General features: G+C 34.2%; 4 protein-coding genes across 9 annotated transcripts in view; all 4 read left to right on the top strand.

Moving 5' to 3' along the window:
• Window positions 1-24,911: 24,911 nt before the first annotated feature.
• On the top strand, window positions 24,912-26,140 carry LOC131599588 (chitinase 2-like). Its single transcript, XM_058871888.1, has one exon. It carries the CDS (start codon window positions 24,988-24,990, stop codon window positions 25,885-25,887), a length of 900 nt encoding a protein of 299 aa, XP_058727871.1. The 5' UTR covers window positions 24,912-24,987; the 3' UTR covers window positions 25,888-26,140.
• Window positions 26,141-50,474: 24,334 nt separating this feature from the next.
• LOC131595122 (probable LRR receptor-like serine/threonine-protein kinase At1g06840) lies at window positions 50,475-56,040 on the top strand. 6 transcript variants are annotated; one of them, XR_009281717.1, is made up of 10 exons: window positions 50,475-51,003; window positions 51,178-51,690; window positions 51,853-51,973; window positions 52,138-52,286; window positions 53,097-53,198; window positions 53,387-53,523; window positions 53,625-53,742; window positions 54,712-54,911; window positions 55,159-55,293; window positions 55,379-56,037. XR_009281717.1 is itself a non-coding variant. In XM_058867397.1 (5 exons), exons 2-5 carry the CDS (start codon window positions 54,525-54,527, stop codon window positions 55,508-55,510), a joined length of 567 nt encoding a protein of 188 aa, XP_058723380.1. In that variant the 5' UTR covers window positions 53,851-54,234; window positions 54,337-54,524; the 3' UTR covers window positions 55,511-56,038. The 6 variants fall into 6 exon arrangements, 2 of the variants coding, with proteins under 2 accessions (XP_058723380.1, XP_058723381.1); XR_009281719.1 differs by having other exon boundaries at window positions 53,097-53,523; window positions 53,633-53,742; window positions 55,379-56,038; XR_009281720.1 differs by lacking the exons at window positions 53,387-53,523; window positions 53,625-53,742 and having other exon boundaries at window positions 55,379-56,040.
• An 8,163-nt stretch (window positions 56,041-64,203) lies between these two features.
• On the top strand, window positions 64,204-65,850 carry LOC131599587 (uncharacterized). The gene is made up of 2 exons (XM_058871887.1): window positions 64,204-65,366; window positions 65,687-65,850. Exons 1-2 carry the CDS (start codon window positions 64,292-64,294, stop codon window positions 65,719-65,721), a joined length of 1,110 nt encoding a protein of 369 aa, XP_058727870.1. The 5' UTR covers window positions 64,204-64,291; the 3' UTR covers window positions 65,722-65,850.
• A 2,200-nt stretch (window positions 65,851-68,050) lies between these two features.
• LOC131597757 (uncharacterized) overlaps window positions 68,051-72,089 on the top strand; it is a 6,385-nt gene continuing 2,346 nt past the window's right edge. Inside the window, exons 1-2 of the mRNA XM_058870433.1 lie at window positions 68,051-68,727; window positions 71,415-72,089. The exon at window positions 71,415-72,089 is cut by the window's right edge and continues 59 nt beyond it. Coding sequence (XP_058726416.1) covers window positions 68,051-68,727; window positions 71,415-72,089 — 1,352 coding nt within the window. The remainder of the gene's footprint in view (window positions 68,728-71,414) is intronic.

The raw sequence follows: 72,089 nt of genomic DNA, 5'->3' as shown, positions 1-72,089 counted from the left end.
GCTTGAATGAAAATTGGCATGATAAGGCTTATTATGTGCATATATGGAAGTGAGGTAGTGATTTTGAGGTTTAGGTGTTTTTGGGGTGTATGAGGGGATCAAACACATCCCATATGATGTTTATGAGTTGTTGGAACCACCATCTTGGCCAGAACTTCAATGGTTTAGAGGTTGAGATTTCTACCTCTTTGAAACTTAAGAAACTTGCAATTCAAGAAAGAAAGAGAAAACCTATGCTTTGTGAGGTTTTGGTGTGATTTTGAATGGAGTTTGGACCTCTATTTATAGGCCAAAAGTTCTGAATGCAAGACTATACAAGTTGATCTTTCTTTGGTGATTTGGCATTAAGAGATAGAATGGAATCTTTTACATTAAATGCAAATGGTTAAAATGACTAACCATGGTTAAAATCTTCCAAGCTTCTTATCTCTTTCTATTCTGATCACAAACCATAAATATCTTCCAATTATTGCTTGTTTATGTCATTGCTTGCATCATAAGGTAAAGTAGTTCAAAACTTTGTGAAAAATGACTTGAAATTTCAAGTGAAATGATCATTAATGGCAAAATTCAAAACCATAGTTATGCTCCATATTTTTTCATGCTCTTGGACATTTTGGAAAGCTCTTGTTATGTACTTCAAAACCCTAGTTGAAAGTTTCTTCAAGACCTTTAAGGAAATAGGTGAAAAAGATCCATGAACTTTGAAGAAAATGAGGTTTTAAGTGAATTTTTCAAAAGATACCAACTTTGAAGCTCCATATCTCTTAAATGGTTGATCTTATGGAAAAAAATTATATCTGACAAAGTTGTTCATTGGATCAAAATATACAACTTTCATGTTGAAAGTTTTTTTCAGTTTGTAGGTGAAATTTTGAGATATTTCCTTCCAAAGTTTGGAAAAAACCATTGAAAACACTTAGAAATTTTTCTAAGTATGAAAAGTCAAACTTTTGACTTTTTGATTCTTGATTGTTTTTCTTGATTTTCCTTAATCAAATGACTTCAAATATCATATATTGATGATTCAAAACTTCAAAAGTCATGGTTGACCAAATTTTCCAAAAAGTCAATGGTGATCTTGTATAGTTGACTTTTTCAGGTAAACGGCGTTTCTGGAGATTTCAGATGAAACAAGCTATCCTCACCAAATGAATGGTATTAATGGATCACATTGAGGTATTGGAGGACCTTGAGCCATGGTTTAAGTTGTGGCACCATGTCCTGATTAAAAGTCAGTTGTTTAGGTCAATTAGGTTAAAAACCCTAATTGTCGACCAGATGAAATTGATGATTGTGGATCTTGAATTGGATAAAATTCCCATTGGATATTGTCATAGGGAGTATTTTAAGATGATTGAAACCTTTGAGTGATGCCCTGGAGCCTTTTAGGGTTTCCCAAATGTGATCCCTGATTTCAGTCCCTGATAGTTCAAAACCCTAGCCTTATGACTTGAAATTTCACTGTTGATCAATCCTTGTGCGGGAAATGTCTTGAGCAAATAGATTAGGTCAAGATGATGCATTTGAGGTCTTGAGGTCATGTCCCAAGTTATTAGGTCAAATTCTGAGCAAAAGTCAGGAGTAGGCTATCTTCAGTCAAAACCCTAATTTGGTTGATTCAAAGCCTTTGAGCTTATTGAAATGAATCTTTGAGGACCAAATGTTGATTGTTAATGAAGATAGTTCATTTGAGATGAAGGGAGAACAAAACCCTAATTGGTTGTTGCTTGTACTGATGAGTGATTTCTTGATTAAACCCTGCTGAGCACAAGTAGCAAACACAAGCTATGCAGTTTGTTAGAGATGCAAATGATGTACATGCAAATGATATGTGGTGGTATCTTAGGTCAAAATTTGGGGTATGACAAGGGGCAAGAGGATTTATTTTCCTCTAGCCATGTACCTTCAAGTTCAAAAGCATCCCGAATTAGAGGCGATGACCCACTCGATACATGGGAAGATCTGGCAACCGCTTTCTACCAGCAGTACCAATACATTAAAAAGGTGCCTTTTTAATGTAACACCCCGATATCCGCTGCACGCATCAACCGTGTCGGCCAACCGAGCATGTTACCGGCTTAATCAATAATCCCCCCTAGGTCCGCTTATCGGCTGCCCAGGAAATATTGTTTTTGCCTCCCGCAGGAATCGAACCATGTACCTAGGGGTTAAGTACATATTCATAGCAATTCCTGCTACCAATTGAGCTAGTAGCTCAAGTGGTAGCAGGAATTGCTATGAATATGTACTTAACCCCTAGGTACATGGTTCGATTCCTGCGGGAGGCAAAAACAATATTTCCTGGGCAGCCGATAAGCGGACCTAGGGGGGATTATTGATTAAACCGGTAACATGCTCGGTTGGCCGACACGGTTGATGCGTGCAGCGGATATCGGGGTGTTACACAATACTTGACTGAATATACACTCTCCTAAACAACAGCCCTCCAACTAGGGTTTTGCCTTTTTCAAAGAAAAGTCAGGTTTTGATACTTCCAGTGGACTCCGTGACCTCTCATATGATTCAAAGGATCCTCATGCCAAGTTTCAAGCTCTGATTCAAAAGATTGCTCACTCAATGGCCCAAACGATCAATAATCGACTAGTTGACCTAAAAGTCAAACTATGATCAAACCACAGTCAAAACTTCTGATTTTTGGTCAACATCCTCATTTTGATGTATCATTCATCATTTGATCAAGGATTGATCATAATTCATCAAGGAAAGCTCAAAAATCATCAAAAACCTAAAGTGGCTAGATTAGGGTTTCTAAGTAAAAGTCAAACCAACTTCGACTGGTCATATCTCTCTCATACTTTCTAAAAAATTCTCCAACCAAAGCTCTTTCCCAAGGAAATTTGATTCTCTACAACTTTCATGTTGGGCCCGAGGTCAAGAAATGCTTCCGCATAAGAGATATAAGTCAATACATTACAGGTCCTTCTAGAAGATCGCAAAAAGCTGTTTTTTGTCAGGAGCCACATCATCAAGATAAAATTATCAAATGGAAAAGAGCTTTCAAAGTGGCTTGTAGAGGACATCTTAGGCTTTCCAAAAAGTCCTATATCATCTCCATACGACCAATATTGAATGAGTTATGGCTTGCACAAGTTGGGCAAAATTTGAGAAATGCTTGAAACTATAATTGACAAAATTCATGTTTTGAGTATTGGGCCCATGGTTTTGGATTTCTCACGTGGTTACAAGCTTAAAATTGGCCCATAAACCAATTTCCCTTTATTTCTTGATTTTATTTTATTTTTATTTGAATTAAATCAATTAAATTCAAATAAAATCAAATGAAATTAGGATTAAATGATAAAAGATTGAGAGATTAATTTTTCTATATTTGTTTCAATCTAATATCACCTAGGGGATCCATAAAATAATCTCATGATATGATATGGCTTTATTTTCTTTATTTTTGAATTTATTCACATAAATTCATGATTAAATCAAATAAAATCAAGTTTTATGGAGATATTTTTTATGAATCAATTCTCCAAATATTTAATCAATTCAAATGTCATCCAATGGTCTAGATTGAATAAGAAATATGCAAGATATATGATTGAGTCAAATATAGAAAGATTGAATACAAATTTTTAGATCAAATCTCTTGCAATCAATCAAATGGTTTCTCTCCAAGTTTTCTAACCTAATTCCAACCATTATATATATGTGAAGACATCTAGAATAGGGGAGGACGAAATTTTGATGAGAAAACAAGGGTTCACGGTGGCCAAATTTTGAAGAAAGTTGCAAAAATCCATATTCCTTGTTGCAGCCACACTCAGGTCCAAAGGAACGTCTCAATTCATCCTTAAGGTAATATAGAGTAAGAATGGCCTCTTAATCCAGCCTCATAATATGTATAGACATGGTACCATACTCATCATATTCATTCACATTCTTGAATTTTTGTATGTCGCAATTTATTGATTTTCAAAGTGAACTAACCGTATATTATAGCTGGTAATGATGTTTAGAATCAATTAGGATCATTACTTTGAAGGTTTAACGCAGGTTGAGCAAGATACCATGGCTAGGGCACAAAGAAGGTGAAGCTTTGTTCTGTGTGATCCCGACCGTTTCAGGCCAAAACGATGGCACCATTGAATTCCTAGTATGGCAATTAGTAGATATGGGCACTATTTATGGTTTTATAATGCGTGTTTGTTTGAGTTTTAAAGTTGCAGAAAATTGAAGGAAAAATCGCAGGTAGATTCGCAGGTGAAAGCGAAGCAGAATCCGCAGGAAAATTGAGGAGGAAGATGATGAATAGTGTGTTGGAAACATGGACTACACGCGTGGACAACATCCGTTGGCTTGTCAAACCGCTACCTCTCTCTTCTACGCGTGGCACCCTTCCACTTGTTGGTCAACCATAGATATTCCTCTTCCCTCATTCCATTGGCTCATCCGTGAGGGCAGTGGGCCCCAGTTGACTTTAGTTTTGAAATTTGCAAATATCACATGTTTTAATATATAATGATATAGGCTGCGTTCAGTTGCAACTGACCAATTCAGTCTAGATGGCAAAGAGCATTGCTTGTGAAGGAGAGGCACCTGGGTTCGATACCCAGCTTTGACAATATTTCTTCCAAATTATTTAAACCTTGATCCAAGCGCTTTGCCTCTCTGTGCACGTGCGGTACTCCCTCCAATCCTCACCAATGGATCTTCCATACAGCAAGATCTACACACCCAGGCATGCTACTCCACCATGGAGCTTCAGGGAACAACCATACTAGATTCCAGCTAAGCTTTCTAACTCTTTTTATTTATTTATTTATTTATTTATTTATTTATTTTTAAATTACATAATTCTTCTTTTTTTTATTTATTATTTTCTTTTTCTCTTTTTATTCTAATATTTTTCTAAACCTCTTTAGCATTCACTAAAGTTATTTTCTTACAATGTTTTTTGTAATAACTTATTTTAATCGAAAACTCGATTTTCTTCATAATATTAAAATAATTGCTTCTAACCATAAAAATTATTATTTTGTAAATACTTTTAATCTATTAATTTTTTTTAGGTTTGTTAACCTCGATCCATTTATAAACCTTAATAGTTTTAGGTTTACTGGTAGGTATTATCCACTAACACATTTTAAGCCTTACAAACCTCTTTTGGGTCACAATAAGTTTTCTTTAAAAAAAAAACCTTTAGGTTTGTAATCTTTTTAGGGTTTGTAATCAATTAGGGTTCAGTTAATGCACTAACGCTTCTCTTCTTTGTGCCAAATTTTCAGGGTTAATCAAGATCCTTCAGCCGCGCGCCATGCCAAATTAAAAAAAGCTAAGTTTCTAATTCTTTTTGGTTTAAATCTTATTTTAATTTTTATTCTGCCTTTGCCCAAAATAGGGTTTATTTCAAAAAGTCAATGAATCTCTCCTACACTCACCTCCCCATTATTTTCTGTTAATTCTCAAATGATCAGAGTCAATCAAGGGTTCGAGGAAGATCAAGGCTCAAGATCAAGATGATTAAACTAATTATTATTCCCTCATATTCTTCCGTCTTTTAATTTCCCCCATCCCCGCAGGTGTTTATTGTAATAGCGTAGGAATTTATTTTCTGCCTTTAATTTCCGTAATATTAATTGTTGTGGTTAGTAAAGTATGGAGTGCAAGATCATCAATCAAACGTTAGATCACTAACAATACAAGATTAAATATTCGAATTGAACCACGTGATTGTTGCACCCGCACACCTTTAGGGTAATCCCTCTTGTTGCCTTATACTGTTGCCTTATTAATTGGTTGCCTTAATTTTGTTGCCTAAAAATAGTCAAGTCCCTCGATTCCGAGGATACCTAAAGCAATGTTGCCCGTCACCTTCAAAGTTATTGAAACTCCCTCGAGGTTGCCTTATAAAGAATAAATTGCTAAGGTATCCTCGCATGATGCCTAAAAAGATAAAATGACTATTATATCCTTCCCTTAGACTACCTGCCCTCTTTATGGCAAGGGACAGTTTTGTGGCGAACGATAAACCTCGATGACCCTTAACATCCAATAGAAAGACTTCCTGCCCTCTCATGGTATGGATAGATACTTTCGCCCGAAAAGCTAAAAGAACGATTTTTCAAACTTTGGGTAGTTGCTACTAATTGCTTGCTCTAAAAATCAAATTACTTTTCACGCCTCTCTTTTCAAATACTTTCAAACAAGGCTACGCTTATTTACAAGCTAAAGTCCTTAAACGAAGTTTTTCTATTCACACACGACTCTTCAAACTTTTCAAACAATTCAAACATTTTGAAAACAAAGTGAGCTAAGCAATTAAGAGCCCATGGATAACCATGGATGCAAAGGGTGCCTTAAACCTTCCCTTTGTATAACTTACCCCCCGAACTCAAAATCTTTTTTAAAAGGTCTTTTCCTGTTCTTTTAGCCTTTCCCAAAATTGGATAAAATAAAAGTCGGTGGCGACTCTTGCTATCCACAACATTTCAAATTAAGTCAGTTCACCATATTACACCAACCTAATTTTCTACTGATGGGTCTGTAACGTATAGCCTAAATATAGTAACGCAAGTGCACAGCCTATCGAAGTAATATATAAGATTATGGAACCAAAGAGACCAATTGTCAATCTATCGACACTATTCTTAAGGTGCTTATCTAAGGTGAACAGTAATATTGTTGTGAGTGAAGTGCAACAAGGTGAGTGCGCGAAGTGAATAAAAGATTAGAGCGACAGGTTGGAATGTAAATCATGAAACCAGACTATGTTCTAGACATGTATAAATGAAACGACTCATGGGGCAGTATTTTCTATTTGTAGAAAAGAATCAATTTAACAGGAACTTGTAGCTTTTGGCTACTAAGAACCGAATTTACTCTTTAATTTAACTTCCTTTATTGTCACATTTAAAGGGTGCCTTCCGCGTTAAAGCAGTAAATCTATTTTTAAGAAATTGATAGTTTTGACTTAACAGAAAAGTGATTTTACTTGGAAAGATTAACATAAAGAGACTTTTGGCTTTTGACCAAGAGTTAGATTTCAAACCTACAAATGCGTCCGAAAATAGTTTCAAAAATCGATTTCTAAAAAGAGTTAATGATTCCTATTTAACCAACCAAACCGCTTTCGCTTCTTTTGCTTGGTTAAACAATAATCAAGTCTATCTTTGATATGGACGGCTTTCGATCTTACCCAATAAATATTTTAAGCACAATTTGACTTATATTAAAAGTAAAACATCCCCAGAGCATTTTTACTAACATGATAATTAGAACACAGGCATGATCACAATCATTACATTCAAACCTTTATGATTTAGCCAGACATAGTAATTGCGAGTCTATAACACATGTAGACTATGGTAAATGCGTTTAGAGTCTATAAAATGTGTAGACAATGGTAAGTGCGTTTAGAGTCTATGAAATGTGTAGACTATGGTAAGAGCAAGAAAATAAATAAAGGAAGTAAATTGAACCTTACTCCGATCGGAGAATGAATCTTGATACAAAGTGAAGGATGGTATGATAAACTTCAACCAGAGTGCTCCAAAACTCGATTACAACTCAATCTACACCATAGTAACTCCCCGATGTGAAGAGGTTACTACTTTACAGAAACTGATAGTATATGGCTTAAGATTGTACTAAGCTTGGATGAAAAACCGAAAAATAAAAAACTAAACTATATACAGTGGATTCTAGATCAGCGTAAAGACAGGAGTGCCCCTCAACTCCTTTTGAGCGGGAGTCTTTTTGTGAAGGCCGCAGGCGCGGTGGTCAGCAGCGGACATGATCGTGAGATTGTGGCAGTTGGCTCCATCATGAAGTGGGCCACGTCATCGCGTTCCCTATGGCCGGCGCGGTGCAGAACGCCACAAGTACAAATCTTCTTGAAAAAGCCCTGGTTTCTTGGCGTTTTGGCTCGTTTCTTCACTAAAGGCTCCGAAAGGTCAAGAATCCTGAAAGCAAAGGAAATACAAGCATAATACAAGAAAACGGTAATAAAAACTAAGGAAAACATGTGCTATTCGAGCCAGAAACATAGTGCGATTCAGTGTGATCAAATCCTCCCACACTTAGACTCTTGCTTGTCCTCAAGCAACAACTCTTAAAAGTAGATGAAGGGAAGTTATGGTGTTTACAGGTTTTTAGGAAAATAGGGCTTCTAAGTTCGAGTAAAGGTGTGTTACTAGGCACTAGTTATCCGAACTAAGGGTATCATGGTAACACTAAACGCAAGAATGCGAACATAAGCCTCATAAGTATGCAGACTGACCCCTAAAATTCTACTATGCTAAGACTCTTTTTGGTACGAGGTCCTTTTTCATTCAGGTGCAATCACATTAAGTCTTTTATCCGTACGTACTCATGGTATAGTGACCGGTTAGTGACTCTGATCTCAAGTAACGTGGCTCTGTTACAAGAGTTGGTGTAACCCCTTTTATTTCACCCACTTGAAGTTGCGGGGGATCGGACCGTAGTCCTCCCTACCAAGTCCAGCACCAGATACCTCTGGACCAACTACAACGGGTGTGCCTTTTATAATTTTTTTTCTTTGTTTTTATCGGTGCTTACAACAATCTCGAGTTAAATAATCTTGTGAGGATCGCCCAACTCATAGTTACACACGTATATATATATTTTTTTTACTTTTTTAGGCAAAAATAGAGATCATTCACTTATATTCATCGATCCTATACTTAGAGCATGCTTAGGCCGGATCCGACTGCTAAGATAAACTACTTAAGGACCTATATGTACAGTTTATTTACAGTCAAAGCATAATGGAAATAAAGGGGGTCTAATCTAACTATTTCATAAGGCTTAAGGTTCTAAAACGATAACAATTTTTTTTCGAAAAAACGAGCACCTAAGATAAAACAAACCTATCCAGAACTTGTCTCGTAGCCCAAATCCTTAAAAACAACCATAATTTCCTTTGGAAAATAAAATTTTGTAAGTCTAAGGGTGGGGGAAAGGGTATACACTACGCATAAGGACTCGTCTATCACATGCAGTTTATTATTAACTAAGAAAGCAAAAACATACTGAAGGGAAATGAAAGCAGGAAATGAAAGCGATAAATGCTCCTCCCACACTTAAATCGGACATTGTCCCCAATGTTCCAAGATAAGGCAGGTAGGAGGTACCTGAAATGCTAGTGGGGGACACTAGCTCCCTCACCGTCTTGGTCGGTACGGTCGGAACGACGGCGACGCTCTCTTCCCAATGCTAGCTGCTCCATCCTCTCTGTCAAAACGGAACTTACCGCTTGTAGCTCTTGTGTCCTACCAAGAAGGGTACCTTGGGTAACTTCCATGAGACGGAAGTGACTAGCATATGTGGTCTGGTGACGGTGCCGCTCATTCTGGAAAGCCAGTTAACTTTCCATAATGGTTTGCCGAGTGCGGGCATTCTGCACCTGGGATGCTTGCATGAAGGCCATGTTATCGGCCACCTGTTGCTGCATGGTAGCCAGGAGGGTATCCCTCTGGGCCTCGTGGGCCATATGCTCACGCCACATGTCCTCAGTGACATGGAAAGTGGGAGCGGTACCTGCTTGAGGGTTAGAAGAAGAGGGTGGAGTGTATGATGGTGAAAAGTGGGGTGGCTCCTCCGTACGATAATCGAACTCATCATCAGTGTTGTTACCCTCATGTGTAGGTAGATTTGGGGGCAATGGACCAATAAAGGCTAGGGCGTTTATATCATAGGTCCAGTTGCGCTCAAATCTGATATCAGTGCGACGGGTACAAGGCATAACAACACTTGGTACGGCGGCACCGCCAACCATAAGGTAATAACCGCCTTCCCGCCTCGTCTTGCACAAACGCATATCTTTTAAAAACTTGAGGTTTGCAATGCGAGGGGGATGTGGGTCGAGAGTGGCAAGCTCGGTGTCCAAGCCAATGGCACGAGAAATAGTGGTAACTAGGCCACCAAAGGAAATTGGTCCTCCTTTCCTCACAACGTGGTGCATGTGGGCAATCATAAACGGGACCTGGTTCACTTTGGTGTCCCCTAGGCAACTCTACATGATAATTAGTTCCTTAGCATTCACCTTGTTTGGGTTCTCCCGAGTAAAGATGGTGGATGCTAAAAGGAAACGAAAGACCCGAAGGGCAGGATTGTGGATATGCGAAGCAAGTAGGCCATCAAAAGAATTTACATTTTGAGTTGTGATTCTAGCCCAAAATGCTTCGAATGCCCAATCCGTGTCCAGGGGTGCTTCACAAATAGCACCTTCCCATAAGCCAATCCTAACATGGCTGCTAGACCGTTGGTGGAGTAGTCATATTCAACATTAAACATTCTAAATTTGACTCCACCTACGGTGCTAGTAGTGTTAGGCGAGACGTTATATATTAAGGAACTCAGAAATTCGTACGTCAAATTAGGGTAGGTGGGTGCTTGTGTGGCAAAGATATCATGCATGCCTAGTTTATCTAAAAGGAAGAAAACACTATGGTATATCCCTAGAGAATAGAGAGAGTTTTCATCGATATACTTTGTAGAGTGGATAGGTGTAGTTGTCAACCTTTTCGAGTAGTTGACGTTGCTTGTCGCCCGACTTGCCTTCTCGCAAAATATAGCTTTGGTATTTCATGGGATCTTCTTGAAAATGAATGCAAAGAGAGTAGGGAGGTTATGAAGTGTAGAGGTAGAGAAGGTGTGAGAAAGAAAGTAGAAGAGAGGGGGTATTTGTAGGTGATGGAAGAAAATGGTGGTTGATGAGTATTTATGGTGGAAATTAATGTGGTGGAGTGGTCATGGATTATAATGGGAGTTATGGGGGGTTAGGAATGGTAGAAAATGGGATTGGAAAAGGAAAAAGGGGAAGAATGGTGAGGTTTTCGAGCAACTAGCCGTTAGGTGACCGTTGCGTCACCGCGGGCGCGGCAGGCTTACCGCGGGCGTGGTAGGTTGAAACTGGCTGGTCCGATTTCGTTTCCTTGGGCCCTTGGGCCTTTTCTCTTGCATCATTTCTCATATCTTGGGGTGTACCTAGCATATGTATATTTTTTGTAGAATATATATATATACATATATATATATATATATATATATATATATATATATATATATATATATATATATATATATATATATATATGTGTGTGTGTGTGTGTTTGTGTGTGTTTTGATATACATGTATATATGTTTTGATATACATATATACATGTATATCAAAACACACACAAACACACACACACACACACATATATATATATATATATATATATATATATATATATATATATATATATATATATATATATATATATATATTTGTTAATATTATTTTATTTTATGTTTGTTATGATGACCAAGAAAACAAAACATTAGTATAACAAATGAGTAAGGAAAACACAAACATATATATATATATATATATATATATATAATCAAGAGATCTCGTGAAACAGCATGGATCTATCACCAACCAGGAGGACACCCTGCAGGAAGGTCTGGACCACGTAACTCGGTCAGCTGGCGTCGCATCTCTGCCACCTCGTGAGCTAGGGCATCTAACTCACCAGCAAAGGAGGCATCATTCAGCTCTAGCTGAAGATGAAGATCGGCTACCTCATCACGGAGCGTGGCTATCTCGGTGCGCATGGCGATCAGTAGAGTGCAGACGTCAGGTTCCTGCAAGTTGAGGTTGTTAGTGAAAACAGTAGTGTGTACATCCTCGGGCCCGGGTGTGTACTCCGGGACGGGATCCTCAGGTCCAGGGTTATACTCAGGAACAGGATCCTCAGGACCAGGGGTGTAGTCAAGAATCGGATCCTCTGGTGTGTACTCTGGAATCGGGTCCTCTGGGCCAGGGGTGTACTCAGAGATGGTGTCCTCAGGTGTAGAGTAGGATGTATCGCCCCAACCCTCCACAGAATAATTCCAGTTGGCAGGGTTGGACACACACGTCATCAGGGGGTCAGGCAGGGTAAAGGTGTAAACTGTCTGATCGTCTATGAGCAACCTGTACTGATAAGGATGGAAGGAGGCTCTCCTCACGAGTCCACGGTCCATACAAAAGTCTAGATCCAGAAAGGTGTACCCACAGTAAGGAGTCAACTGAAATAACATCATGTCCAAGCCCAGAGCAAAAGCTATCTGTGTCACACTCCCTCCGGAATGTATGAAACCTACGGTGGATCTGGCGGTCTGGTCTAAGCTCTCTATCAGGAAACCTCCACTGGCGATGGGTCTAGACTGGCTAGCACAATATAGGAACAAGACCTCCTCAGCAGTGACTAGGTGGTCACCAAAGCTCCTCCCAAAGAAAGTGTGGCAAAGGATCAGCTCGAAGTATCGGAAAACTGGGTTATGGATCTTCCTCGACAACTGGCATCTCAGTAATTCAGTGGCGCCAAAAACTTGATGGGTCTGTAACGTATAGCCTAAATATAGTACTACAAGTGCACAACCTATCGAAGTAATATATAAGATTATCGAACCCCAGAGACCAATTGTCAATCTATCGACACTATTGTTAAGGTGCTTATCTAAGGTGAACAATAATATTGTTATGAGTGCAGTGCAACAAGGTGAGTGCGCGAAGTGAATAACAGATTAGAGCGACAGGTTGGAATGTAAATCATGAAACCAGACTATGTTCTAGACATGTATAAATGAAACGACTCATGGGGAAGTATTTTCTATTTTTAGCAAAGAATCAATTTAACAGGCACTTGTAGCTTTTGGCTACTAAGAACCGAATTTACTCTTTAATTTAACTTCCTTTATTGTCACGTATAAAGGGTGCCTTCCACATTAAAGCAGTAAATCTATTTTTAAGAAATTGATAGTTTTGACTTAACAGAAAAGTGATTTTACTTGGGAAGATTAACTTAAAGAGACTCTTGGCTTTTGATCAAGAGTCAGATTTCAAACCTACAAACGCGTCCGAAAATAGTTTCAAAAATCGATTTCTAGAAAGAGTTAATGATTCCTATTTAACCAATTAATCTGCTTTCGCTTCTTTTGCTTGGTTAAACAATAATCAAGTCTATCTTTGATATGGACGACTTTCGATCTTACCCAATAAATATTTTAAGCACAATTTGACTTATATTAAAAGTAAAACATCCCCAGATCATTTTTACTAACATGATAATTAGAACACAGGCATGATCACAATCATTACATTCAAACCTTTATGATTTAGCCAAACACAGTAATTGCGAGTCTATAACACATGTAAACTATGGTAAGTGCGTTTAGAGTCTATAAAATGTGTAGACTATGGTAAGTGCGTTTAGAGTCTATGAAACGTGTAAACTATGGTAAGAGCAAGAAAATAAATAAAGCAAGTAAACTGAACCTTACTTCTATTGGAGAATGAATCTTGATACAAAGTGAAGGCTGGTCGGATAAACTTCAATCAGAGTGCTCCAAAACTCGATTACAACTCAATCTACATCGTAGTAACTCCCCGATGTGAAGAGGTTACTACTTTACAGAAACTGATAGTATATGGCTTAAGATTGTACTAAGCTTGGATGAAAAACCGAAAATAAAAAACTAAACTATATACAGTGGATTCTGGATCAGCGTAAAGAGAGAGTGCCCCTCAACTCCTTTTGAGCGGGAGTCTTTTTGTGAAGGCCGCGGGCGCGGCAGCCTCACCGCGGGCGCGGTGGTCAGCAACGGACATGATCGTGAGATCGTGGCAGTTGGCTCCATCATGAAGTGGGCTACGTCATCGCGTCCCCTATGGCCGGCGCAGTGCAGAACGCCACAAGTACAAATCTTCTTGAAAAAGCCCTGGTTTCTTGGCGTTTTGGTTCGTTTCTTCACTAAAGGCTCCGAAAGGTCAAGAATCCTGAAAAGAAAGGAAATACAAGCATAATACAAGAAAAAGATAATAAAAACTAAAGAAAACATGTGATATTCGAGCCAGAAACATAGTGCGATTCAGTGTGATCATCTACCTAAAAGATTAAACCCTAATTGAAAAAAATTAGTCTAGTTTCTTCATCGTGTGTGTGGTTATTGCTACCCACCTTCATCGAGTTGCTCGATGTCCTTCTGAAAATGGTTGTACGATGAGAGATGAGATAATGGATGTGCTATGATATAATGGAGGTGCGATAGAGATCTGGGTTTCGTAGAGAATGGTTGTGCGATGAGATATGGGATTCAGAGAGAATGGTTGGGCATGGGATGAGAGGATGAGTATAAGGTTGTGTTTTGTTTGATGGAAGAGAAAAGATTTTGTGAGAATTTTTAATGTGTTCATATTATTTTATTTATAAATTATTTACTCAATAATTTACGCCCATTAATATTAACTTAATTAAAAAATTAACACTTAATAAAATAGAATTTGGTTTGTTAATGTGTTAAGGATTAATCTTTTTAGTTATAAACTCAAACTACTTTTTTTTAAGCAAGTTATATATAAGAAGAACGAAAGTTCTACAAACTCGGTTACAAAAGGCAATAAACACCGAAACAGAAAATTAACCACCAAATTGAACCTAACTTAAGTAATACAAAGGGTTTTTGCAAAACTCATAGAAGTTGCAATTGGGATGATTAGTCCTTAACATTACAGGAGGAATTTTTGAAGATGATATCATTCGTATTAAGCCATAGACTCCACACAATAGCCAACCAAATGCATCCCTCTTTGCCTCTCCTTACCTGCTTTTTATGACAAAAACTACTCCAATCCCATAAACTCTCCATAAAGTCATAAGGTTTTTCAAATTTCATTCCTATTCAAAGAGCCATATTATGCCAAACAGCTTCGGCCATCCGACAATCCAACAACCAATGCTTAGAACTTTCGTTAGTATCTTCACAAAACACACAAACTAGGTTCGAAGAAGATAGAGATATACCTCGTTTCAAAAGCAAATTTCTTGTCGGAACCTTATTCTTGAAACATCTCCACCCAAAGGCTTTAACTTTAAGGGGAACCTCCACCTTCCACATAATGGAATAAATGAAATCATAACGGTTTACCAGGCCAAACGGACAAGCTAACTTAGGTATCTCGCGAAAACAAGAAGAAACAGAGAAGGAACCGTCTTCCTCCAAAATCCACTTAGGCGAATCCGGCCTAGCTCCAAGAGGGAGCGCCGTTGGCAACAGCTGGAGAAGCATTGGTAGCATTGTTGTCGCTTCCAAAACAGCCTCAATATGCACTCCTAAATCACCTCACTTCCATTCGTCTAACACCCATCCACCCATACCGGAAATAGCAACGTCCTGCAAAAGAGATTAATAAAAAAAATCCGGAAAGACATGTTTAAGAATTCCCACATCTAACCAAGCGGCATGCCAAAAAGGAATCGAGTTCCCACACCCCACTTCAAACTTAATGTTGTTAGCAAAAAAATCTTCCGGAAGATGATTTCTTAAGGACATGATATCCGACTACCACACGGATCTTTTTGCGCGAGAATTGTGATTCAAATCTCCAACCAAAGCATTCAATTTAACATCCACATATCTAGCCTTTAAAACCCGATACCACAAAGAATATTTTTAGATTTTCTTATAATAATATTTTTAATTTACTCCTTTTTTAAAAAAATAGGGTGATTATTGTCATGTGCTAATATTTAAAATGATATTTTATTTACAAAATTATCACCGTGTTTTTCATTTACACGCGTTTTTAGTATATCCGGTGTAAATTTTAAAATTATATTGTTCTTTTTACACTAGAAAAGGTCTTTATCAAAAAATTAAGAAATAATAACAGGTGAAACTATTTCCAAAATATAATAAATATTTAGTATTTCTATAAACTAAGAAATGTACATTAGTGATTTCTCCAAATAAAATAAAATAGGCAACGATTTTAATTGTCATAATTTTACATTGGTGATATCGTAATAAATGTTCTAAACAAAAGAGACCAAGTCAAATTAGTTATTGTTAAAATAGTTGAAATATGTTGTGCTAGATCAATAAATGTCTAAAAAATTAAGGCACTTGGCGCGACGATTTTGCATATTGTTGCCGAATAGGCTGGCAACACACATTTTTGCAATGGTTGCATAATTGTCGCAATACGAGTTTTTAGGAGGTTTGAATTGTCGTAACAACAAAAGAAACCCGTCAGAAAATTCTTTTTTCTTATAGTGCTAATCCATGTGAGGGAAAGAGTCGGTTTCTCAACAAGATGAGAGGGAGAAGAAGATTAATTAAGATGCAATAGAGAAGATATGGCCTCTAGTAGGATCCCACTCCATTTGTTTCTATCTTTAGAGAGAGTAAAGCCTTGGAGAATTGAAAGGAGATCATCTGAAAAATGTCTGGAACCTAGTTCTAATTTCTTTAACGTATCATCCATAAACCAATCAGATGGGTCATCCTCTTTGAACTCAACAAGAGACACACCTTTTCGCCATGTAAGAATAGACCAGAAGCCCGAGATCCTCCACCTCAAAAAGAAGAAACAGCTAAAGCACCATATATACAACAAAAATATCATAACAAAGCCCATAAACAATTTTAATCAATCTACATCTCCTTTTACCCAAGATGGACGTGTTACTTAGTCGGAGATTCCTAATGTTTAATTCTCTTTGCTCTTAAGAATGCACATGGTCTCCCACTTGACCCGGGAAGTCTTAGCATCTCATCATTCCTCCCCATAAAAACCTTCTTTAAATCCTTTTTTTTTAACTTTTTTCAAACCTTCGCATGCGTCTTCTGAAAATGATGGATAGAAGATGGGGATATCATTAAGCACACAATAAAATAAAACCACTCGACCTTCCAAACTAAATTATTTGAACGCCATTTTACTAAAGTTTAATATTGGTTTAACATGACTTTACTCCAGATTTTTAGTTAAAAACTGAGGTAAAAAGTAGTGCAGTTTTAAAAATTCAAAAAAAGTAATCGTTGGGGATCGAACCCATGACCAATATCACCATAAAATATAATTTTTTAAAATTTTTTTGATTACTTATTACCTCGTATTTTCTAAAATTCGAGGGGTAAATTAGCGTATTTTAGTTTTTAATTTTTTTATTTATAACCAATTTGATGAAAATATTAAGTAACAAATTATTTTCGTCCATTTATAAAGTAACAATGGTCAAGGCATTGCCCACTCATAATTTCATATGAAACGTTAGCGATCCGTGTGAAACTCTTACTAGCCAATAAAATAGTGAGTGCCACAACAATGATAATGAAAGCAAGAACAGGAAATATTTCAAGGTTAGTTTCTTAATATAACTTTTTATGTAATAGTTCCTTGTTAAATTTTTTTATTGTTATTTGTAGTTATATCATGTAAAATATTTATTTTATTTTTAAAAATTTAGTATTTAATGATTGTATTGATTTTGTTTATTTGACGTTGTTGTTGCTGATGTTGTTGAGATTTAATGTTTTAAGATTTCAAGAATTTTGTTGTTGTTGTTTTTGTTATTGTCGTCGTTGTTACTTCTATTGTTGAGATTTAATGTTTAAGTATTATATTGATTTTTTTATTCTTTGTTGTTGTTGTTGTTGTTGAGATTTAACATTTAAAGATTCCATAGATGTTGTTGTTGTTGTTCTCTTGTTGTTGTTTTTGTTGTGAGATTTAATATTTAAGAATTCTATCGATTTTTTTTGTTGTTATAGGTGTTGTTGTTGTTGATGATGACGGGGAAGCTTTAAAATTTGTCAAAAATATTAGTGATTTGCGAATTATAATGTAAAAAAAACTTGATAAAATTAAGATTTTGTAAACAGGTCTTTACCCCTTAGTTATTGTTAAAAACAGAGATAAAAACTAGCACAATTTTGAAAATCCAAAAAATGCAGTTGTGAGGAATCAAATGAATGACTAGTGCCACTGTTCTCTCAATTTTTAAATCACTGAGGTGATAAGTGAAAACTTTTCATGTTGTAATTCATTACCTCGCAGATTATATTAATTTTGCATTTGACGTTAAAAACATTTTTGTAGTAGTGCTTCTAGAGATGCAAGACTAAATCATAAACATTCCACTAATTCACTTTTAAGGGCTGAAATTTCAATCACTATACTACTACTAGGAAAAAATGTCAACTATAGAAATACAAAGGAATGAAGCATCCTATCAACATTTTTATGAATCACAATAAACAACACAGCTACTTATACCACCAATTAACTAATGGACTAATTAATGTATTATAATTAGTCATACCATTGACTTTCAACTAAGATAAATTTACTAATTAACTAGCAATTGTATAATAATATGTCCTTTTTTTACTCAATTATAATTAGTCATTGAATATTACACTAAAAACCAAATAACTAATTCACTAGCAATTGTGATATAATTAGTCCTATTTTTTACTCAATTGTAATTAATCGTGGAATATTACACGTTGTACTAAAATAAATTAACTAATTGACTTGTAATTGTAATATAATTAGTCCTTTTTCTTACTCAATTATAATTAGTCATGGAATATTATATGTTGTACTAAAATAAATAAACTAATTGACTATTAATTGTAACATAATTAGTCATGGAATACTGTACTAAAATAAATAAACAAATTGACTAATAATTGTATTATAATTAGTCGTTGAATATTATATTATTGGCGTTTTTGTAATTAAGAGTAGTATATTTGTGTTATGTTAGCAGCATGACAAGAAGATTGATTTATTTCTTATCCATCGCATCATAGGTCGTCCCCTTATGCAAGAGCGTGAACGTTAACGTCGTCCAATTAAAAAACACAAAAACAAACAACAATATTTGAGCCGAACTACGGCACTCTGATTCCTGAAAAGGATAAGTAGATAATTCTTTCTGTTCTCCATTTTTCTTTTGAATGCATTCACATTAGGCTTAGACTTTAGACACCCCCTTTAGATAGAAACAAACATAGGTGGATACCGTCGAGTACGACTGACGTGAGGGGTGCTAATATCTTCCCCTTGCGTAACCGACTCCCGTACCTAGTTCTTTGGTTGAAAGACCTTGTTCTTATTCTTTGTCAGGTTTCTGATATTCCATTCCTTCGATGGGATAAATATATTAGTGGTGACTCTGATTCATTTTTCGCGGCAGCGACAATCAAGAGACATTGATCTTCAGTGTGAGTGAACATATTTCTTACATACATCATAAGATGTGCCCGAGGATAGGAATTTTCTTTATACTTCTTAAATTTTGGCAACTTGAACTTAGAAAGTACTTTCATGTTGGGAACAAGACAAAGGTCATGCACATTCTTTCCAAAAAACTCTTTCCCACGAAGGGCTTTCATCTCTTTCTGCAATTCTTCAAACTGATCATGAAATCCATCCATTATGTCGTGAATACCCAAACCATCACTTGATGCAGCATTATAAACAGGCTCTTGGACAAAAAGACCACTATGAATAATAGGAGGTGTAGTGACCATGATAGGAGTCAGAGGACGAGTCTCTTCAGGAGCAAACAAATAACCTTCGGGCATACCCCAGAGATATCCATTGGGCATACGTTGTTGAGTAGAAGCAGTCGGATTCGCAGGAATGGTCGTGGTATCCATCTCAAAAATCACAGTTAAAAGACCTATAAGTTCCTTGAAAACCAGTTAAAAGAATATATTTTTATGGATGCATGAATGCAAAATGCAACAACCACAATCAAGAGCACACAACCACAATCAAGAGAACACAAGTCACACAAGATCACACAAATAAGGTTCAATGGTTCGACGTCACGAGCATGGAACCATGGGCTACCCAACCACAAGGTGTGTACTAAGGTGTTTTTGTACCTGTAGAACGGGCTCTAAAAGTACCCGAGGTCTGCCTTCCATCTTTAGAATATTATCGGCTTAAGCAATTTACTCACTAACCAATAATATTCTTAAGAGAAACTCGCCCGAGTGTAGTATCGCGTGACAACCATTTAGGCCTACGCCCAACTAGTCTTTGCACTACGTCCTAAAAGGCTCAGATGGGTTAAGGGGTTCTAAGGTCCTCAACTTTACAGACCCGACTAAAAGTAACAATGCTTTCACGATTGACCTGTTCAACACTATCACCTTTAACCAAGCCATTTTCTACTGAGTGGTGGATCTCAAGCCAGCTCACAAAGGAATAAATCCACATAAGCCAAAATCACTATACCACCGCCTATCTTAATGTATAATCAAGTCTCGGTATAAGACTTATCTCACACAGAGGAGCCACCAGGAACCAAAATAAAAAGAACAAACAAAGCAGACAAAGCACACAATAATATATACAGATAATAATCAACACAGATAAACAAAAATATGCTTAACACACTTAAAACTTGATCCCCAGTGAAGTCGCTATTTTTTCTGTAGCGGGGAAAATCTGAGATCAAAGCCATTAATTGACTTGACTCATTATTTTAGTGAAAGTTGCCACCACGCTTTATTATTTCCAAAGGAAATTGGAAAAAAGAGAAATAAACCCCAAGTTTGTTTTTAAAACAAAAAGAGATCTTATGTAAGAGTGTTGATTATACAAGGGAAAGATTTTAAGCACCCCTCATATCTAAGGTAAAAAGATATTTTTAAACAAACATTTTTAAAAGCGTTTTGCAAAAAAAAGAAGGTTTTTGGAAAAAGGGAGAAGATTTTGAAAGTCTAAGAAGGGGGGAAGATGAAGAGGCTATCCTAGAGCATAAAATAACAGGCTAAGGAAAGAACGATTTAACCAAAATAAGAAGCCAACACTTGACATTATGAGTTAACGTAGATTTCCCATCCTTTGGACTACCATCACTAAACCAACACCATACCACTTTGAATTAACCAACACCTTACCAAATGAATTCGTTATCACACTGCCATGGAATTAACCATCAAGAACTTTCAAGGAAATACCTGCACACACAAACAGACAACAACCTAATGCCAGACAAAACAACAACAAAATAATAAGGTCCAGAGGTGCTAAATCCAAAAGGTCCTGGTCTCCATAAAATGCTCGGGATAGTAACCAATAGTCCATAGAGCCTTAAATGTTTTTTTTATCGTTTTAAGTTGTTTATTAATTTTTTGCACAAAAATAAAGTATGGTCCAAATGGACAAACGGAAAATAGAGAAAACATAAACAATACGTCCAAATTGGGAAAGGGAAAATGGCGGAAACATAAACATGATGAATGATAAAAGCGAAAATAAAAGAAAGCATAAGGCGAAAATATAAATAACAATATAATAAAGTGTGGAAATTAAAGTCAATTGTTAATTGTTAGCAAGATGACCATCTTGAAACTTGTCAAGTATATCATCGATTTGTTAGTAATGAAGATCGATGGTGAGTGAATGATGATCTCGGGTTTAAATTCAATAAAAGTTCATAAGAAGCTTGATAAAATCATAGAGACTACACGATAAACTTAAGTAATTCTTAAACCAACCGCATATAATCTCTACCATATTTGATCTTCTTTTTTATAGGGACACAAAATGTTGCGCTATGTTAAGCAGATTGCCAAGTGATTTGCGTAGAAGTCACCCTACAACGAGGCCGGTCTACAATCTTTGTGCTGATGCATGCGAGAGAAACGATATATAGATCGTTCTTCGAAAGCACTACCACACGAAAAGAAAATAGGTAGCGGTCTCATCTTCATCAAGAACCCATAAGAATTCCAATGATATTGAAGATTGTCGTCGACCAAAATAAAAAGAAGAAGAAGAAAGATGGAGTCACATTGAAATAACATCACTCAAACTATCATTAATATCATTCATCTATTATTATGGATTAGGTTCTTTCAAACTTATCAACACCCTAGATCAAATGATTTTAATGAAGTAGATGAATAAGAGATACCAAAACAAGTTTAAAAAGGCAAAAAACAACATTCTGTCAGGTGCAAATCGATTTGCACTTTGTTCATTTGGACGTTTTATTTTCGCCATTTTCCTTTTGTTCGTTTGGACCATACTCTATTTTTGTATTAAAACATTAATAAACAACTTAAAATCATAAAAAATACCTAAGGTCCCCATGGACTATTGGTTACTCTCCCGGGCATTTTGGAGACTTGGACTTGTTGGACTTAATACCTCTGAACTCTGTTATTTTGTCATTATTCTGCTGTTATTCTGTCTGTTATTTTGTCTTGCATTGGGTTATTGTTTGTTTGTGTGTGCAGGTATTTCCTCGAAAGACCTTGATGGTTATTTCCAAGGTAATGAGATAAGGATTTCGCCCATACTCAGTCGTTACACTGCCCAATTTTCGTTAGAATTTAAATGAGATTCTTCAAAGGCTTAATGCAAGTGGCGCTAAAGATAAATAAGTTCATCTGGATCCCCAAGTAGTAATGCGTCGGTTTAGTGTTGGTAGTCCAAAGGATGGGAAATCTACCTTGACTCTTAATTCAAGTGTTGGCTTCTTATTTGGTTAGACCGTTCTTTTCCTAAGCTTTTATTTTATACTCTATGATAGCCTCTTCATCTCCTCCCCTTCTTAGATTTTCAAAATCTTTCCCCTTTTTCCAAAATCTAATTTTGTTTGCAAAACCTCTTTTAATATCTTTCTTAAAAATATGTTTTGCCCTCAGTGGCTTTTCTTCAAAAGTTTAGACACGATTAATTGTTGTAGTGAGTTACGATACCCCACGATTTTTGATATTGATTAATATGATGGAATCTTTTCCACATGAGAGAGCTAGTGACATAATTGTTGATTTTATCCAAGTTGGAGCCCTTCTCTCATTTGTGATGCAAAGAATCCATCTGTTCTCATGTTCAAGATTAATGGCTGAGTATTCTCTCTGTTGACGATAAAGTGTCTATTCCTTTTTAAAATATCTACCCTTTTAAGTGGAACTACATTAGCTCTGACTTCTCCATTGCACAGAGGAGGTATGTAGGAAAAAGATGTAATGTCTTGCCGAGCTTCTTTTAAAAATCAAACAAACCTTTCTTTTGCACACACAACACAGATTTACAAAAAGATTTTTGTGGAATACCACATATATGAGGGGTTCTTAAAACCTTCCCCTTCCCCTTGTGCAGAGTGAGAATCTCATGAGAGTAAATTTTTTTGCAGATAAATTTACTAGCATTCAAAGGTGAAGGACATCGCAGGAATTTGTTTAAAGCACATTCTTCTATCTAGAGCAAAGTGTGTAATATGATGGTGGATAATGGAGCACGAACATTATAGTGTCGCAAAAATTGGTAGATTATTTGAAGTTTTTCGTAGAACTACATCAGAAGCCATACACCATCAGTTGGGTAAGGAATGATTCCCAAGTTCAAGTAACACTAGTCTACACAGTTCCTATCTCCATCTGAAAGCATTACAGAGAAAAAGATACTTTGTGATGTTTTTTATATGGATGTTTGTCATATTTTACATGGTAGGCCTTGAAAGTTTTATAATGATGTCACTTATCAAAGATGGGATAATATGATGATGTTTATATCGAGCACACATAAAATAGCACTGTCTCTTTTTTTCCACTATGATAAGAATCTAGGAGAAAAGAAGTCTAGTTTTTTGGGATGACACATAGTGAAAAGGAGTTTGATGAGCCTGTTAAGAAAACATACTTTTTATGTCCAGTGGTGATTAAAGAGTTGATGAGTATTGTAAATGAAGAAAGAAAATTTCCAAAATAATTGCTAGGGATCCTTGATGATTTCAACGAGTCGGCCATATATGAGCGGCCAAATGATTTGTCTTCTATGTGAGATAAATGTAGAAGAAGTCACACGTCAGGAAGTTTCGGTAGAATTTGCGCAAGTTATGTGTCTGATTAAAGAATGACTCTAATTAAGCCATCCATGTTCGTTTCAGAGCCGAAATTAATATTTTAATATTTTCCACATTAGAATGACTCTTGTTAAGCGATCCGAGTTCTTTTCAATATTAAAATACTTTTGGGACATGGATGTCAATTATCTTTTATCATAATAAAATTCGAGAATTTTCTTTTCTAGATAGATTTAAAAGTTTTATCCCACATGTCGCTTGCAAACTTGTATTTCATTCTAGACTAAACGCTTATTAATGATTCCGACTGCCTCACCTCATCACTCTTTTTAAGTTAATATATTTTGAAATAATGTCAAATAACTACTTTACATGTTTTAGCCTGAGTTTCATTTACTTATGACAAATAAACACTAATGTTTGAATTGGTACGGGAAATAAATTCTAATGTTTTAAACAAAAATAATTATGTGTAGTTTAAATTGTCCATAAAATATAAAACAAATTAGTCACATTATGATATATAATTTTTACATATAGTAAGTAATGTTCTTACATTATCAGATGATTTTTTAAAACCAAACTTTTCAGAGTTACATCTTCGATTCATAATGTGTGTAATTTAGCTTGTATTATTAGTTAACAATTTCAATAAAATTAAATATTATGTATTGTTTATATTATTCCACCTATCATACCAAAGAAACATACTTTCTTTTCCACAATAAATATTAATCTTATTGAACACCATACATTAAGAATATATGATTATCATATTTAAATTGAAGCAAAATTTTGATTTAAAAAATTTATTATAAATATCCAGTTGTTCACACCCATTATGTTTTTATAATTATATGTTTCCGAAAAATATATATGACTGATTTTTAATAGAAAGTGTTGCCTCATAATATTTTATCAGAAAGAAAAGAACTGCATTAAAAAAAATAGTTAATTGACTAGTATTTGTATTATAATTAGTCCTTTTTTTATTCAATTATAATTAGTCATTGAATATTACACATTGTACTGAAATAAATAAACTAAACGACCAGTAATTGTATTATAATTAGTCATTTTTTAAACTCAATTATAACTAGTCATTGAATATTCCGTTATTGACTTTCTTGCATTTATTTTTTATTTTTTTATAAGAAAGTTCTTGTATTTTAGAGTAATATATTTGTGTTATGTTAGCACAAAGACTACAAGATTGATTTATTTGCATTAGTTAATTGGATCCGTTGTGTTATAAAAGGGAAACAAGTGTTGGTTATTAATTCAAACCACAACACAAAAGCCAATTAATCTCATATCCTCCTCTTTTCAAATTGTAACAATGACTAAATTTATCTTTCGTGAATACATTGGTGTGAAGCCATCGTCAACAAGTTTACGTGATTTTCCAAGTGATATCATCAACTCAAATAGATTTGAATTCCAATTCATTTTGGGCTTTGCAAGTGAGGAGTATGACCAAGATGGAAAAGGCAACGGAAATTTCAAAGAAACTTGGGATGTGGAATACTTCGGTCCAGATAAAGTGAAAGAGTTCAAGAAAAATAATCCAAATGTAAAGGTGGTGATAAGCATCGGAGGTCGTGCTGTTAAAACTCCATTCCGTCCTGCTGAGGAAACTGTATGGACTAGGCAGGCTGTAAATTCACTCAAAGTGCTCATCGGAAAATACAGCAGTGAAAGCGGCAACATAATTGATGGCATTGACATTAATTATGAAACTATCAAAACTAGTAATGAGCTATTTGTTAACTGCATAGGCGAAGTTATAACAAAACTCAAGAATGATGATGACCTAAATATTGATGTGGTGTCCATTGCTCCATCTGAGAAAAACGAACTTCACTACCGTGATTTGTTCTATGCAAACAGTGCCAATATCAATTGGATTGATTATCAATTCTACAATCAAAAAAATTATGTATCCACAGTTAAGGACTTTTTAGGGATCTTTGACAATCTAATAAAAGGCTACCCTCCTCAAAAAGTCCTTCCCGGAATTAGCACCGACCCGAATGACAATAAGGATAGTAAGATATCACGAGAGACTTTTATTGCTGGCTGCATACAACTCAAAAAACACTCAAAACTCAATGGTGTTTTTCTATGGAACGCTAATGACTCCGCACATCCCCCTCCTGGTTCGCACGAACCTTATGTAGTAGAGCATAGCTTGCAAGACATTCTCACTACACCAATTGAGAAGTTACTCGATCGCTAGCTATATCTATGCCAGCAATTAATCTTTCATATTATAGGTCAAGCATTACAGACTATAATATAGAGCTAGATCCTACGTTCTATGCTCTATATGTTTTAGTCTTTTATATATGTTAAATAAGACCTATGTGTGCTACTTATTTCATGTGTGTTTATGTATTATGTTGCGAGTGTGGAGAATTTTACTTCTCGTATATTAATTTATGTGCCTGTAATACAACTTAATAATAGCTACAATTATGAACTTCTCAACATATATGCTTATTACTTTCCACCTTCTCAATTACTCCATATTAATCCACTCACAAATGTTGTTCCATACAGAGATAGAAAAAGGCAAGAAAACATAAGATGTTGCAAATTTTCCTTTTATTCAAAATAGAAAACAAACACAAGATCATGATTGGAATTAATCACTCCCCTATTTGCGAATTCATTTCTAGTTTATAGCTTTCCAACAAAAAAAATGCACCTTTGAAGGCATTTTATAGCTTTCCATATTCTATGCAACAATTTATGATCCTCTGAGTCTAAGTTTCCCGAGTCTTCATTATGAACTAACCATCTGTAGCAGCACTTCACAGAAAAAATTATGGTTTCTTCTTCTAACCAAAAAAAACATGATTTTCATATCAACAATTTCTTCTCTCATCTATTCTAAATGAGCAGCCACATAGTCGTCGTTACTAGTCCACACTTCATTAATCTAGCACACCATGTCTACAACTATAGTCATTTGCTCCACCAAAAAATCATCTCATTCCCTTTCCCAACTTTCACTACAAAATAATAAATGATTTGTGAGTCGTTAAAAATGTCATTTTGTGGCAGTTTCAACTGTCATAATTAGTTGATTGATCCGGAGAATCGGGATCATACTTTCTTTACTTGTTCTTTTGTAAAGAATATTTGGAGGGACATAGCGGTGTGGATAGGTAAAGATAGAGGTGTCAATTTAGGGGGCCAAAAAATTTGAGCCCTAGCCCACTTAGTGAGGGGGCCAAAAAATATCTAAGAATAATGAGCCCCTAAACATATAGGCCCCAAAAATTTAGAAGGGGCTTTGGGCCCCAAATCAAAAATTAATAACTTAAAAAAAATCAAAAATTAATATTCTCAAAATAAAAAAAATATTTAAAAATTAAAAAAAAACTGTTTTTTATAAATTAAATGGATTACTTTTATTTATATAAATCATCTCTTTATATATGGAAGATACTCTATATATTTAAGTCAATTAGTGCATTATAAATGAATTACTTCTATTCATATAGATTATCTCTTTTATTTCCTACAGTAAATACAATTCTATTCATATAAATTATCACTTTTATTTCCTTCATTAAATACAACTCATCTATTAAACTTGTGGACATACATTCTAGGAACACTTGCATTTTCCAAATTAAAAATGTACTAATGAAATTAATATGAAAAGCATGAGAGCGTATATAAAATTCCAGTTTTTTATTATTACTTAGACAATGTTTGTGACAAGTTGAGTTTAGAGAAACTGCTAGTAAAAATGTTCTTTCAGCTTGTATTACTACTATAGCGTCACAGTGGAATTTAGAGAAACTGCTATTGTTTTGCAACACACAATTAATTGTCTCACAATTGTCAAATTCCATAACCGTAAACAACATTTTTTATATATAACAACTAGATTGTGGCCCGCGCGATGCGCGGATATATATTAGAAATAAATTAAAAATTATGCACTATAATTAATAAATAACAATTTAATAATATTTTTTATTAAAAATAAAATTATCTAAAATATCATATATTTTAGTTGTTAATATATTATAATACTAAAATACAAATATTTATATTTAGTTGATAATATATAAAGTTAAAATATAGAAATTTATATTATATCTATTTATATTATTGACATTTGACAATTTAAATATACCTCTTTTCATAATCAATTTTAATTTTTTTATAAGTTTATGTTGTATTTTACATGGTTGGTGAATCACAATTATACATATGTGATATTTAATAAAAATAAAATACTACAAAAAAATATAATAACTATCATTAAGTTTAAAATAATGCATATCAAGGTATTTTAAACGGTAGGTAACCTTACCCAACTTCTTGAGCTTGGTAGATAAGAATTCACCTTTAAATAATGCATATCAATTAAATTCCGTTTGAAATATAGAACTTTTATTAAGATATTGGATTTTCCTTTTTTATCTATTGTAAAATTTAGTTTGATATAATTTAGTTTTTATTTTAGACAATAATTAATAATTTATTATAAAACTATTTTTTGTTTTGATTTTATTTTATATATTTATATTAATTTTATCATCCAGTCACAAATTTAAAAAATATACATAATATTATTTTTGTGTTTAATATTGTATGAAATTCAAATTCTTCAATAAATAAATGATACCCGGCTTATACTTATAATAGAGAAAGCTAAAAGTTTTACTTTCACCTAAACTAAATTTAGGTATAAATATCAATTTAATAGTTAGGAATATATTTTCTTTTACAAACATAAAATATTATTATATATATTTATATCACCATATTATTTAAATTCAATAAAAAGTAATTGATTAAATAAGAATATTCGATTAAATTAATGAAACAATCCGGCCCTATAATTGATTATGGGGATACAAACTACGCATCTTTTGTAAATTTAGATTCAACATAAACTATAATTAATTATTTTAAATTTTAAATATTTATTAATACAATTAATAAATTAATTAATAAAATTTATTTATTTTAGAAATTGAATGATCGTAGTTTAAAAAAAAAAGAGATTTTTATTATTAACACTTAACAAAAGTTATACCATTTTAAAAATTAATATCATAAAAAATTATCACTATTTTATCCCGACCCATAAAAAATTGTATATAAACTGCCCTATAATAATTTTAAATTGATGATAGTTACTTCATATCTTAACGGTACTTTTGATCTTTCCTTATTTTTTTTTCTATTTTTTTAAATGGCACTTTTGATATTTTTCTTCTTTTATATATATTTTCTAAACGGTACATCCAATACATTTCATCTACTTCAATATTATATGATTTGAACCACCATTCTATATGCACTTCTTAAAAAAAAATTAATCAATAAATATTCATTATAAAATATATAAAAATATAATTAGAATAGTAAAAACATGACTGTAACAAAACTTAAATAACTAAAATAAACTAAATAATAATAAATAAAATTAGAAAAGTAAGTAAAAAAATATTTGATACCAATAAAAACAGAGTTAAAATACTTTACCAATCTATTTATTAAAATTTATTGAAGTATTACCACTCAAGAGTTGATTGACAACCAAAATAAATTTGATAGTTCCCTCAAAATTTGGTAGATGATGATTAAATGAAAAGTGAAAAGAGTGAATAGTGATTCCAAATCCAATGACTCTAATGATTTTTAGTTCACAAACCAGTAATTTATTGTGTATATTAGTTATAGTTTTAAAGACCATTAAAATAATAATTAAAGAAATAAAATTAAAATTTATGAGAATTAAAGTTACAAAACTTGAGTGGTTTGTGAAACGGACAATTTAATATGTAATTTATGAAGAAATTAAATTAGTAAGTTATAATTAAAAAATAGTAAATATATATTTTTCATATAATAATCTTTTATCTTATTTTTTACATGAAAGATACTTTTTATGGGATATATTTAGATATAAATCTTATATTTTTATAATAGAATTTAACTATGAAAATTATAATATAAAAATATTATAAATTTATAATAATCATGAATATCATAATTTTAATCTTAAATTATCTATTAATTAATTTGGGGGGAAAATTACTCCACTACAATTTAATGAATAAACTAAAATGGATTTTGAAAAATTACACAATAATGGTATTTGTTTATATTATAATTGAGGTTCTATCGTGAAAAACTCAAAATTAATCAACAATAATTTTAGAATTAATTATTAAATATATTCTAAAATTATATATTAAATTTAGATTTTTATAATTATAGTTTTTATTTTATTATACACCCTTAATAATTGTAATGGGAATGTAAATATTTTATAAGTTTTGTTTTCTTAATTATAATTGGGATTGAATAGGAATAGAAATATGAACGGTATTATCATCTTTAATATTATTCATAACTTATAATTCAGTTAAGAGACATAAAATTATTAATAATAATAATAATCATATCAATAATAATAATAATTATAATAATTATAATAATTATAATAATAATTATAATAATAATAAAGATATTATAATTATATCAATTTTATTAATAATTTTAATTTGAAAAACATGTGAGATTGACACATAAGTTTTTTTTCTAGGATTTTTCTAGGGTTGTCATGATGACAAAACTTTATTTTTATTTTCTTAACAGAATATGAAAATTAATTTGACATAATTTTTTATTCATCCCAATAAGTAGTAAATAATTTACTATATAAGTATCTTTGTTTTTATTTACATTATAAATTTCAATTTATTTTATCATCATATCACCTATTTCTTGAAAGATAGAGGATATCATTTTATGCACATCACTGCATAAAATTTATATTTTTCCCCAAAATAATTGATGCTCTTTCTTTTATAAATTTTTGTTCATTAAGACTAACAATATATAATTGTAATTTGTTGTAAAATTTATTTGTGAATTTTAATCTATATAAAAACAAATTTGGCACAAAATTGTTTTATACCCGATTAATTTTTGGGACGACACAAATTTATTTTAGAAATTAAGATAAAATTAAGATGCTATTAAGATAAAAATAAGTACAAAACATACAAAATTAAAATATAATTACAAACATTTAAAGTTACGTAATAACAAAAAAATAAATTCAAATGACTTTAAAATCATTATAATATCATTAATATTGTTGATCAACATATATGATCAACTCTTAGACTAAAAAAAAACTATAACACTATTAATTTTATAATTTATACATTAAAATTCATATGAAGGTACAACTAAAAATTATAACAAAAATTACATCAATAAAAGAGAAGAGTTTTATTTGATGCACATATTAGGACTGAACTATGTATTATTTGAACTATCATTTCAAAGTCTTTTCCAGCCGTAATGATCCAACAAAATTCACCATCTTATTTCTGATTCACATAGAAAAAACTATATCAATAAATTCAGATGAAAAAAATATATCAATAAAAAGAAGAGTTTAAATATTTGTAATGGAACAATTTGGTTTCTATTATGACATACAAACCAAGACATATATGTAAAAGAGAAGAAAAAAAACTATTACAAAAAATTGATAATCATCAAAAAGATTAGATGTACAAACGATGATAAACCAATATCTTCATCCTCTTCTTTCTTTCCCAGCTGTAGTGATCCAACAAAATTCATCATCTTCTTTCTGATTCATATAGAAAAAACTATATCAATAAATTCGGATGAAAAAACTACATCAATAAAAAGAAGAGTTTAAATATTTGTAATGGAATAATTTGATTTTTATTATGAAATACAAACCAGGACATATATGTAAAAGAGAAGAAAAAAAACTATTACAAAAAATTGAAGATCGCCAAAAAGATTAAATGTACAAACGATGATAAATCAATATCTTCATCCTCTTCTTTCTGATTCACATAGAAAAAACTATATCAATAAAAAGAAGATTTTAAATATTTGTAATGGAACAAACAAAAGATGATAGACCAATATCAGATATTTATATACATGATGATTGTGCATATAGATAGAACATAACAAATAAAATAATAATTTATTAATTAAATTTTATATGTACAATAAATAGGTGAATGATTATAATTAAATAAAAGGAGTTACAAAATAGCAACAAAAAAAAACAGTTCAAAAATTTATATTGTATATTTATTTCATTAATACCATTTTAATGAAATATAAAAATATTTTAAAATTTTAAAATTTTGGCTTAAATTGAAAAGTTTTGTTAGAATGCCACATAAGCTTCAAATCATGTGAGAATGCCACGTCAAATGTTTGGTCTAGGGTTGTCATCATGACAACCTTAGATTTATATTAAGTAGATTACTATCTGAAAGAAAATAAAAAAGCTTTATTGATGCATCACCTGGTCAATTTGTCTCACTAAAAAGGAAGAAAACAGTAAAAAAAATTAGTGCATAGGTGAAAATTTTGAAACACAATAAGGCCCCTTCAATAGGGCCCAAAAATTACACATTAATTAAGGGGCCTAAAATTATAGGGCCTTAAAATTTTTTCATATAGAGAGGGCTTAATAAAGTGGGGCATTAGTGGGGCCAAAAAATTGGGGTTTTGAAAATTTGGGCTTATTTGACAGCTCTAGGTAAAGAGGGGTTAGTTGAGGAAGAGAGCATTCAAGTTTTATGGAATGACATTCCTTTTGTATATCTAAGAAAGTGTTAGATAAGAAGGTAGATATTGTTTGGTTAGCAATTACTTGGGCTTTATGGTTAAGTGGAATGGGGTTTGTTTTAGGGAAGAGGTTTGGAGCTTTGATAACGTTGTTTGGAACATCAAAGCTTTGGTGTGGAGGTGGTCTTATTGTGGACAAAATACTCATCCCAATTATTCTTATTATGATTTTGTCAAAGATCCGATCCGGTTCTTATCATAATAGCAATTGATTTGTATTTTTTCCTTGCCCTGGCTTGTGCCCCCATTTGTAAACAGATTGGTGAACCCTTAGTTCACCGTTATATGTTATCTTGTTTACTAAAAAAATTAACTAAAATGGCGGGTTTCAATAACTATGTAAATTTGGATTCCACTGGGAATAAAATTTTGATTTTGGTAAAGCCATACAAACCACCGTAACATTCCTTGTTGATAATTAATGATGGTTTTTTGATCGTATATTACGGGCATTTAAACCGCCATCATTTTCACTTTAATTTTTTAAAAAATAAATAGCTATTAGTGAGCCTCATAATATCATCAAAATAATTAAAACATAATAAATTAATGAAATATGCATTCTATATTTTATTTTCAACCAACACTATTGATAAATACCAGTTGACACTTATTAATATTAGTAAGAGGAACAATTTTATTGCACTGCAAGTAAGAGGAACAATTTTAATAATAAATGTTTAAGTCTTTTGAGACTTAATCCCTTATATAACAAGTTTATGCATAGAACATAGACTTCAAACACTGGTATTAACCGCAATAAATATAGGGTATGTTTGTTTCTGATTTTAAAAAATAGATTTTTTCTTTGTATTTTTAAAATAGATTTTTCAAAACCGTTTTTTAAAATATTACAAGTTTTTTTATATTCTTATTTTTTAAAATGAAACACTAATTTTGACATCCTATAATATAAACATATATTATTGAAGACTAAAACTTAGTCAAAATCGCTATTTTTTCAAAATGATTTTTATAAAAATCTATTTGAAATAGCTTCAAAATTAAGTGATTTTTTGAAATTTTGATATCCATATTTTTTTCTCATAAATAGATGAAATACCTAAAATTACATTTTAAGAGTAACTATTCAAATAAATTTTTAATTTGAAGCTTTTTTAAAAAGTTTCTTTGTAATTTTTTTTTTTACAAAATTATGTAACACTATAAAAAGCATTTAAAAAAAAGGCCAAAATAAACATACCCATAACAGCATGTCATGGCTCATACATAAAAGAAAAGAGACCTTAAAACCTTTGAATTCTTCTATAGAATGCACCAATGTTCCAATATGGTATTCGCACTTGACCTTTGGGTGTGGTCCTCTTCAAAGACTAAGATTTTTTTGTCGATCAGGTTTGAACTTTGGCCTTGAATACCCTACAATATTTGAAAAAATGTCCCACTGATCTAGCATGATATCCCCATTTAACATTTGGGTCACACATATACGAGGATGATGGTGGCAAAGTCTTGAGAGGTTTGGGAATCACTAGTGAATTTTGAATCAAATATGCCAGAAGCATTCATCCTTTCCAAATTATTCTAGGGTCTAAACTTGCTATGAGCCTGGGTCTGCTAAATCTGATTATGAACTCGAAGAAAAATAGATAGAAGCTGCCGATGTGGAAACCAAGAAGGTGTTAATTGACGATAGTGAACTAGCGATATGGGTGACTGCCCCCTACTAGGCTTGAAATCTCTTTTCCACTTGGGGGTGGGGTGGGGGGGTCCCAATTCTTCCTTGAGTTTTCTTGAAGTAGCCACTTAATAATTATGAGTCAAGCCATTGATCCCTAAGACATCACTAACGATGGTCCCTAGAATTTTGACACCTTTTTGGTAGGCAGGGATTTCAAGGGGTTTTAGGGATCCTTTAATTTTGTCATTGTCTAATCTTGTGACCAAAATGTCTATGTTTGGGCTGTTTTCCTCGAAAGTTAACAACTTATTGTCAACCAGCTCTTGGACTTTGAACTTAAAAGCTTTGCAGTCTTCAATCAAGTGCCCCACTGATTCAACATGATATCCACATTTAGCATTACTGTCATATCCTTTTGAGTATGTTAGAGGTCTAAGGGGTTTGTTGTCCAACATTGACTTCTGGTTTAAATTATATAGCAATTGGCCATCACGGTGCGTATTTCGTTTCAACGATGAATCCGTAGTTGGATAGCTTTTCCACCTCTTCATCAATGGTGGCTCTCTTTTCCTTGCTTACCTTTTGTTTTCTTTTGGCCACGTGTTTGGTGGAGGGATGGATAGCAAGAAGATGGCATACAACATTGTTGTCTATATCTGGCATTTCTCAAGGGGACCAGTCGAATAGTTAACCATTATTTTCAAGGCGGTCGATTAACTCCCGCTTCTCCCATGCAGACAAGGAAGTACTTATCTTCGTAACTTGATGGGCATGAGGGCCTATTTGAACTTACATTAAGTATTCCATAGGCATTAATTGTTCTGCCTCTGCGCCCAATCTAGGGTCTCATCCCTCTAAATAAGTATTTGGAACTTCAAAATGATGGGCATCTACAAAGGCAATTTATTCTGTGACTATCTCCAAACTACTCAAATACCATTCACGACCCACTTGTTGATCTCCTTGGATGGTTCCAACTCTGCCATCTAGAAGCAGATATTTTAGGGTTAAATATTGGTTCGATACGACCATCCTTAGAACGTTTATGGTCGGGTTCACCAGGATGATGATGAAAGGTGACATGGTTCCCACAATGATGTAGCTGACATCAATGGTCTTCACGTTTGATCGCTCGTAACAGGTGGTTTCTAAGGTCATAAAGCCCGCTATTTGTACTCGTTCGAATGATAATCCGACTAGAGGGCCATTGAACCTCTGTATGTTGTCCATATTTACTTGTAACCTTTGGAAGACATCTTAAAATAGGACATCAACAGAGTTGCCTGGATCTATCAGGAGGCGTCTGATATCCCAACTTCCATGCTGAGTAGTGATGACCAAGCTGTCAACTATCGTGAAGGTCGATGCTCAATCACCCTCTTTAGAAAGTTAGGGGATATGACTTTCTTCGTAAACACTTACTATGATTGTCTTGGGTTCCCTCGGAAAAAGCCACCACCCACTTAATCAAATAGTTGACAGTTGAATGCCTATTTCCAAGGGAGAAGTGAGTGAGTTATGATGTTCAATTTATCTTCATCCTAGACACTTATTATCCCACATTTTTTCTTCATGGGAGAGAAAGACTTAAGGGTGAGGCGATACCTCCCACTAGTCGACCTTATGTCATCGCCTCCTCCTAGGATGGTCATGGAGAATCGCCTTAGGCAATGCCTTGTACAAATATAACACTACATGTAGAAATAAAAATCATGTAACATTTTCCACAAGATATGTATAAAAACATCATCTAAACATTATGTAACACTACATAAACATATAAACATCATCTATCGCATCTAATCGCACCTATATTTGAGTTTCTAAACTCAAGTTATGTATTTTAGAATATTCCCTAACAAGCAATAGATTACACTGCGATTCTGTTTGAGTTTTCACAACTTCTAAAAGGGTGTCTATTAATTTCACTTTTAGTGTAATCGATTGTGCAACTGTTCTACCATACTATTTATCATTGTTATAAAGGTTCCAATTGATTGTTCTTTTGGTGCAATCGATTACACTGTACAAATTTTTTTCTCGCATCTGTAATCACAACCAACTCAATCTAAACTCAAGAATCATCTTAGGCACAAAATAAGCGAACATCATGCATTATAGCTTCATCCAAACATCAATTTGAACATAAAATCAATCCATTTTAACACATCTCCATCAAAGAAAACTTGAATTCAACAGTTATACAAATAATAATGAACAAACATACAAATTCATACAAACACCCTAAAAATCGATCTTTCAAGAGGCAAACCTCAATCTAGTGTTAAAAATAAATCATGTCTTATGGGAATTTTCACAACGATTTAGGCCGAAGGCGGGGTTCATGGGAAACCTGACTACCCTGAACACTAAAATGTACATTATAGAACAATCTCATCCCCAACCTTGCCTTCTTATTATAGAATTTTCTCCGTGAAACTCTCAACATTGCATCAACCTTCCTCATACAAACGGTATTGCGGCCATTTTGGTGAATTGAATTTTTCTCTCTTAGATTTTGGGAGAAGGAGTTTTTCTTTCCAATAGGAGGGTGGCTAGGGTTTTCTCTTTTTTTCTCTTATAATATGTGTTTTTATCCTCTTCATTTCTTTCTCTATTTCCCTTTTTTTAATTTAAAAAACGGATCTTTATTCTCTATTTTTCTCTATTTTTTGTATATTTTTTACTTTTAATTTACTAATAATAATGATAATAATGAAAATATTTATTTTTATTCACACAATCCCTAGATTTTTTGTCTTATCAACTCGTTTCCCTGTTATTTTCCATTAACAAATTATATATTTCTCTTTTTAAATAATAATAATACATGGAATAATACTAACTTCAATATAATTATACAAATACTATAAAACTGAAACAAAAATTCAAGAAATAGAAATAACAACAATAATAATAATAATAATAATTATTATTATTATAATAATAATAATTATTATTATCTAATTATTTTGTGTGTGTTATAACTCTCACATTTATTAAATTTTCATCCTCGAAAGTTACATAAAATTAACAAGTATGGAAAAGACTCCTTCATTTGGCTTTCTATCTCCCAAGTCATGTTACCGTCAACAGTTCCGCCCCATACTATTGAACTAACTGATTTTCTTTTCCTCTCAAATATTTTACTTTCGATATTCAATTTGAAAGCGTGGTGTTTCATAAATTAAGTTATCTCTTATTTGCACATCATTCGATTGAATCAAATGCGACATATTTGAAATATACTTACAAATTTGAGAGGCATGAAAGACATTGTGGAGATTTGAAAAATTTAGTGTCGCATCAGAAAAATCGGAGAACAAGCTATCGAATTAACTTGACTCGCAAAAAGAAGCATGGGTCTCTGCCTAATTTTATTGTTCCCAAAAAAGAAGGAAAGGAAAAATATCGATAAAACTATACAAAAAGAAAGATCTAGGTACGGAGGTTGGTTATGCAGGGGGGATTTTAGCACCCCTCACATCTGTGGTACTCTATAGGAATCTTTTGAAATATCTATGTTTTTTAGGCTAAAGGGTTTGTTTCCAAAAGAATGAGGAGATGGGAAAGGAAGTTATTTTTATATTTGTATGCTCGGCAAGACATCGCATCTTGTGCCTACACACCTCTTTTGTGCAACAGGGAAGTCATAGAATTTGTAGTTCTTCCTATAAAGAAAACACATAATTTTATTTTGTTAGTTTTTATTGAGAAAGGTTTAAAAGGAAAAAGAGTGAAAGTGCACAAAAGAATTTGATGAGTTTGATTCTTTTAGGTTTTATGAAAAGTTTTGAATATGCTTTAGATATCTTAGCATTTATTTGAGATCACTTGACAAAGGTTAAGGTTTATTGTGAAAATAGTTTGAAGTTTTGAAAAAGCAAGGTTGATGGGGATGCACAAGGTGATCGACTTACAAAGAGTGGGTTAGGGTTTGGTATATGGGCCAAGAATGCGGGAGTTTACAATTTATTTATGCAAACAGGGAAGCAAATAAAGCTAAAGGAAAGAAAGTAAAAATGATTAAACTACACGTGTACTAGCAAAGTAGGATAGCATTCTAGACGACTAATTGGATGCCATGAATTGAATAGGCCTCACTGTAAGAAAGTCCAAGATCAAGTTGTGAATATGTACAAGTGTGGTTAATGGAGATGCTTAATAAGTGATCAAATTATGGTAGAAAATGAACGCCACAAGTACAAATCTTCTTGAAAAAGCCCTGGTTTCTTGACGTTTTGGCTCGTTTCTTCACTAAAGGCTCCGAAAGGTCAAGAATCCTGAAAAGAAAGGAAATACAAGCATAATACAAGAAAAAGATAATAAAAACTAAGGAAAACATGTGATATTCGAGCCAGAAACATAGTGCGATTCAGTGTGATCATCTACCTAAAAGATTAAACCCTAATTGAAAAAAATTAGTCTAGTTTCTTCATCGTGTACGTTGTTATTGCTACCCACCTTCATCAAGTTGTTCGATGTCCTTGTGAAAATGGTTGTACGATGAGAGATGAGATAATGGATGTGCTATGATATAATGGAGGTGTGATAGAGATCTGGGTTTCGTAGAGAATGGTTGTGCGATGAGATATGGGATTTAGAGAGAATGGTTGGGCATGGGATGAGAGGATGAGTATAAGGTTGTGTTTTGTTTGATGGAAGAGAAAATATTTTGTGAGAATTTTTAATGTGTTCATATTATTTTATTTATAAATTATTTACTAAATAATTTACACCCATTAATATTAACTTAATTAAAAAACTAACACTTAATAAAATATAATTTGGTTTGTGAATGTGTTAAGGATTAATCTTTTTATTTATAAACTCAAACTACTTTTTTTTAAAGCAAGTTATATATAAGAAGAACGAAAGTTCTACAAACTCGGTTACAAAAGGCGATAAACGCCGAAACAGAAAATTAACCACCAAATTGATCCTAACTTAAGTAATACAAAGGGTTTTTGCAAAACTCATAGAAGTTGCAATTGGGATGATTAGTCTTTAACATTACAGGAGGAATTTTTGAAGATGATATCATTCCTATTAAGCCATAGACTCCACACAATAGCCAACCAAATGCATCCCTCTTTGCCTCTCCTTACCTGCTTTTTATGACAAAAACTACTCCAATCCCAGAAACTCTCCATAACGTCATAAGGTTTTTCAAAACTCATTCCTATTCAAAGAGCCATATTATGCCAAACCGCTTCGGCCATCCGACAATCCAACAACCAATGCTTAAAACTTTCGTTAGTATCTTCACAAAACACACAAACTAGGTTCGAAGAAGATAGAGATATACCTCGTTTCAAAAGCAAATTTCTTGTCGAAACCTTATTCTTGAAACATCTCCACCCAAAGGCTTTAACTTTAAGGGGAACCTCCACCTTCCACACAATGGAATAAATGAAATCATAACGGTTTACCGGGCCAAACGGACAAGCTAACTTAGGTATCTCGCAAAAACAAGAAGAAACAGAGAAGGAACCGTCTTCCTCCGAAATCCACTTAGGCGAATCCGGCCCAGCTCCATGAGGGAGCGCCGCTGGCAACACCTGGAGAAGCATTGGTAGCACTGCTGTCGCTTCCAAAACAGCCTCAATATGCACTCCTAAATCACCCCACTTCCATTCGTCTAACACCCATCCACCCATTCCGGAAATAGCAACGTCCTGCAAAAGAGATGAATAAAAAAAATCCGGAAAGACATGTTTAAGAATTCCCACATCTAACCAAGCGGCATGCCAAAAAGGAATCGAGTGCCCACACCCCACTTCAAACTTAATGTTGTTAGCAAAAAAATCTTCCGGAAGATGATTTCTTAAGGACATGATATCCGACCACCACACGGATCTTTTTGCGCGAGAATTGTGATTCCAATCTCCAACCAAAGCATTCACTTTAACATCCACATATCTAGCCTTTAAAAACCGATACCACAAAGAATATTTTTAGATTTTCTTACAATAATATTTTTAATTTACACCTTTTTTAAAAAAATAAGGTGATTATTGTCATGTGCTAATATTTAAAATGATATTTTATTTACAAAATTATCACCGTGTTTTTCATTTACACGCGTTTTTAGTATATCCGGTGTAAATTTTAAAATTATATTGTTCTTTTTACACTAGAAAAGGTCCTTATCGAAAAATTATGAAATAATAACAGGTGAAACTATTTCCAAAATATAATAAATATTTAGTATTTCTATAAACTAAGAAATGTACATTAGTGATTTCTCCAAATAAAATAAAATAGGCAACGATTTTAATTGTCATAATTTTACATTGGTGATATTGTAATAAATGTTCTAAACAAAAAAGACCAAGTCAAATTAGTTATTGTTAAAATAGTTGAAATATGTTGCGCTAGATCAATAAATGTCTAAAAAATTAAGGCACTTGGCGCGACGATTTTGCATATTGTTGCCGAATAGGATGGAAGCTTTAAAATTTGTCAAAAATATTAGTGATGTGCGAATTATAACGTAAAAAAAAACTTGATAAAATTAAGATTTTGTAAACAGGCCTTTACCCTTCAGTTATTGTTAAAAACCGAGATAAAAATTAGCGCAATTTTGAAAATCCAAAAAATGCAGTTGTGAGGAATCAAATCAATGACTAGTGCCACTGTTCTCTCAATTTTTAAATCAAAGGTGATAAGTGAAAACTTTTCATGTTGTAATTCATTACCTCGCATGTGTAACTGAGATTATATTGATTTTGCATTTGACGTTAAAAACATTTTTGTAGTAGTGCTTCTAGAGATGCAAGACTAAATCATAAACATTCCACTAATTCACTTTTAAGGGCTGAAATTTCAATCACTATACTACTACTAGGAAAAAATGTCAACTATAGAAATACAAAGGAATGAAGCATCCTATCAACATTTTTATGAATCACAGTAAACAACACAGCTACTTATACCACCAATTAACTAATGGACTAATTAATGTATTATAATTAGTCATACCATTGACTTTCAACAAAGATAAATTTACTAATTAGTTAGCAATTGTATAATAATATGTCCTTTTTTTACTCAATTATAATTAGTCATTGAATATTACACTAAAAACCAAATAACTAACTCACTAGCAATTGTATTATAATTAGTCCTTTTTATACTCAATTGTAATTAATAGTGGAATATTACACGTTGTACTAAAATAAATAAGGGTTTAATGGATATGCACCGGGTAAAATAGTTTTACACTGTCATCCAATAGAAAACAAGCAATATACCATGTTATTAAAACTTTTTTAAAATAAAAGTGTTGTGTAATTGGATGCATGGATGTGATTGATTAACAGTTAAAATTATTTTACATTGTCAGTGCATCACCCATTTTCTCAATAAATAAACTAATTGACTTGTAATTTTATTATAATTAGTCCTTTTTCTTACTCAATTATAATTAGTCATGGAATATTATACGTTGTACTAAAATAAAAAAATTAATTGACTATTAACTGTAACATAATTAGTCATGGAATACTACCCGTTGTACTAAAATAAATAAACAAATTGACTAATAATTGTATTATAATTAGTCGTTGAATATTATATTATTGGCGTTTTTGTAATTAAGAGTAGTATATTTGTGTTATGTTAGCAGCATGACAAGAAGATTGATTTATTTCCGATCGATCGCATCGTAGGTCGTCCCCTTATGCAAGAGCGTGAACGTTAACGTCGCCCAATTAAAAAACACAAAAACAAATAAAAACATTTGAGTCGAACTACGGCGCTCTGATTCCTGAAAAGGATAAGTAGGCATTAGGTTGCGGGGTCTAAGCGAGCACAATTTTAAATAATTCTTTCTGTTCTCTGTTTTTCTTTTGCATGCATTCGCATTAGGCTTAGACTTTAGACATCCCCTTTAGATAGAAACAAACATAGGTGGATATCGTCGAGTACGACGGACGTGAGGGGTGCTAATACCTTCCCCTTGCGTATCCGACACTCGTACCTAGTTCTTTGGTCGAAAGACCTTGTTCTTATTCTTTTCCAGATTTCTGATATTCCATTCCCTCGATGGGATAAATATATTAGTGGTGACCCTGATTCATTTTTCGCGGCAGCGACAATCAAGACGCTGATCTTCAGTGTGAGTGGACATCTTTCTTACATGCATCACAAGATGTGGCCGAGGATAGGAATTTTCTTTATACTTCTCAAATTTCGGCAACTTGAACTTAGCAAGTACTTTCATGTTGGGAACAAACACTACGCCAAAATTGATATTTTGTATCGCCATATTTAATAGCACTTTTAAATAAAATGCTATTAAAAAGGAAACAAATAGATATATAATAGCACTTTATGGTCGAGCACTATTATAGAATGCTGGCAACGTGATTTCGATAGCACTTTGTAAAAAAAACGCTATTATTAAACTTCACTAATATAGCATTTTTTATAAAACGCTATTATTACTCTTTCATTAAGATAGCACTTTCTATAAAAGGCTATTAACATTTTTCATTTAATAGATACTATTCACTTATTACTATTTACTACCTTACAGTAGCGTTTTTAAATAAAGGCTATTCTTGAACTTCATATAATAAAATAAATAAAAAAGGCAGAAACATTTCATTTTCGCGCACATTATTTTGGCCAAAATTCCACTCACGACTTTTCTCTCTCCAAATAACAAAACCTACTTCTCAAAACCTTTTCAGGTCTCTCAAAACCTTAGATTCACTCACGCCGTCGAACACCAAAACACAGCCATGAACTCTCTCAAAACCTTCAATTCACTCTCGCCGTCGAACACCGAAATACAACCACGAAGTGTTCTCCCTTCGCCAGCCTTTCACCATCTATTCATCGATTCACCACCGGAAAGAGGAAACATGATCGATTCACTATCATTTGTACCCTAATTCAGATTCACTTCTAATTCACCACTCGAACATAAAGAGGAAACACAGAAACATAATAAAGAGCAAAACCCATTCCCCGTCGAACTCAGCACTTCGTCAGCTCACCACCGTCGTATATGGTAATCTTTATTTTCTTATATTATTGATTTGCATTGTAAAATTTGTGAGATTTGAAATTAATGATAGTTTAGTTTCTACATTGTTGACTAATTATAAGAGAAACCCTAATTTTATTGTATGCTACATTATTCAAGATTTGACAAAGTTTTCACCAATATAAGTGATGGATGAATGTTGATTTACTTTGGTGTATACATTATCTGAAGACACAATTTTGTGAGTACATTCTCTTCTGTTGAAACTTCAATGTTGCAAATTCATGAAGATGATTTCATCCTAACTGTGCCATAATTTGTGTTACAGGTCTGCTTTAAAACACCTGAAGTTGGATAGATGAAAGAAATACGAGTACTGCTTTCCTTGTAAGTTTTTTGGCCTTATGCATATGTACACTTTCTACCTACTAGTGAATAAAGTTTATAAACTTGGAAAACTAAAAGCTTTTACTAGTTTAATAAGCTGCAAAGGAGTTCTGAAATGTGTTAGTAGTCTGCGTGAAAGAAAAATCTCGGTCATCTTGACGACACCTCTCAATTTACTCAGGTTTCTTACATGTCTTTGATTCTTTATCAATATAGCTACATGTTCTACCATATAGATCGATCATGGCTCCTTCCTCGCCACATGTAGAAAATAACAGTAGCAATGTATTGGAGGATGTAATGATATGGGGCGGAGGAATTGGTTGCCTTGTAGGGATTGTGAATGAGAGGTTTGTTCAAAATAGTAATTATTCTTTAGTGCCCAAGTTACTCGAATCCACAACAATGTTAGATGTACATAATGTAGCTTTAGGAGGAAACCATGTTTCTTGTTCGGGTTTGGTTGATGAAAGAAAGATTAGAAGAAAATAACTATTTCAACTGCTAACTTTTTTTTATTTTGATACTATTGAAATATTAACATATTTGTATAGTGAGTGTCACATTTGTGTGTTTCAAATTAAAGTTAAGTTGTCATATAACTTAATGATATTTGATATTTATGTTATGTTGCATCCCAATATTTCATTGCAACCACCATTCTCACTGATTTCATATTTTCATACTGATTTTAGGCAGGCAGTTCCTTGCAGGCAGGCAGTTCCTTTAAGCCTCATGTAATTGTAACAGCAGGCAGTTCCTTGCCTTGTTGTAATTGTGCTTGTAGACAGGAGTAGACAACACCTTGTTATACCAGTATTAGGTCTCTAAACACTTATTAGGCACCTGAACACTTATTAGGCTTATTAAAAGTGAAATATGAGTTGGTTCCATTAGGATCTAGCTCAGGATAAAATTCTATACACAAGAAATTGTATTTTTCCGCTAGTATCAATTGTATAACATGAGTCGTACATCTGTGAAAGAAACTACAAATCCTTTTCAGTATGTAAATGGTCTCTTAACTGTGTTTTCTACATTATTAATTATTACCTGTTGGAGTTTAGAAAAATAAAATTTCATTGGTTATGTTTAAATTGCAGTATGTTACCACCATAACCCACCAGAGTCATATCTCTCTACTACCTCTAACTAAACAGCCCGTCATATGAAATTATGACCATGGCCTTCAAATATGAGTTTGTTCGAGAATCAATAGTTATAAGTTTTAACATCCAGAAATATAATAAAAGGAATCGTTTACCTCGGGAATTATAAATTTATTTGTGACAAGACAGAATGTGGGAAGTGTATAGTACGCAATCAGTGTGGGAGTGAAGTAAAGGGGTAGACAATTGTGTTGATATAAGAAAGCCTCTTGAGAGGCTTCATCCTTCCGTTGTAGCCATATCTTCTGCCACAGAACCATAGATCCATCCAATCTGGTGAAGTTAGAAAAATGATTATTAATAGCTAAAAAAACAGCTCATCAGTCATACATATTTCTATGATTGAATTCATATACACTGACAACACGATATAAATAGACATGTTCACCTCTTTTGACTCCCCTCTTATTGTCACCGTACTTCTTATTACCACCTGTCATACCCCAATTTTTGACCCTAAGATCACACATCATTTGCATACCAATCATCAATCAAGAATTTTAATTTAGAACTCTACTTGTGGTGTTATGCTCAATTCATCTGCAAGGGAATCATCAAGCACCCATGTTTAGTCTTGTATATATTGTTTTACTAACCAAAATACCAAAAATATTGCCTTGTGCTTTGGTGTGTTTGTGTTTTGTAGGTACCAAGTCATAACATCCATCAAAAGGAGCATTTTTCAACATTTTCACTATGCAAATCAATTTGCATAAGGTGTAAATCGATTTACACAACTGTTTCTGCACCAGATTTGCTTCTGCCATCAGTGCAAATCGATTTGCATAAGACAGCAATCGATTTGCATAACTGTTTTTGCCCCAGATTTTGCCTTTTTTAGCTATGTAAATAGATTTGCATAAAGTGTAAATCGATTGCACCAGTGCGGATTTGGAAAAATGAAGGCAAATTTCAGCTTTTGAAAGTGTTGACATCATTTGCAAGCATGGGAAGCATGACTTAGCTCTTGTATTTGATTACCTACATCATTTAATCATAAACCCTCATGTGATTGCATCAAGACCATTGGATCTCATTTTTGGCTCCAAATCCTTTTCCCAAGCCTAATTCTATTTTCCAATCCTAACTCCAAGCCACAAAATTTCCCAAGCCTAAGTGCTATAAATTGAGGCATTCCCCTCTTCATTTTTCAAGCTTTGATAGTCAAGAAAACTATTGCTCTTTCTCTCCTCACCTCTTCCAAACCCCTCACTCAAAGCTCTTTTTCTTCCACACAAATTAGTGAGTCACATCTTGAACCTCACTAATTTAGAGCTAAACCTCAACATAAACACTACTTTTCTTCATCAATTGTGAGAGATCAAGGCTTGTGGTTGTGTTTTCTTGAAGAAGATTCAAAGTTTGTGAAAGATTTGGTAAAATTCTAGATCCATTCCATAATTCAAGATGTGATCCATTGTTGTTTATGCTTGATGCACTTTTGGTGCTACATTGATGAGGTTTGCTTGCTTACTTGATACATTTTCATGCACAAATTGATCCAAGATCACAAGGTGTTTGGTTTTATGTTTAAACAAGTTTTCTTCTCTTGATTTGCTGTTTTTTTGAAAACTGTGTTGTGCAAATCGATTTACAAAACTGAAAAACTGCGCAGATTTGAAAACAGAGTTATGCAAATCGATTTACACTCTGTGCAAATCGATTTACATCTAGGCAGAATGCTTGTTTTTGTGGTTTTTGACTTGTTTTTGGTTCTAACTCATCTTCTACTCCTTTCTTTTGATATTTTCTTTGAATCACAAGTCAGAAGCCTAATTTCTCTCTATTTTCAATGGACTTAGGAAGTCGATAGGATGAGAATCCAAATCCGCAAAATTAAGTGATTGAAATTATGGATGAAAGGAGCCTTTGATGTGGTTCCATCTTTATTCCTTTTTCTTTTGATCGATGAAAGTCTTAACACCTTGAGAATTCTTATGGATTCTTGGTAAAGACGAGATCGTTCCCTATTTTTCTTTTCGTGCGGTATTGCTTTCGGAGAGTGATCTACATATCACTTCTCTCGCATGCATTAGCACATAAAGTTTTGACCGGCCTCGTTGTAGGGTGATTTCTACATAAATCACTTGGCGATCTGCATAACATAGCGCAATATTTCGTGTCCCGAATCAAAAAGATCAAATATGGAAGAGAATTGTATGCGGTTGATTTAAGACTTATGGAGGTTTTATCGTGTAGTCGCTATGATTTTATCAAGCTTCTGATAAATGTCCATTGAATTTAAATCCAAGAACATCCTTCACTCACCATCGATCTTAATTACTAACTTTGATAACATACTTGACAAGCTTCAAGATGGTTATCTTTAACATCTAACAATTGACTTTAATTTCCGCACTTTATTATATTGCTCTTTATATTTCTCGTTTTGTCGCTTTATTTTATCATTTCATCATATTTATATTCCGCTATTTTGTCTTTGTCCATTTGGACGCTATGTTTATGCTTCCGCTATTTTTCTTTTGTCCACTGGGACCATACTTTACTTTTATGCTAAAACACTAATAAATAACAAAAATCTAAAAAACACCTAAGGCTCTCTTTTGGACTATTGGTTACTATCCCTAGCATTTTGGAAATTCGGACTTATGGACTTAGTACCTCTGGACCCTCATGATATTGTTACTCTGCTGTTATTCTGTCTGTCTGGCATTGGATTGTCGTTTGTTTGTATGTGCAGGTACTTCCTTGAAAGCCCTTGATGGTTAATTCCAAGGCATTGATATAAGGATTTTACCCGAAAACAGCCGTTACTCTGCCCGATTTTCGTCAGAATTTTAATGTGCTTAATGCGAAATGGTGCCAAGATAATAAGTTCATCTGGATCCCAAGTGGTAATGTGATGGTTTAGTATTGATATTCCAAAGGATCGGAAATCTACCTTGACTCATAATGTCAAGTGTTGGCTTCTTATTTCGGTTAGACCGTTTCTTTCCTTAGCTTTTATTTTACTCAATAGGATAGCCGCTTCATCTCCTCCCATTCTTAAATTTTCAAAATCTTCTCCCTTTTTCAAAAACCTTCTTATGTTTGAAATCTTTTCAAAACCTTTTCTCTTAAAATATCTTTTGCCCTTAGTGGCATTTTTCTTCAAAAGTTTAGACACTGTTAATTGTCGAAACGAGTGGTTATATCCCACGATTTTGAAATTGATTGATATAACGAGATCTTTTCCGTGTGAGAGAGCTAGTGGCATACTCATCGATTTTATCCGAGTTGGAGCCCTTCTTTCATTAGCGATGCAAAGAACTCGTTTGTTCTCATGCTCAAGATCAATGGCTGAGTATTTCTCTCCAACGACGATAAAGTGTTTATTCGTTTTAAAAATGTTTTCCCTTTTAAGCGGAACTACATTAGCTCTGACTTTTCCATTGCACCGAGGAGGTATGTAGGCACAAGGCTTAATGTCTTGCCGAGCTTATTTTAAAAATAAAACAAACCGTTTTTAGCACACACGACACAGATTTTCAAAAAGGTTCCTATGGAATACCACAGATATGAGGGGTGCTTAAAACCTTCCCCTTGTATAAACAACACCCGTACCTAAGATCTCTTCTTTTTGTTTTAAAAACAAAACTTTGGGTTTTATTCGTTCTTTTCCCTTTTCCTTTGGAAACAATAAAGCACGGTGGCGACTTTCACTGAAATATTGAGTCGAGTCAATCCTATGGCTCTGATCTCAGATTTTCCCCGCTACAGAAAAATGACGACTTCACTGGGGATCCAGTTTTAAGTGTGTTAAGCCTATTTTTGTTTATCTGTGTGTTTTATTTGTATATATTGTTGTGTGCTTTTTCTGTTTATTTTCTTTTTTTTCTTTTTGGTGCTCGATGGTTCCTCTGTGATGAGATAAAGTTCTAACCCGGACTTTGGTGAGTAACTTGAGATAGGAGGTGGTAAGACCAATAGTCGCATGTCAGGAGCAATCCTTACCATGAGCATCATATGGTGGAACCCCAATCAGTGGAGGCCTCATGGAAGGTAGTAGAGGTTGTTACGAACCATCGTGATAACGCTATTACTTTCAATAGTGAGTGTCCGTAGAAGCTGAATGGCCTAGAACCTTTTTAACCCATCTAAGCCTTTTTAGGATGTAGTGCAGAAACAAGATCAAGTACCAATTTAAGCTTTTTGTCATGCGATACTACGCTCAGACGAGGTCTTTTTAGGCATATTATTGGCGCCCATGAGCAATTGTGCGTGCCGGTAATATCCGATAGAAGATTGAAAACTCTGGGAACCTTTGTAGAACCCGATTGGTAGGTACAAAACTCCTTAGATCACGCCTTGTGGAATGGGTAGACCCATGGCTCCATGCTCGTGACGTCGAACCTAAGAACCTGGACTGTGTGATTTTGTGTGATTTGCTGTGATCTTGTGTGCTCTTGATTGTGGTTGATGCATAAACCATGCATTCATGCACTCATAAAAATGACATTCACAAATGGTTTTCAAGGAACTTAGAGACTTTCTTTGTAAACATCACAGGTACCATGGATCAAAAGAGAAGCATCAAGAAGTACACTTTCAGAAATTCAAGTGCAAAAGAGTTGAAAGAGCTAGCAACTTTGGTTCCTAATCTTGACAACTTCAAAAACCGTTATGGGAAATTGATCTCTATCTTGAAGACCAAAGTAGAAAAGGGGATTCTTGAGACTCTTGTGCAGTTTTATGACCCAATTTATCATTGTCTCACCTTTCCGGATTACCAACTTATGCCCACTTTGGAGGAGTATTCTTATTGGATTGGTTTGCCAGTTACGAATGATATACCGTTTAGTGGTCTGGAGAAAGAGCCTCAGGATGATGAGATAGCAGAACTTCTTCAGTTGAAAATATCAGATGTGAAAGCAAACATGACCAAAAAAGGAGGAATTTGGGGGTTGACTTCTAAGTTATTGATTGGAAAGACTTCTATGTTGGCTAGTAAAGGAAGTATGATTGCTTTTGAGACATTTTTGGCCTTGCTCATCTATGGTTTGATACTCTTTCCTAACATTGACAATTTTGTCGATGTTAATGCTATTCGGATCTTCATGATTGGGAATCCTGTACCTACTTTGCTTGGGGATACTTATCATTCCATTCACCATAGGACTGATAAGAAAGGTGGACTTATCAAGTGTTGCACTCCTTTGCTCTATAAGTGGTTTATTTCGCACTTACCTCAGACTAAGAATTTCTTGAACAATCCTGATGGTCTCTCATGGTCTCAGAAGATCATGCCTCTTACTAATGGGAATATCCATTGGTACAATCCTGCTTATGACATTGGTGAGATTATTGCTCGTTGTGGAGAATTCCCTAATGTACCTCTTCTTGGTATACAAGGAGGAATTACCTACAACCCCATTCTTGCAAGGCGTCAATTTTGTTACCTCATGAAGGAGCGACCCGCTAGTATTCTTGTGTCAGGAATCTTCTATCTTAATCAAGATGGAAATTCGGATATGAGAAATCAATTTGTGCGTGCTTGGCACCATGTTGATAGGAAGAGACATTTGAGAACGAAACAATGTGTTGCTCTCAAAGACTACACTGATTGGGTTCAAGCTAGAGCTCATACTTTTCAGATGCCTTATTTACTTGAGGAGCCTTCTCTACCCATTACTCCACCATTATCTTTCACTACTCCTATTGAAAGTAGTGAGGGGCATCTAGAGCTCGTGGCTAAGATGAGATTGGAAAGAGACGCTTGGGAGAAGAACACTAGTGCAAAAAGAACAAAATAATTTTAAAATTTACACCTGATATACTAAAAACGGGTGTAAATGAGAAATTCGGTGGCAATTTTGTAAATAAAATGTTATTTGAAATATTATTAAGTGACAATATACACCCTATTTTCTAAAAATGGGTTTAAATTAAAAATGTTATTATAATAAAATTTCAATTACTCTCTTTAAATTAAAAAACGGGTGCAAATTTATATAAACTAAAAAAATTATTTAATTTTATGATTCAAAATATTTAATCTATATGACATATTAAATAATAAATAATTTAAACATTATTAACAAATTAATAAATTATTGGACCCATACTAATGATCTAAATTTATTTGATGAAAAAATAATCTAAACATGTTAATGGCATAGTAATAAATAAATAAATAATTCATATTCATTGCATTTCATCCAGATTCATCGCACAAAGTTATAAACTCAGATTCATCGCATTTCACCGATCATCATCATCCTTCAGGAAAATCCCTAAATCACAAAAAAAAAAACCCTTCTTTCATCTATCGTCATGTTTATTGCAGTCGCGAAAATCCTAAGGCTTAGAGATTCATCAACAATCGCCCACTCCTTTGTGTAGCACTGTGAGTAATTTGACTTTATCCTTTAGGAAAACCCCTAAATCGCAAAAACCCCTTCATCTATCGTCATGTTTATTAAGGTCGCAACAATCTTGAGGTTTAGCGATTCATCAACAATCGTCCCTTCCCTTGTATGCTTAGTGAGTAATTTTATTCTCTCCTCCATCTCAACCCTAAATTTTTGTTATTTTTGTATTTCACCTGTGTATGTGTCGTAAAGGCCAATTTCTATGGTCATTCTATTGTTTGTGGATTTTTGTTTTTTGTGTTTGATTATATGAACGAATTTGTGATTAGTAACAATTTTCTTTTAGAAAGAAGCTGCGAGAAAGGATATGGGTTCTACATTTTTTGATGCAAACTTGTATCCACAAGGTTCTACGGGTGGTGTTCCAGAGCCCCTTCACCCTAAACCTGGTATGTTAAAGTATTTGATAAGATATAGATGCTTGAACCACTCAGTTTAACTGCTTTTCATTTGTATTAGGACTTTGTTCGGCTTCCTTGGAAAAACCAGTCTAGCCAGAACATTCAATGCCTGCTAGTGTTACTATTCAATCTGCTAACAGTGGTATTTTTTTCTGTTTTTGAACGCCAACTGTTTGTGAAAAGCATTTTGTTGCCTTATGAGCATGTCATTGCTGTCAAATTGAACTCTGTTGATTTTCAGGCTTAACTTATCCGGTGGGAAAGAAATTGAGAAAGGTAGAAGGTTTGTACTTCGTGCCCCAGTATAAGACGGAGAGTGAGAATGATGATGAGGATGACAAAGCATTGGTGGTATCCAACACTGGAAAACACTTCACTTGTGATGACCTTTATCTAAGGTGCTTATTTCGTAAACCATGGCTTTAATCTCATATTTCAAATCATGATAAAATCGACTTTGAACCCGTATATCTCTTTTAATTTAACAATGTTAACTTCATGTTTCCCGTTGAATTTTTTGATTTGATAGCAATGTTTTTGTCATTTACTTTGTGTTTCAGTGACAGTGATGATTCCTATGTTGACCTTGATTTTGAAGTGCAACCTTATCTGATGAATAAAGTTGGGGAGGTAGAAGGTGCCTTGATTGAGTTGGCACACGAACATCATTTAAGGGTTACCGTGAGTGGTTCTATTTTGATCCCAATGCACCTGTTACCAATTTGACTTGTCAGTTACTTATTGAATAGCTAGTCATTCTTGATTGACGTATAACTTGTAGTAAATTACATCATGATTTGTTTTATGCTTATAGCATACTTGTTTCTGATCTTCTGGATTCACAGGATGAAGTCAGGAATAAGATATCAGCTTTGAAGACAGCTCTACTGAATGAAAGTCAGAACTCTCTTTCTTCCCTTCTTCGAGTTGAGAAATACAAAGAAACCAGGCAGGAGTTGGATAAAAAGTTTGACACTTAATATCAACGCCAAATGTAAGACTGCATTCTTTCGTCATGTCCCCTTTATCTTTTCTTTTCAAGGCAACATGATTCCTTCATTCTACAATATATTTATTGTCAGATTTAAGAAGTAAGCATTGACTATGAATTGTAGGCTCCTCTAGAATTGTCTACATTCTTAATATGCTTTATAAGAGGTCAAATAATGGGTTATTTAGTATGACGGTGCTTTAGCAGCAGCACGTATTTAAGATAGAGATTAGTTATTCATTATTTATTGATAATCTAGAATGTGTATCATCTAGAAACACATATGAGACACGAGACAGCAAGCATAAGAATCATTCATCCAATGCCTCATGTGACATGCAGTCATGCATATAGGTTAAAAAGGAAAAGAAAATTAAAAAAGTTATTGAATTATTTTAGTATTTTAAATGTAAGACTCTTTTTAAGGTCGTCATATTTTATTTTCACTTTATCGTTTACTTAAACTAGAAGTTAAAACTGTTCTTAAGAAAACATATACGTATACTATTGCTTATTCTAGTGTAAATTATATAACCTTGTTTTTATTAGTACTCTTTAAAAATAGATAATTGTTTTTGCAACTTTATTGTTTATTTAAAGTATTCATTGGTTAGAAAAAAGAAAAGGAGAAAAGGAGACAAAAAAATAATGAAAAGGAGAAAAAATCCAATGTATTGCCTAATGGTAATCTAGAATCTGTAGGTGAAACCGTGGGTATCGTATATTCGTGACTTTCCATTTTAGTTTGTTACTGAGAAACCAATGATCTGTAGTATAGAATTGATTGATTTTAGTGACATATTGGTGATGTAGGGAACCAATGCATTTTGTAGTGGTGGTGACCAGGCCTAGAGGACTCAAGATGGTTATTCCGATAGTGAAAATACCAGTCGCCTTTATGTGTTAGACTTGCAGGTATATATCAATGCATTCCTGATGTTTCTTTTTAGGTGAATGGAAGTGATCTTTACTCGAGTTATCTCTTTTCGGGCTTTCTGTGGAATTATTTTCAATGGACCAATGTTGTTTGAGTAAATCATCATTTTCGCCCTCCAAATTCTAAGTGTCCATTAATTTAGTCTTTCAAATTTACGAAATGGCAGTTTATTCCGTAAACATTAGTCGGATCTTGACTTTGAGTCGGATCCATGGCCAACAATCTCTGACAGTGCTAAAGATTTGGTAAAACTGATGTTGGATAGAGACCCTAAGAATAGAATCTCTGCTCATAATGTCTTATGTGAGTTCCTTTGATACTGATTTCATAACGTCTTATGTAAGTTATTTGGTTTGGTTCACTCTGTTTGATCTTGTTTCATTACTTTGGCTCATTTTATGAAGTGATATAGGGGTGATATCTGAAGAGTGGTTCAATGAGATGAGGAACAATGCATTAAGTACAAACTTTGAATAATTGAGCTCATTTTGAATTTTCTTTTGGGTTATTTGTATCTCCCATGTAAGAAGTTTGAATAATTGAGCTCATTTTGAAGTTGTAGTTTATGTTTATTTTTCATTATGTTGATTCTTGTTTTGATTTTTGAAATTTCAGACCTATATTTAGGAGAATTATCAGAAATGGTTCAACAGAAATGTTCTCAGGGTTACTTTACATTTATTCCTTATTGAACTGCTTAATTTGTTTGTGGTATGGAACTCCTTTGATATCACATGATAATATTTTGGTTACAACGGTTAATTCGATTGGAACGGTTACTTTGGCTTCTCGTTCATATAAATACAATCTATGTAATCATGATATAAATCAATTTGCGGAGCAGATATGCTCTAGACGTATGAATTTGAGAGGTTTGCCTTTTTTTTTTTTGTAAATTAAAAGAACTAAGCTAGTTATTTATTGTAGTCATGTCTTAATAACATGTATGTATGCTATGTATGCCACGGACATGCCGTCAATGAAACCTCATGGCTGGCAGGATGAATCTATGAAGTAAGTATTCTTTTAGAAAAACATTTCCAAGCATACAAGGTTCTTCCTTTTTTCTCTGCTGAATGGTTCTGCATATATATAACATGGTTTGGTTTCCTGCAGGTCTGCATTTGGAAGAGCAGGAAGAGGCACCATTGGAATGATATGCATGGACTTCACAGAATCAGATACAGACATATCATTCGTAAGCTCTGGGAGGCCAAGCAGTGCTTATTCATCCTCTATTTACGATTGCATGGACTCCGCTCAAACTTCACAAGTTTCTACTAGTTCAAATTGTATTGTAAATAATGGTTTATGAATATATGCCAAATGGCACACTAAGGGATCACCTTTCTGGTACATTTGAATTTCTCGTTTTCTATCTTCCCGATATTGTATGTTAACTTCTTATGATTTAGTAACATCGTATGTTGTTCTACACAGTTACATCAAAAGAACCTCTGACTTTTATCACGAGATTGAAAATCGCGCTAGGGTCAGCTAAAGGTCTCATGTATCTACACAATGAAGTTGATCCTCCCATATTTCATCGGGATGTCAAGGCCAGCAACATATTATTGGACTCAAAGCTCGCTGCAAAAGTGGCAGATTTTGGACTTTCATGGCTTGCCCCAGTTCCAGATATGGAAGGCATTGTTCCTGGTCATGTATCTACAGTGGTAAAAGGGACACCAGTAAGATTTTCATAGTTGGATTTTGGTTTAACTTATTTGAACTTATGTATTGACTGACATAAACTCTTGTGAGACTATTTGACGGGAGCATACGGAAGAAGCTTATGATATGTATATAAGCTGTTTTTAGCTTATTTTTCTAAGCTCTCTACGATAACTTATGAAAACAACTTATAATTTATTTGAAAACAGTTTGATATTTATCTTTTCTTAATCTTTTTCCCACCCCTTGATTTTAAATATGCAGGGTTACCTTGATCCGAAGTACTTCTTAACTCACAAGTTGACCGACAAGAGTGATGTTTACAGTCTCGGTGTTGTGTTTCTTGAACTTTTAACCCGAATGCATCCTATCTCACATGGCAAAAATATTGTTAGAGAGGTATTTGCTTGACTTCGTTTATATCCGGAGCATTATCAAAATAACTGAATGCTTGATGCAAAGGCTTATGAATACCTTTTTTCAGGTCATTCTTTCATACCAAGCTGGCGTAATATTTTCAATCATCGACGAGCGAATGGGGTCAGTAACAATACTGATGTGGGATGTTGATGCAATTATGTGCATTTCTTGGAGCAGTTGTCCCGAATTGGCTTAATAGTAACTTAAAATTCTTTGCTGTGTTATCCTTCCGGCGTGTTTAGAATTTCTTCTACCGTCATTCACTCTCAGCCAGTTGACATTTTTTTTGTGCTCCAGTCATGTTTCATTGTGATTCAACCAGCTGCAGCTTCTCTGGTGATGGTGAAACTCATTCATCCCTGCAAGTCCTTATACATGCTAGCTGTTATAAACTTGTTATTAAGTGAATTATTTCAATTGGTACCATTAAGAAGTTTGACTAACATTGTGTTTTGTTTCTCTTTTAGATCATTTCTATAGAGAATATTCAACAAATAATCATTGTTATTAAGTGAATTATTTCAATTGGTACCGGTTTCTATCACTAACCTTTAGATGTGGCATGGTTTGTATGATGCAAATGGTTGAAAATCAAAAGGTTGAGGAGGAAAATCTACAAGATCAAATACAAATGGTTGAAGAGGATAAGGACATAGAAATGTTGCCAAAATGAAAGCCAAAGAAGAAGAAGAAAACTTATATATGAAGAAAGTGTTATGACTTAGTTAAAATATATTTTTTATGTGTATGATTTTATAGTACTTGAAATATTATGACTGTATATGATTTTCTATACTTTTTGGTTAATATTAAAAATATTTTGACTTAGTCAAAATGTGATTTTTATGTGTATGATTTTATAGTATTTGCAATATTATGACTGAAAATGAAATATAACTAAATAGTGTATATGAAATAGGGTGTAAATAGATATAATCGTTCATTCATAAATGGTGTATTTACACCAAATTTTTATTAAAATAGGGTGTAATTAAGAACATATCTACACCTGATTTTTATTAAAATAGGGTGTAATTAAAATGTAATTATGCCTAATTACACCCGATTTTTATTAAAATAGGGTGTAATTAAAACGTAATTACGCCCAATTACACCTAATTTTTATTAAAACAGGGTGTAATTAAAACGTAATTACGCTCAATTACACCCAATTTTTATTAAAACAGGGTGTAATTAAAAACGTAATTACGCCCAATTACACTCGATTTTTATTAAAACAGGGTGTAATTAAAAACGTAATTACGCTCAATTACACCCGATTTTTATTAAAATAGGGTGTAATTAAAAATGTAATTACGCCCAATTACACCCGATTTTTGTTAAAATAGGGTATAACGTAGAACGTATTTACACCCGATATTTTTAAAATAGGGAGTAATTACGAACGTATTTACACCCGTTTTAAAAACGGGTGTAAATTCGTTAGACATTTCTCACCCTGTGGATATACACCCGATTTTTATTAAAAATAATGGGTGTAAATTTAATAAAAAACGGGTGTAAATTAACATTTTTGTACTAGTGGAAGTTTCATGCTTTGGAAATGGAGAATAAAGAGTTGAAGATACATTTGAAAGAAAATGATGAAATTCTTGATATACAAGATGGTTGGTTGATGGAAAAGGATGATCAAATCTGTCATCAAGAAGAGTTGCTTCAACAACATGGAGAAAAGCAAAAGAGACAACAAGAAGATTCAGTTGCATGGAAGGAAGTTGCTAATAAGCTGATGGTCGAGAATGCTCATTTTAAGGCCTTTTATGAAAATGAGTTGGAGAAGCTCCGTAGGAAGCTGCAGAGAGGAGTCGAATCTTCATCAGAAATGTTCCCTTCTAGTTTCTAGCTTTTCCTTTGTTTTGTAATTTTGGATCTTTGAATCCTTTTGTAAGCTTTTCTATTATTAATGAAGAATGTTGTTATGTTTTATGTTTTTTTGCTAATGTTTACAATTAATGTCTTAAAGTTCCTTAAAAACCAAAAAAAAAAAAAAAATCATTTGCATTGCATTTCATGCATCATTCTGCATTTTGGTCTTGCTTCCGAGAGTATTCCCGAGGTCTTATTCAGTGTTCTTCATACAGAATCAAGCTGTCTCACCGGTATAACACTCGAGCTAACTGCAAGAAGAAGATGAAAGGTCTTGAACAAGAGAATCGTGAGCTACGTGAAGAGGTTGTTACTTTGAGATCTGGTGTGGAACGTCTCACTGCTCTGGTTGAGACATTGATGGCTAATCAGAATCAGAATCAGGTTCCTCCTCCCAATGCCCAAGCTCAGGGTCAGACCACTGAAAAACTGAAAAACTGCGCAGATTTGAAAACAGAGTTATGCAAATCGATTTACACTCTGTGCAAATCGATTTACATCTAGGCAGAATGCTTGTTTTTGTGGTTTTTGACTTGTTTTTGGTTCTAACTCATCTTCTACTCCTTTCTTTTGATATTTTCTTTGAATCACAAGTTAGAAGCCTAATTTCTCTCTATTTTCAATGGACTTAGGGAGTCGATAGGATGAGAATCCAAATCCGCAAAATTAAGTGATTGAAATTATGGATGAAAGGAGCCTTTGATGTGGTTCCATCTTTATTCCTTTTTCTTTTGATCCATGAAAGTCTTAACACCTTGAGAATTCTTATGGATTCTTGGTAAGGACGAGATTGTTCCCTATTTTTCTTTTCGTGCGGTATTGCTTTCGGAGAGTGATCTACATATCACTTCTCTCGCATGCATTAGCATATAAAGTTTTGACCGGCCTCGTTGTAGGGTGATTTCTACATAAATCACTTGGCGATCTGCATAACATAGCGCAATATTTCGTGTCCCGAATCAAAAAGATCAAATATGGAAGAGAATTGTATGCGGTTGATTTAAGACTTATGGAGGTTTTATCGTGTAGTCGCTATGATTTTATCAAGCTTCTGATAAATGTCCATTGAATTTAAATCCGAGAACATCCTTCACTCACCGTCGATCTTAATTACTAACTTTGATAACATACTTGACAAGCTTCAAGATGGTTATCTTTAACATCTAACAATTGACTTTAATTTCCGCACTTTATTATATTGCTCTTTATATTTCTCGCTTTGTCGCTTTATTTTATCATTTCATCATATTTATATTCCGCTATTTTGTCTTTGTCCATTTGGACGCTATGTTTATGCTTCCGCTATTTTTCTTTTGTCCACTGGAACCATACTTTACTTTTATGCTAAAACACTAATAAATAACAAAAATCTAAAAAACACCTAAGGCTCTCTTTTGGACTATTGGTTACTATCCCTAGCATTTTGGAAATTCGGACTTATGGACTTAGTACCTCTGGACCCTCATGATATTGTTACTCTGCTGTTATTCTGTCTGTCTGGCATTGGATTGTTGTTTGTTTGTATGTGCAGGTACTTCCTTGAAAGCCCTTGATGGTTAATTCCAAGGCATTGATATAAGGATTTTACCCGAAAACAGCCGTTACTCTGCCCGATTTTCGTCAGAATTTTAATGTGCTTAATGCGAAATGGTGCTAAGATAATAAGTTCATCTGGATCCCAAGTGGTAATGTGATGGTTTAGTATTGATATTCCAAAGGATGCGAAATCTACCTTGACTCATAATGTCAACTGTTGGCTTCTTATTTCGGTTAGACCGTTTCTTTCCTTAGCTTTTATTTTACGCAATAGGATAGCCTCTTCATCTCCTCCCATTCTTAAATTTTCAAAATCTTCTCCCTTTTTCAAAAACCTTCTTATGTGTGCAATCTTTTCAAAACCTTTTCTATTAAAATATCTTTTTCCCTTAGTGGCCTTTTTCTTCAAAAGTTTAGACACTGTTAATTGTCGAAACGAGTGGTTATACCCCACGATTTTGAAATTGATTGATATAACGAGATCTTTTCCGCGTGAGAGAGCTAGTGGCATACTCGTCGATTTTATCCGAGTTGGAGCCCTTCTTTCATTAGCGATGCAAAGAACTCGTTTGTTCTCATGCTCAAGATCAATGGCTGAGAATTTCTCTCCAACGACGATAAAGTGTTTATTCGTTTTAAAAATGTTTTCCCTTTTAAGCGGAACTACATTAGCTCTGACTTCTCCATTGCACCGAGGAGGTATGTAGGCACAAGGCTTAACGTCTTGCCGAGCTTATTTTAAAAATAAAACAAACCGTTTTTAGCACACACGATACAGATTTTCAAAAAGGTTCCTTTGGAGTACCACAGATATGAGGGGTGCTTAAAACCTTCCCCTTGTATAAACAACACCCGTACCTAAGATCTCTTCTTTTTGTTTTAAAAACAAAACTTTGGGTTTTATTCGTTCTTTTCCCTTTTCCTTTGGAAATAATAAAGCGCGGTGGCGACTTTCACTGAAATATTGAGTCGAGTCAATCCTATGGCTCTGATCTCAGATTTTCCCCGCTACACCACCCTTATATAAGCTTGTATGGTTTGTTAATTTTTTTAAGTCTTTTATTGTATTTGATAAATAATCAAATTTTATCAAACCATAATGTCTATGTCATGTATTTTAACGCTAACAGAGACAATAGGTCTATCTAAGGTAAGCATATATCCATAACTTTCATTTTTTCTAGGACCTAATTGTTTATGAGAACAAAAACAAATTCAAATAACAAATTGGTGAGTAATTTGTGTATGCCACAATATATCATGTACTGTTCTTTGTAAATTGGTGAAGTATTCTAAAAAGAACATCATTTCATATTTTATTGTAAAAATGTTTACTGTGGATACTACGTAGTGAACCAATTTGTATATTGAGTTTTCTACATGTGTTTTTTTAATTAACTATCAGGGATGTAATTTCTTAATCATTTTATTTCATGCTAAGACTAACCAAATTTTTCATGTAGTTAAATTACTTCATACTTTATAGTTTAGTTTCAATGCATGCTCCATGTTATTCTCTAAGTAAATTGTACTATTTAAAATTTCATTCTATTTCTACTTCACCAATTTCAGCACTAGACCAAAAATTTCACATGCGTTGAGATTAATTCTATCCGCTGCTATGTCCTTTTGAATATTCATGCTAAAGTTGAAGTCGAATAAATATGACAGCATGAAGAAGTAATCGAAACAGTATGTAATACTCGACAAACAATTTAGTGTTGAAGTATCTGAGAGAGGAAGAAAGAAACCTACGTCTCGCATTGTCTAATGATGGAATAAACCCTCATGGTATTCAGGTAATACTTTTTTCACTTGGTTATGGATCCTTAAACACATCAGAGTTTGAAAAGATCATTATTTCATAATATGAGTTAGTAGTGGTTAGATTTAAGATGATTTGTTTTCTACCACGCCCTGCTTCAAAATTTGGTTTTCTTTTCTTTTCCATTTCAGTACCCTTGAAATTGTTTAGTAATCAGAAATTCTATGAATGGATTTTCTAGAATGTATAATGGGAGCATTGTTTGGTAATTCTTACAAATTAGTGGGAAGCTTTTGTTTGTACACTCATGATCCTAATTAATATTTCTGAACATTGTTTTTTAATTACTGCACAAAGTTAGTAATGAAAATCGAGAAAGAGCGTTAAATCCTCAACATCTCTATCGAAAGTCACGTTTACAGTGTGCTCGTCTTGAAGCCGATATGGTAAGTGTGTGTATAAATGTATTGTACAAGATTATAAATTATTATTTTTTAGTTGCTATGTTAATTTGTCGAAATGTATGTACAGATAGAAGAGTCAGAAGGGGATGAGATAAATCGTAATCAAGTGTGGAAGGCTGCCCGCATCAATAAGGATGGCGTGATTATAAAACAGTATGTATACTTCTTAGTGTAATGTCTCTGTGTCAGCTTACTTATCAACATATATGTATACTTCTTAGTGTAATGTCTCTGGTTAGATTTGTCGATCCTGAATAAGATTAACTCTGATTATAAAACAATATAAATTTATAGTTGCAATAGTTCGATCAAAGTTAATCAAACAGTATTAATATTCTGTCATGAATTGAACTGGTATAGAAATTTGGTTCATTTGTTTTGTGAATTTATATCAGAACAATAATGCTTTACTCTATACACATTTTTGTGCCATTTTACATGTTACTATTTACAAGAATGAGGGGGCTTTGGATTTCAATTAGCCAGTTTGTTATATTCTCATATACTGATGATTACTAACAATGTGCTTAAAAGGGGACCTGTCTGTTCTAACATGTCATTACCAGAGACTTCCAATATTTTAATTTCAGATTTCCTTTAAAAGGATCAGGTTGTACTTTTTTGAATTTATTTGATTTTTCATGAACCTGATTGTACTAAATTGTTACTAGGGACTAACAATTAGGACACCATTGAGTTCATTTTGTGAACTGTAAGTCGCAAATCCATTTCTTCAGGGTGGTTCAGTTGATTTTTCTTTAATCTTCACTACTAACCATGGTAACATTCATGCTTGATTGAACTTTGTTTTTATATCAAAGTTCAGTACTAGTTTTTATTGTAAATTTTTAATTACTCTATATATATTGTATTGATTTCTATTGTACAATAAATAATCAATATATTTCTTCTATGATACAGGAAAACAAGAAGCAGTTATTTTGCCTAGCTAAGTGATTGTATCTAAGGGTTTGGCGCTTTTGGTTCGCGAAGTGTGGATACTACTTTGTCCTGTTTTGTTGTCCTTTTTTGTTTTTTTAGGTGCCTTGTTTAGAGAATATGACTTTTTGCTTTAGGATTGAAGTACTCTTAGTTGGAATTAATGCACGCGATATACAAATTTGGCTATGCAAATGTCCTCTTTTTTTAGTACATTAAAATGTTAAGATATTTGTAAACAAGTGGATTTGGTTTAAAATGTTATTTGGTATTGAATTGAATGTAGCTTTTTGATATTTTCACCTAAAAGAATGATTTTATATACAGCAAAAAAAGAAAAGAAAAAGAAGGTGTACTGTAATAGCATTTCATATAGATTGCTATTAAAGAAAACATGCTATGATAGCACTTTTAAGAGAAAGGGCTATCAAACATGTGCCATATATTAGCATTTTGTTTTAGAGTGTGTTGCACCCCAAAATTTGCTCACCCAATTTTCAACCACTTGTAGGTTTCTCATTAGCATGTGCATTCATACATAAGGATGGGATCAAGATATTATGGTATTCATGAGTTTCCTCAAGATAGAGAAAGAGCATTCAAACAATTATGGCAAGAGAAGTTTTGTCCTGAAGGATCAATTGTTGAAGCATCATCTTGAATTAGGGTTTTTGAAACTTGGCCATTATCCTCCTAAGACAAAGATCAGAACTAGGGTTTTGGATTTAATCAGGTTTGCTTAGAGTTTTGGAGCCAATTCTTTTTCCATGATGTTTATGTGTTCTTAAGAATCCTTGATTGAAGATTTGATCATCGATTTTGAATGAAAAGGGATCAATTGGCCAAAAAGGGCAAAATGGTCTTTTTACCTAAAAGTCAAATAAAGTCAAAGTTAACCGAGTTGACTTTTGGTCAACATGAAGTTCATAGACCATATTTTCATATGAAATGATCATTGATGAGTGAAAATCATGAGAAATAGAGGTTTTGAAGTTTTATTTGAAAGATAAGTTGCTTGGATGTTTAAATTTTTTCTAAGTGTTGGATGATTTTGCAAGACTTTGAACTAGCATAACTTCCTCGTTTTTTATCGGATTTGGGCGATTCTTTTGGGATATTGAAGAGGGGAATGAGATCTACAACCTTTCCTCTTATAAATATTTTGCATTATGTACTAAAAATTGAGAGATATAGGCCTTAGAAGTTAGGGTCATTTCAAGTCATGATGGGCAAATTGCTAGGCAGCTGCTGTGTCATGCCCAGGAATTTCATCAAACAGTTTGTGGGCCAAATGTACAAGCCTTTTTCTCGTAATTGAAGATGCTTTTGAAAGAATAAATGGAAGGATATTATAAATTGCCATGTAAGCTTCACAACAAGCTTGGAATCACTTCAATTGGCCAAAATATGAGAGAGATACGACTCTTGGAAGTTAAGGTTTCGAAGTTGGTTTATGCCCAGCCATGCAGGCCCATGCAGGCCCATGCACACGCCCAGCCAGTCCTGTCATGCCTTGTTTTTTCTCAACTTTATGCCACGATTTCTCTATGATTCCAACTCCAAATTCAAAAATTCAAAGCACTATGACCATCTACATGGAAAGGGCTTTCCAAAGGCCTCTCTAACATTCAAAATGCTCGAGCAAATTTAGAGAAATATGAGCCACAAGTTAGCTGGTTGGCTATTTTGGCTTTTGGTTAAATTAGTGAGTATTTGTATTTTGTTTGCACTCAGTTATGAAGGCACATGAGAGGCACGAATTCTACACTCTATAATTTACCAAAAGAAGCCAAACAAAGTCACACACAAGTCATGGTACCATCCCTATCATGTATTGCCATTTTTGGCAAAATTCTCTCAAAAAGATGAAAGCACCCCATGTGACCACCAAGCCAGCTCATCACCTCACACTTTTTCCATTCGTTCACACTCTCTATTAGCAGACTTACACACTAGCCCTACGTTGCATGAAGATAACGTTTCCACTTTGCATGAGGAGAATGAGTCCACACAGTAATAGCTTGGGTGTCACTGCATGTAATTAGACTCTCCTACTTAGTTAGTTAGATTTATGGTTAGAGTATATAACCACTTTTGTAACTAACTTTCTATTCATTCGATTCAATGCAAATCTATCGTTCTTTCTTTCTCTTCTCTGATTCATCGCTTATTGCACACCTTCAATGGAGGTTTTGGTTTGCTAAGATGGTATCAGAGCAGGTAGAACCTGCTTTGTTTCCGCTGCGTCCTTTTTCCTCTTTCTTGCATTGAATCGGAGACGCCATTGTTGCGTTCTTTTTTTCTTGAAGCTTGTTTCTGTTATCTTTGTGTTAGCTTCATCATTTCTTGTTTACTTTTGCTTTGATTTTCCCCTTGTTATGCTATCATGACGAGGAATAACAATCCAGTTCCAGATCCATTGGATCCATACTATGTTCATCCTTCAGATAATTCATCAACAGTTTGCGTTGCACCGCCATTATCAGGTGATAACTATCATGCTTGGTCCATGAAGATGAGACGAGCTTTGGCTATGAAGAACAAATTTCAGTTTGTTGATGGTACTATCGAGATACCAGGTAAAGATGACCTCAATTATGTAGCATGGCAGCGATGCAACAATCTTGTGCATACATGGATCATAAATTCCATAACGCCTTCAATTGCACAGAGTGTTGTATTCATTGATAATGTTGAGGACATGTGGAATGATCTTAAAGATCGTTTCATGAGAGGTGACAAGATACGAGTAGCACAATTGTATCAAGAGATTACAAACTTGAAGCAAGGAAGTAAGAAAATTTCAGATTATTTCACTGAATTGAGAAGTTTGTGGGAAGAGTTAGATCAATACAGACCCGTTCCAAGTTGCACTTGTCGTGTGACTTGTGCTTGTTTGGCTATGAGGAATAGCAGATCTTTCAGGGCAGAAGATAGAATTATCCAATTCTTAATTGGATTGAATGAAGAATTTCATGGAGTTGTCTCACAAGTATTGCTTATGGACCCTCTCCCTCCTATTAACAAAGTGTTTTCCATGGTACTGCAGCAAGAAAGAAAGATATGTGGAACAATTTTTTCCCCTCTTAATGCTACTGAAGATGGATCGGGAATGGTCAATGCTGTAGAGGGAAAACAAGGTGGAAGAGGTAGAGGATATAGCAATGCTGGCAGAGGAAGAGGTAATGGCAAAGTATGCACATATTGTGGCAAACCTGGTCACACAGTGGATAACTGCTACAAAAAGCATGGATATCCACCTAATCTTGGTCGTGGAAGTGCATCCTATGCTAATCAAGCTGGAGCTAGTTCTACTCAGAGTCAGGTGGACAAGACTGAAGGCAAATCCACAGTTGGCACAACTAGTGACAATGGAAGCATGGCACTAACAAAAGAACAATATCACAATTTGATGGTGTTGCTCGAAAAGAATTCAGGATCAGTCAATCTTGCCAAGGGAGGTAACTGTTATGTTGCTAGCTTTAATGCTAATCATAATCATAATGTTAACTGGATCCTAGATACAGGAGCTACACATCATATATGTCATAATCTGAATTGGTTCTTGAAGTATGATCACATTCATCCCATATTGGTTAATTTGCCTAATGGTAACTCTATATCTACTTCTATCTGTGGAGATGTGAAAGTCTCTAATGAGCTGATTCTTAAAGGAGTGTTGTATTTGCCTCAGTTTGAGGTTAATCTAATTGCAGTTTCAAAATTATGTAAAGAGCAAGAATTCTCTTTAGTGTTTGAAACTGACAGATGTGTGATACAGGAAAGGAGACAATTGAAGAAGATTGGTTCAGCTAAGGAGATTGATGGACTGTATTACTTGGAAGGAACTTGTACTACAAGCAAGCAAGGATTCATTTCAAGTGTTTTCACCTATAAGGAATTAGATAGAGTTTCTCCAGCCATTTTATGGCATTTAAGACTAGGGCATTTGTCTCATGATAGAATGCAATGCCTAAGTTCTATGTACAGCTATATTCCTAATAGTGTTCATAAGGCTTGTGATGTTTGTCAACAAGCTAGGCAAAAACGATTGTCTTTTCCTATTAGTACAAATAATGCTTGTAATGTGTTTGATCTCATTCACATAGATGTATGGGGTCCATTCAATACAATTTCTATTCATGGTTTCAAATACTTTTTGACTATCTTGGATGACCATAGCAGACATGTATGGGTTGTTATGCTAAAATCCAAAATTGAAGTTGGTTCCAAGATCACTGAATTCATAGCAATGGTTGAAACACAATTTGCTAAGAAAGTCAAAACTATAAGGAGTGATAATGGTACTGAAATGCTCATGCCTGCTTTCTATGCTTCCAAAGGTATCATTCACCAAAGGAGTTGTGTTTATACCCCTCAGCAGAATGGAAGAGTTGAGAGGAGGCATCAACACATCCTTAACATTAGCAGAGCTCTCATGTTTCAATCAGGCTTAGCTAAAGAATATTGGTCTTATGCAGTCCTTCATGCAGTCTATTTGCTGAATAGAATTCCAACTAAAGTCTTGCACAACAAGTCTTCTTATGAAGTCATGTATGGTTCAGCCCCTGATCTGAGTGTTTTAAGAGTATTTGGTTGTTTAAGCTATGCCTCTACTCTTACTACAAACAGACACAAGTTTGACTCAAGGGCTCGAAAGTGTGTTTTCTTGGGCTTTAAGGCAGGTATGAAAGGGTTTATTCTTTTGGACATAGCTACTCATGACATTTTTGTCTCTAGGAATGTGAAGTTCTTTGATATGGCATTTCCTCTACTGGATAATCATAGCTCCCATTCCTCTCCATCTCTATACCTGGATCAACTCAAAGTTGATAACTTAGCTGACACTTCTACTGCACCTGAAGCATCTCTTGATACTCATACCTCTGTTGCCATCAATGAGGAATCTGAAGCTGCTCCATCTACCTCTAATGCTGATGATCTCTCCCTCCATGAGTCTAGTGATACTACCATTGAGGTTTCTTCTGGTCACTCTAATGCCATGCCAAACCTTGATTCCTCCAATGACATACCTATTAGAAAATCCTCTCGGATTTCACAAGCTCCTGCTCATTTAAGGGACTACATTTGTCATTCAAATGCTTCATCGTGTCAGTATCCTATTGAAGATTGTATGTCTCTATCCAATTTGTCATCTGCTCATCGGGCTTACATAATGGCTCTCTCATCTGAATCTGAACCAACAAGTTACAAGGCTGCCTCTAGTGATCCTAGGTGGGTTACAGCTATGCAGAATGAGATTGTTGCTCTCAACAACAATCATACCTGGGAGTTTGTCACTCCTCCTCCTAATGCTTCCCTGATAGGGAGCAAATGGGTTTACAAAATCAAACGTCATGCAGATGGTTCAGTTGAACGATTCAAGGCACGCCTCGTGGCACAAGGGTTTAATCAAACTGAGGGCTTGGATTACTTTGAAACCTTTTCTCCCGTAGCCAAGATGTCTACAGTTCGTGTATTTTTAGCCCTAGCAGCTATCCATGGCTGGCATTTACATCAATTAGATGTAAATAATGCCTTTCTCCATGGTGATCTTAATGAAACAGTTTATATGAAGGTGCCTCAAGGTGTACGTGCTCCCATGTCAGGGCAAGTTTGCAGGCTAACCAAATCTCTTTATGGCTTGAAACAAGCCAGTCGACAATGGTTTGAGAAATTGACTATTTTTCTCAAATCTCTTGGTTTTATACATGCTCAAGCTGATCACACTCTCTTCATTCAATCTACTTCTACATCATTCACAGCTTTGCTTGTTTACGTGGATGATATTATTCTTGCTGGTACATCTTTGAGTGTCTTTGAAGATCTCAAGCAAGCCCTCCATCGCACATTCCACATCAAAGATCTCGGGCAACTCAAGTTCTTCCTTGGTCTTGAGGTTGCTAGATCCTCCAAGGGCATTACACTTTGCCAAAGAAAGTATTGTCTCGAATTACTCCAAGAGGCAGGTCTCACTGGTTGCAAACCAGTCTCAACTCCTCTCGATGCCTCTATTCGTCTTTCTCAAGACAATGGTTCTCCTTTAGCTGATGTTACTGCGTATCGTCGCTTGGTTGGTAGGCTAATTTATCTCACCACCACAAGGCCCGATATTGCATTTGCTACACAACAACTTAGCTAGTTTATGAGTGCACCTTCAGATGCACACTATAGAGCTACTACTCGTGTGCTTCGTTACTTAAAACAATCCCCAGCTCGTGGCATTTTCTTATCTGCTTCCTCTGATTTGCAGATCCTGGGTTTTAGTGATGCAGATTGGGGTGGTTGTGTTGATACAAGACGTTCCATTTCAGGGTATTGCTTTTTCATTGGCAAATCCCTAGTTTCTTGGAAATCTAAGAAACAAATCACTGTTAGTTGCTCCTCAGCTGAAGCTGAGTATCGTGCTTTAGCTGTAGCCACGCGGGAACTTCAATGGATGTGCTATCTCCTGCATGATCTTCAGCAACACCCTTCTAGACTCCCGGTCTTATATTGCGACAACCAAAGTGCCATCCATATCTCTGCAAATCCTGTCTTCCACGAACGCACCAAACACTTGGACATTGATTGTCACCTGGTACGAGAAAAGATTCAAGCTGGTGTTATGCGTCTTCTCCCTGTTCCTTCTCGTGACCAGGCAGCAGATGTCTTCACCAAGGCCCTTGGTCCACGTCCCTTCGTTGAGTGTCTCACCAAGCTTGGATTGGTTGATATTTACCAACCTCAAGCTTGCGGGAGGGTATTAACAGACTTACACACTAGCCCTACGTTGCATGAAGATAACGTTTCCACTTTGCATGAGGAGAATGAGTCCACACAGTAATAGCTTGGGTGTCACTGCATGTAATTAGACTCTCCTACTTAGTTAGTTAGATTTATGGTTAGAGTATATAACCACTTTTGTAACTAACTTTCTATTCATTCGATTCAATGCAAATCTATCGTTCTTTCTTTCTCTTCTCTGATTCATCGCTTATTGCACACCTTCAATGGAGGTTTTGGTTTGCTAAGACTCTCCATTTGCTCACCAAAACGCACAAAACCTGCAGCCAATCCTTCACAAAACGCAGGCTTGCTCACCACTCCATATTTTGTCCAAAAATTCCAAAATCACCCTCCAACGGTTTTGAACTTGATAGGACCTTTCTACCCTCACTCTTGAGCTTCTATATAAGCCCACTCTCCTGCAGAAACCCTAAAAAAAGGAGCAACATCATTCAAAAGCAAAAGTTGTCTTTCTCTTCATTTTTCTACAAAACCCTTGCAAACACCATTCTCTTTTTGTTCCAGTCACCATCTTTCTCTTGTTTCTACTCCATTGAAGTTCAAGTGGGAGAAGTCAGGAGGCTTTCTCTTGACTCAGAGGCACCTTGTGAATTTATTTTTCACAAACTTTGAGGTAACCTCCTTAATCCCTTGCATAGCATCATATAATGTGTTTTAGTCTTGGTATGTTTCATATATTTGTCCATTCTAGTTCCTGATGATGGTATTTGAAACTATTTGTGGTTTGAATCATGTTTTCTGTTTCTAAATTTTTTTGTGAAAAATGGTGGATCCATGACTTTAAGGCTCCTTTTCTCCATCATCTAGCCTCCTTTTTTATTCAAACTTGTGATGGTTGTGTTCTTGGCATTTAGATCTACAACTTTGTTTTTTACTTTTTCGGATTTCGTTGAGAAATGAGTGAGTTATGGTTGCTTAAAGATTGCATGACAAATGTGAGGATCTAGGGCTTTCACGTTTTTGCTACTGGTTTTTATGTTTTTTGTGTTGTCTCCATGAAGAAGACGCTTACGTGGCAGCGTTTTATTGGTTGGCTTCCTATTTTGTCTTTTAGTCACTTAACTTGGACTATTGACCAATTGATGTTATGTTACATAACTTTCTCTCTTATTTTAATTTCTGTTTGTTTTTTTAATAAAAGAATGGATCAAAAACCTGATGGGCTTACCTGAAGCGCTATGTACACCTCTCAGCTGAGCCCATTTCCTGGGCTGTTAGAAGAAACTGTATAAATTATCATTTGCTATCACACCTCCTGTTCGGATTTGTATTTTATTATTACTACCTTACTTACTGATTTTATCTTTGATATTTCCATTAATCAAAAAATTCCAAAAAAAATAGGACAATGACCCTTGGAGAGTCCTCTGACCAGTGATATTTTTATTTTATTTTTTTTGTAATTTTCGTAGCTATTATAAAAAATTCCACAAAAAACATATAAGTTTATTCATGTTTTCACTACTTGCTAATTTTTTATTTTATTTTTTCTATTTCTCATTAATAAAAAATTCCAAGAAAATAGGACAATGAACTTTAGTGAGTCCTTTAATTCATAGTATTTTTATTTTGTTTTTTTAGCATTATTGTTTATATTTTAGTTATTTGTTTAAATTAGTATGTCTAACTTTATGACTTCTTTTGTGTCTGTTTTGTTTATTTTATTTTTAATTGTTCCTTTGACCCAAAAAAGATAACAAAAATATGTTTTAGTCTTCTGAGACCTTTATTTAATTTCGTATCATTTTAGTTTGCTGACTTTAAGTAATTAACTTTAAAAATTCAATTTTAAAGTTAATTGTTTAGAATTAGGGTTTTAAGGGGTATTTTCACTTGATAATTTCTAAAAGCTATCAATTGAGCTTGGGAAAAATCAAAAGAAAATACTCAAGTGTTCTTAAATGATCTTAGGTGATAAGAACATTTTTTCTACAATTTTATTTCTGACTTTACTTTTTCTCCTTGATTTAATTTGTTTCTATGCCTAGTTTGGGCTAGTTTTGTTTATATTCTTGCTTATTAGTTCTCCTTTATAATTAAATATTTTTCTTGATTAGTTTCTGACTTATACTTGTTTTAGGATGCATAAAATTTATTTTATTTGATTTTACCTAATTATCTCCTATTTTTCTTTGAATTTAGACTTGCATATATTAGATAAAGTTTACTTTGAGATTATGTTACATTTTCTTTGAATTATACTCTTAGTTATTAGACTTATTTTTGAGGGCAACATATGACTTGAGTATGCTTCTGATTATATCAATTTAGTTTGATTTTGTGAACCTCTTTTCATTTTATTATGGCTTCTCTTCTTATGCAATTCCTAAAACCCTAATTTAGGGTCAAGTTGGATCCTTAAGGATTTCTTTTGCACTTTGTTGATTATATGGGGTATGATAAACTCCATGATGGTCTTTTAAAGGCTTGAGAGACATTTGACTCCTTCTCTCTTTTTGTTTATCTCTTTTTAGTTTATGTTTGTTTCTTTCGTGATCTATTTTTGTTGACCCCATGGTGAGCTTTGTAGAAGCAAATGATCCATAGTTTTACGAGGTTTCATTTCTGACTTGTGTCATCTAAAGAGGATCCTCATTGTGTATGCTTGTTGCCTAGATGTAAATCGATTTGCACAGAGTGTAAATCGATTTGCATAACTCTGTTTTCAAATCTGCGCAGTTTTTCAGTTTTGTAAATCGATTTGCACAACACAATGGTAGTGGCCCTGAAAGTGGTGTTCCTCCACCTCCACCACCTCCACCTCCTCCACCTCCTCATACTCCTGACCCTGTTCCGGATCCTACTCAAAATAGGAGAGTCGTCCAAATTCCTATGCCAGAAGAAGATCACTGGGAAGACTTTATGACTCAACCTGAAGACACTGCAAATGAAAAGATACGCATGCTTGAGGAAAAGATGCGTGCCTTTGAGAATCAAGATGTTATGGGAATGGATTTATCAGATATGGGTTTGGTTCCTGGTGTGAGAATTCCGCACAAGTTCAAAGTGCCTGATTTTATCAAGTACAAAGGGAATTCTTGCCCAAAGACCCATGTGCGAGCTTATTACAGAAAGATGTCCGCTTATTCCAATGATGAGAAACTTCTGATGCATTTCTTCCAGGATAGTCTGACTGGGGGATCTCTGGACTGGTACATGCAACTGGAGAGGGCTCATGTGCGAAGCTGGAAGGACCTGGTGAATGCTTTTGTAAGGCATTACCACTATAATTCAGATATGGCGCCAACTCGGACTCAACTTCAGAATTTAACTCAAGAGTCTGCTGAATCATTTAAAGAGTATGCGCAAAGGTGGGGCGAGATGGCTGCCCGAGTACAACCTCCACTGATGGAACGTGAACTTGTTGATCTATTCATGGGTACTCTTCAAGGGGT

The sequence above is a fragment of the Vicia villosa genome, linkage group LG4 (assembly GCF_029867415.1).
Source record: "Vicia villosa cultivar HV-30 ecotype Madison, WI linkage group LG4, Vvil1.0, whole genome shotgun sequence".
In the NCBI taxonomy this organism is placed as follows: Eukaryota; Viridiplantae; Streptophyta; class Magnoliopsida; order Fabales; family Fabaceae; genus Vicia; species Vicia villosa.
This window is presented reverse-complemented; position numbering and strand designations above follow the sequence as displayed.

Coding starts and splice junctions, on each gene's coding strand:
- LOC131595122 (XM_058867397.1), top strand. CDS start 54,525: ATGGTTTATGAATATATGCCAAATGGCACACTAAGGGATCACCTTTCT. Junction 54,912..55,158: donor CAGTGGTAAAAGGGACACCA/GTAAGATTTTCA, acceptor TTAAATATGCAG/GGTTACCTTGATCCGAAGTA. Junction 55,294..55,378: donor GCAAAAATATTGTTAGAGAG/GTATTTGCTTGA, acceptor ACCTTTTTTCAG/GTCATTCTTTCATACCAAGC.
- LOC131599587 (XM_058871887.1), top strand. CDS start 64,292: ATGACGAGGAATAACAATCCAGTTCCAGATCCATTGGATCCATACTAT. Junction 65,367..65,686: donor AGTCAATCTTGCCAAGGGAG/GTAACTGTTATG, acceptor TGTGTGATACAG/GAAAGGAGACAATTGAAGAA.
- LOC131599588 (XM_058871888.1), top strand. CDS start 24,988: ATGACTAAATTTATCTTTCGTGAATACATTGGTGTGAAGCCATCGTCA.